The following is a 72,089-nucleotide window of genomic DNA, read 5'->3' as shown; positions in this document are numbered from 1 at the left end:
TGATCATAAGTATTATGATAAGTATATTGTTGGATGCTAGGGTAGGAGTTAAGCTCTATAATCTACAATTTGAAATGCTACAGGCTACAGCTTCCTATTGCAAAGAATATATTGTGTACAAATAGTGACAAGAAGTGTCAAAAGTTCGATAAAATGGAGAAGTTACTTTACCATTAAATTATCTACTCGTAACCTATTGTTTTTGCTTATAATTACAATCACATTACTCGTAACCTATTGTTTTTGCTTATAGTTACAATCACATTAGATCCTCTGCTGAAGAGCAGTAAGGAGAGCTGCTTGATCAATAAGATGATTGGCTTGCTGCATTATGTTAGTTATTTCTTGTTATCTTGGAGACTTTAATTCATCCAAAGTTGTGTTGAATTGTTACAAAATGCAGGCACCATGTGCTTCATGTCTGGGTCCATTGAAATGGAAAATACTTTTGTCCCTGAAAATGAGGTAGGCATGTGGCAGTGGCTTTTTGGCTAGAGTATAACTAGTATTACTCTTCGCAATAATGGTCCAAGTGATGGATTTGTTGGAATTGCTGCACCTTCTCTTGCAAGGGTTCTTCCGGTTTGTGTTTCAAATTCTAACAACTTTTTATTTACTTATTTATAGCACTTGTCAAGTTTGAGTGTTTTGTGGTACCAAATTGTGGTTTTGTTAGTGCCAACTTTGAGTTTTATGTTGTTTGTTCATGTTTTTTTTGCAGATTGATTTAGCAATGTTCGGTGGAGGGCATTTATGTCAGGTAGCTGACTTGCTCGTGGAAATTCATTTTTACTGCAATATTATCTTGGAATATTTACGCCATCTTGTAAACTTGTTTTGTAGCCAGATGCGTTTCTTTGCTCCATCAATGATGTGAAGGTTAATAATATAGTTGATCAGCGGCCACGGAATGTTGTAACTGGTGTAGAGGTGACATAAGAATAAGATACATAAATATTTTATGATTTTTTATTCTTCTCTTAGATGCATACACTAGCTGCGTTCAAAGATCTTTTCAGATGTATTTCAGTTTTTCTGTTTCTTTGGTTTATTCCTCAGTTTCTTTAAGCTGTGTGTATCTGTTTATTTGATGGATGTGTTGCTGGCATTGCAGGGATTTCTTAGACAGAAGTTATCTGGCCAGGGGCTTGCATTTATCCTTGCTGGTGGATCTGGTATGTAAATTTTCTTTTGTACATCTTTTAAGTTGCTTGAATTTGAAAGATAGCACATTGCAGGTCATGAAGGAGCATGTTTATTTTCTATTTTTTTTATGAACTTGTTCTTGTCTTCCCTTCCAGAAATGTTAATAGAAAGAGGGAAAAAACTCCTTATTGCTTAACCAACCGTTGATAGTATATTCCTTTTGTTACATGCAGTAAACTATTGAAGTTATAAATTTGTATGCATAGGTAACTGACCATTGGGATTCTGTGGGCTTCTTTCTTTTGCTAGTTGTGCAGAAAAATCTTGAGGTGGGAGAGGTATTGGCAGTTGATATGTCACGCATTGCGGCCCTTACCACTTCCATCGTTGTTCAAATCAAATACAATGGTCCAATAAGAAGAGCAGTGTTCGGGGTAAGCCACTTTCAGTTAGTATATTTCTACACTCGGTATGATTAGGGGTGTTCGCGGTTGGTTTGGATCGGTTTTTGGCTAAAAATTCATCCGATCCGAAAGTATAAATGTTTGCGGTTTTGATCGGTTTGTATGTTTCTAAAAAAAAAATCTGATCCGATCCAATTAAGTGCGGCTTGATTCTGTTTGGATTTGTGCGGTTTTTTAATTCTAATTTTTCAAAATATTTCTTGAATTTTTTTCATAAAAAAAGCATATGTATAACAAAAGTAAAGAGAATATATATTTTAACAAATGCAAGCTTGTGAAGTTTACAAAAAGAATATATATTTTAACAAATGCAAGCTTGTGAAGTTTACAAAAAGAATATATATTTTAACAAATGCAAGCTTGTAAAGTTTTCTCACATTAATAGTTCATCAGCAGTTTGTAGATGGAACCAAGATTTTTCATCTTTGGGCATAGATGAGTCCATTTCTTTTCCTTTTGTAAATTCAATATTGTCAAGATGTAAAATTGCAACAACCACTCGAAATATTGCTTCTTGGACAATGGTGGAGGACAAAATATCAAAGCATTGAAGCACAATGTGCCTTCCATTTGGTCTGTCCATATGTCATTCTTTGTCAACCAAATATACAAAAGACAAATACACAAAAGACAGAGAAACCACCCAAAGATAAAGACAAAATGAGGGCACTCTATAAAGACAGAGAAACTATATTCTAAAAATCAGAATTTGCACAATATAGAGTGCAATCAAATTAACACAATATAAAGTCTTGAAATTGTTCTAGTTATAACTTCATAGAAACTACTAAAAGTTGTGCAATTGTTCAAATTAAAAGCATTCTAGAATAGCAACTCAAGCCACAAGCATTCATATTGCAACAAATCACAGTTTAGATAAAGAAAAAAATACAATAAACTCCAACAGATTCCAAAACAACACTGACAGTACATTCAAAACAGTAACATGATCTAAAAACAACTCCAAACAACAGCAGCTCCAAACAGCTCCAAACAATATGATCCAAAGTCCACTGCATGTTTAAAGAAAGACATCCAATTAAAAGAAATAATCAATATAACTATTATTAAAAAAATTGCCAATTAAAAATATGATACCAAATCAACAACTAATCAGACTCCGCATCAGATTGCTCTTCATTTAGTTGCAGGATTGGGGCAAGATCTACAAATATTTAAAATATAACCAATTAGTATGACTTAAAATTAAGTAAAAAACAAATACACTACTATGAGGTACAATAAAAATACCTAGCTCAAGCTTTTCTAAATCCTCCACGAGCTCTTCAACATCAGTTGATATTGAGGAGGATCGACACCAATTTTGAGTGCAAATTAAAGCCTCAACGGTCTTAGATGTAAGAAAGCTCCTATAACAGTTAAGCACTCTACCTCCTGTGCTAAAGACAGACTCTGAAGCAACAATAGACATAAGTATGGCCAAAACATCTCTAGCTAATTGACCAAGAATGAGATATTTGGTAGAGTTCACTTTCCACCAATTCAAAATGTCAAAATTAGGATTGATTTTCTTATCCAATGCCTCAATGAGATACAAGTCTACTTCATTTTTATTCAAATTCTCACGAAGATCCATGTCTTTTTCAAACTCAACAACAAGTTCATCATCAATTGAATCAATGTTTATCTTTCTTTTTCATTAGATGCTTGAACACAAGTTTCAAGATGTCATTGATTAGCAAAAAACATATACTTCTCAAATATTTCATACAATTCCTCTTTCACCTTTTGACTCATAAATTCTGTAATATCTTTCTCATAAATCTTGTTCATTCCCTACTCAACAAAGCGAAACTTATTACGAGGATCAAGCACCACAACAACAAAAGTCAACATATTCATATTTTTCACATTCCTCCAATACTTATCATATTTAACTTTCATTTTTTCAATCATCATTCCAAACGTTAGATCACCACTTTCTATCATTTTTTTGAATGTAATCAAAGACAAAACATGTTCATTGAAATATTGAGAAGAGATAACATATTTTGTACCTGAAAGTTTTTCAGTTGTATAAAAAAAAATCTTCAAGAATTTAGCAAGGCATCTTGTAGTTTCCCAATCTTCATTATTTGGAATACCACCTTGCCACATCACATATTCAGTACATTTTCCCCAATCTCTTAAACACCTTTTGGAACTTTAAAGCACTTTCAAGCATCAAGTACGTGGAGTTCCACCTAGTAGGCACATCTAATTGCACAATACTTTTATCTTGTAGCCTAGCTTCCTTAATGCAACTTCTAAACTTATCCATGCGACCAGGAGATGCACGAACATATATAATTGCATTTCTAATTTTACTAATTGAAGAATTCCACTATTTCAATCCATCTTGAACCACAAGATTCAAGATATGAGCACAACACCTAATATGCATATGTTCTTCCTTTATAGTATGTGTATTCCAATCCTCCATTCTACTTTTCAAATAAGAGATTGCAACATCATTAGAGTTAGCATTGTCAACTGTGATAGTACAATCTTTACCTATTTGCCAACTCTCTAAGTATTTTTCAATTTTTCTACCAATTGTCTCTCCCTTATGATTTTTAATTTGACAAAAACTTAGAATCCTTTTATGAAACTTCTAATTTTCATCAATAAAATATGCAGTGAGACAAAGGTAATTCATATTTTGAACAGAAGTCCAACAATCAGTTGTGAGAGATACACCTTGATGTGTGTGATTAAACAAACTTTTTAATTTTTGTTTCTCACTTATGTAATGACTCCAACAATCCCTAGCAGCTGAAATCCTTCCCGGAATTGGTAGCTTAGGTTGCACAGTACTTTCCTTTCAACAATTGAAAAAGGAAGATGGGCAGGGAGGTAGCAATGTTTTGACTAGTGTTCATTTTGATGTTGATGCATGTAGACAAGCACTAGCTAGAATGATAATTGTGGATGAATTGCCTTTTAAGTTTGTTGAGGGGGAGGGATTTCGTTACTTTATGAGTAATGTGCAAATTAAGCTACCAATTCCGGGGAGGATTTCAACTGCTAGGGATTGTTGGAGTTTTTACATAAGTCAGAAACAAAAATTGAAAAGTTTGTTTAATCACACACATCAAGGTGTATCTCTCACAACTGATTGCTGGACTTCTGTTCAAAATATGAATTACCTTTGTCTCACTGCACATTTTATTGATGAAAATTGGAAGTTGCATAGATTCTAAGTTTTTGTCAAATTAAGGGAGACAATTGGTAGAAAAATTGAAAAATGCTTAGAGAGTTTGGAAATAGGTAAAGTTTGTACTATCACAGTTGACAATGCTAGCTCTAATGATATTGCAATCTCTTATTTGAAAAGTAGAATGGAGGATTAGAGTACACATCCTCTAAAGGGAGAACATATGCATGTTAGGTGTTGTGCTCATATCTTGAATCTTGTGGTTCAAGATGGATTGAAAGAGTAAAATTAGAAATGCAGTTAGATATGTCCGTGCATCTCTTGGTCGCATGGATAAGTTTAGAAGTTGTATTAAGGAAGCTAAGCTACAAGATAAAAGTATTGTGCAATTAGATGTGCCTATTAGGTGGAACTCCACGTACTTGATGCTTGAAAGTGTTTTAAAGTTCCAAAAGACGTTTAAGTGATTGGGGGAAAAATGTGTTGAATATGTGATGCTGCAAGGTGGTATTCCAAATAATGAAGATTGGGAAACTGCAATATGCCTTATTAAATTCTTGAAGATTTTTTTGATATAATTGAAAAAGTTTCAGGTACAAAATATATTACCTCTTCCCAATATTTGAATGAACATGTTTTGGCTTTGATTACATTAAAAAAATGATAGAAAGTTGTGATCTAATGTTTGGAATGATGATTGAAAAAATGAAAGTTAAATATGATAAGTTTTGGGGGAATATGAAAAATATGAATATGTTGACTTTTATTGTCGTGGTGCTTGATCCTCATAATAAGTTTTGCTTTGTTGAGTGGGGAATGAAAGATTTATGAGCAAGATATTGCTGAATTTATGAGTCAAAAGGTGAAAGAGGAATTGTATGAAATGTTTGAGAAGTATAGGTTTTTTGCTAATTAAGGGCAGCTTGAAACTCGTGTTCAATCATATAATGAAAAAAGAACGATAAACATTGATTCAATTGATGATGAACTTGCTGTTGAGTTTGAAAAAGACATGGATCTTCGTGAGAATTTGAATAAAATTGAAGTAGACTTGTATTTTATGGAGGCATTGGAGAAGAAAAGCAGTCCTAATTTTGACATTTTGAATTGATGGAAAGTAAACTCTACCAGATATCTCAATTTTAGTTAATTAGCTAGAGATGTTTTGGCCATACCTGTGTCTATTGTTGCTTCAGAGTCTACTTTTAGCACAGGAGGTAGATTGCTTAACTGTTATAGGAGCTCTCTTACACCAAAGACCGTTGAAGCTTTGATTTGCACCCAAAATTGGTGTTAATCCTCCCCAATATCAACTGATGTTGAAGAGCTCATGGAGGATTTAGAAAAGCTTGAGCTAGGTATTTTTATTGTACCTCATAGTAGTGTATTTATTTTTTACTTAATTTTTAGTCATACTAATTGGTTATATTTTAAAAATTTGTAGATCTTGTCCCAATCCCGCAACTAAATGAAGAGCAATCTGATGCGGAGTCTGATTAGTTGTTGATTTGGTATCATATTTTTATTTGGCAGTTTTTTTAATAATAGTTATATTGATTAATTTTTTAATTGGATGTCTTTCTTTAAACATGCAGTGGATTTTGGATCATGTTGTTTGGAGCTGTTTTTGGATCATGTTGTTGTTTTGAATGTGCTGGCAATGTTGTTGTTTTGGAATCTGTTGGAGTCTATTGTATTTTTTTCTTTATCTAAACTGTGATTTGTTGCAATATGGATGCTTGTGGCTTAGGTTGTTGTTCTGGAATGCTTTGAATTTGAATAATTGCACAACTTTTAGTAGTTTCTATGAAGTTATAACTAAAACAATTTCAGGACTTTATATTGTGTTAATTTGATTGCACTCTATATTGTGCAAATTCTTATTTTTAGAATGTGGTTTCTCTGTCTTTATAGGGTGCCCTCATTTTGTCTTTAGCTTTGGGTGATTTCTCTGTCTTTTGTATATTTGGTTGACAAAGAATGACATATTTCGAGTGGTTGCTGCAATTTTGCATCTTGGCAATATTAAATTTACAAAAGGGAAAGAAAAGGACTCATCTATGCCCAATAAAAAGTTCATAATTTTCTTGTTTTTTTAATAAAATTATTATTATCATTATTATTTTTATTATTACTGTTTTCTCTAGGAAACAAACGTAAAAAATGGTTGTTTATTACAAATTTAAAAGTGCGAGAGATTTTGATTCAATGTACATAGATGGTCCGTTTCTAAGTATTGGTACTTTGAAAGAAAAAAATATTTTAATCAAAGCACTTGGGCAGGGGTACAAACTTCGACCTCGTTGTCACTAATGCCCAAACTAATGAAGGTTGGTCTTTGCTCAATGCATTCAAATTCTTATTTTTCGTTAAATCTATCATAAAAATATCAGTTAGGAGCACCGCCAAATCTTCCATTTGATGTTAAGAATTAAGATAAACTTTTAGCAGTTGTCTCCGTTCATGAAATAGCCTTTGTCTATAGTGTTTTATAGACTTGTTTTATCTTTTCAATTTCAGAATATCTGGAAGGCCTCGCATGCCCATTGGTGCTACACCAGAGTACTATCTTAGTCCTTTAGATGCCAAACAACTTAAATGTTTTAATTTTAGTGATCTTGTTAAGAAAACAAGTATCTAAGGTTCAGTTAACTGCATGAACTTGATCAGTTGTGTGTTTAGGTTGGTTCTGACCTTTGGTGGCTACTAGCGTGAGAGAACACCTAATTCTAGGTTTGCACTTTTTTATGCTTCACGGGCCGAAGGTGGCAGATCAGATTGAGAATGCACAATCAGAAAAGAGTAACTTCCTGGATGCTGATTCATCTGTTCCAAAATATGTAAGCTTTGCTTCCGACATATTTTCCTTGATGAAAATGGGTTTGTCTTTGCGCTACTCATGTTGCCAATTTGCCTTCTACGAATATTGACTTTATTGTGCTGGGCTTGTCTTTTTACTTGTAGCCTGAAGACTCAGAATGGGATGAATTTGGAATGATTTGTATTCAATCCCTGAAACGCTGCCAGTCCAGTCAAGCAATCCACTTCCTGATGCTCCCCCTACCGATAAAGCTGATGAGGAAAGAAAGATTAAGGCTTTAATCGATACTCCTGCCTTGGATTGGCAGCGGTGAGATAAATGCTATTTCTTTATTTTGTTTTTTGTTACTTCTATTGATGCAATGTCCATTCTTAATTGTTTGGGCTTGCAGCCAAGGTGCAGATGGCTTTGAACCTGGTAGAGGCTTTGGAAGGATGGGCGGACATGGTTTTGGTGATTTTCTTATGCCCTTTTTGTCTTCATTGCATCGTTTATCATGGTGGGGGTTTCTTTGTGGGTGGGGGCATTGCTTTGTGTATGGGATGTTCACTTTATATTGAAGTTTTATCTCTGGAATTTTTAAGTTTGATCGTTTCTGCTACTTATTATTTTGTTTTAAGTGTGCCTTGTGCTTTTGCATGTGAGATATTAGTTCTGTGGTTGCCTATTTAGTGTGTGCATGTGATTGTGCTAGCCTTGTCCATAGTCGCATCATTTAAGTGTGAGCTTGTCAGTGGACAATGCGTCTGGAGATTAGTCGCAGTTGAAACTCTCACACAAATAGCAGTTTCGTGTGTAAACCTGTTTATGCTTGACAGGGCGATAGCTTTTATTCGCATTTAGCTCAGTAGTTTTTGAAATTTTGTGGGGTATTTGATTGCTGTAACCTTTCTTCCAAATAGTATCTTGAGCTGCAGTTTTTGTTTTTCTCATTGATATTGATTAGGATTGGAGCGCAAAACGCCTCCACAAGGCTATGTTTGTCACCGCTGCAATGTGCCTGGTATGTTGAATTTATTTTCCTTTTTCGTTTGCCTAGATTATACTTTTTGGTGAACCTGTGGTTATTGAATTTGTGATGCAGGGCATTTTATTCAGCACTGCCCCACAAATGGTGATCCTAACTATGATATTAAAAGGGTGAAGCCTCCAACTGGCATTCCAAAGTCGATGCTATTGCTAATGGCAACTCCAGATGGCTCTTACGCTTTGCCAAGTGGAGCGGTTGCAGTTTTGAAACCCAATGAGTAACTGTTTTGTCTTATTATTGTGGTTCTGTTTCATGCTTGTAGGCAGTTTTATTTGTTATGCTTGGGACAAGGTGTGTGCGAGTCCTGAGATCCCTGGAAGGGGCTTCTTGTAAGGTGTTGAATAATATCTTACTGTTTACAGGGATTGATTCACAGGATGAAACGGTTTACTTAATATTTCTAAAATTATTGCAGGGAGTTGTCTAGAGATCGGGAACTTGGTAGGGAAGTGAGCAGCAGTGCTGCTGTTTCGTCACCGAAGTCCATCCGTATGTGCATTTTTTCCTAGCTTTGTTTTATTCTTGTTTGTCATGTCAGCAATCGTCTAGGCCTACTGAAGTTTCTACATTTTCTTGTTCTTTCAAAAACGGTAAGCATACAAGGTCCGTTTGTTTCACGGAAAACATACTCTGGAAAATGAATTTTGTAAAATGAAAAATCATTTTATGGTGTTTGGATGATGTGCAATTCATTTTTTACTGCTTGATAAATTTTGTAAAAATTCTTTATTATAAACATCAAATACAATAAATAATATTATTTACTAATAAAATAATAATATTATTTTGAAAATATTATAATAATTTATGGAAATATTATTATTAAAATATTATATTTACAATTTTATAAATAAAAATATTAAAATTATTGTATTTTACTAAAAACAAAATTATTATAAATTATATTATTTTTTTATTAAAATAAAAATATATTATTAATTATATTATTTACTTATTAAAATAATAATATTATTAAAATATTAAAAATATAATATAATATTGAAATAAAAGTATGATATTAGATATTATAATAATATAATTATAACAATAACAATATAATATTATATTATTAATAAATATAATCTAATAATTAATATTTTTATTAAAATGATAATATTTTGATTGTTTATGCTTGAAGTGAAAAGTTTAGAAAATGATTTACGGAAAATTAAACCGTAAGTTATTAAAGTTCGGATAATGCAAAGGAATTTTAGTTGACAGGGAAAATAAATTACATAGACCATCTCATTGAAAAATGAGACATTTTCTGAAAAACCAATTATAAGAAAACAAACAAAACCATAGAGTTGGTCAGAGTTATGCGGTTTAAGCTTGTATTTCTGATTAGTAACATGAGGAGGAATAAGATGATCTGTTGATGATGTATCATTTCAATTATGTTTTGTTTGTTGCAGAAGCCTATTCCACAAATGTCAGGTGGTGATCGTTGCCATGAGCATCTTCGGCACAGATCCGAGAGGACCTCACCAGAACGTTCCTTATGGGACTATGAAGCACCTCCGCGCCCTTCAAAGAGGAAAGCTGACCAGCATCGTGACGTTGAACGTGATTATGACCGTAACTATGATGATTGTGATAGTGATCGCCATCATCATCATTGCTCCGAGTCTTCCAAGCTTGAGCCTGAACAAGCACACAAATTAACTTCCACGACTAATACATCAGGAACGGATAAGAAGTCAAAGCCTAGTGTGTTTTCTCGCATTAGCTTTCCAGAAGAAGAAATTAGCAAGAAACAGAAGATGTAACCCCTCATACTAATGCGAGTGACCCGATTCGATCTGGGGTGATCTTGAAAAATTTAAAACTTTTATTAGAACATGTAAACTTATAAGATAATTTATGAATACAAAATAAAATTTATCAGTATTCAGAAATAAAATAGATTTTCAAACTTGTATATAAAACAAAATGTAACCTACATGCCCTCTAATCATATGTACCATTCTCTGCCAGCAACGCCAGAAGAATTTTCTTACTGATGTCGATAGATGTACTGATACTATTCTTGTAATCAAAAAAAGTGTAACAGAGTGAGTTTTGGGAAGCTCAGTAATACAATACTACCAAATGATGCTGAAGAACGTGCAAATACAAATAGACATATATTTTCTTATTGGTTCAGACATTTACAGATTTTCAGGATAAGCTGAGGTCTCGCTGATATATCAGGTAGTAACAGACAATAAGATTTCAGTTCAGAGAAATATTTCAGATGATTGAGTTAAGGAGATCAGAATATGTTAGCTAGTGTGTTCCCGTAAAACTAGTGAAAATATACAGATCTTTTTAAAACAGTAGCAGTTTAAAATATATTTACCATGTGCACAAAGCAGAGGAGCATACAAAAACGGTAAGGGTTTACCCTTGCACATAACAAAAGAGCTTGGGAAACGGTAAGGTCTTACCCTTGCACATAAAAAAAGAGCCTGGGAAACTATAAGGTCTTACCCTTGTACATAGCAAAGGAACCTGGGAAACTATAAGGTCTTATCCTTACACATAGCAAAGGAACTTGGGGAAAACTGTAAGGTCTTACCCTTTCATACAGCAAAGGAACCTGGGAAACGGTAAGGACTTACCCTTGCACATAGCAGAGGAGCCTGCGGTAACGGTAAGGACTTAACCTTGCACATAGAAGAAGAGCTTGGGAAACGGTAAGGACTTACCCTTGCACATAGCAAAGGAGCCTGAGGTAACGGTAAGGACTTACCCTTTCACATAGCAGAGGAGCCTGCGATAACGATAAGGATTTACCCTTGCACATAACAGAGGAGCCTGCGGTAACGATAAGGACTTACCCTTGCACATAGCAAAGGAGCCTAAAATACTTCCTCTAGTCATACCCCAAATGACAATAATAAACATGTATGTATTGGAGTGAAAACAATAATTAATCCATTAAAATATGAAAATGTTCCATACTCAGAAATCAGGTATAAAAATATCGTAACCAGAAATCATATCAGAAATATGCGGTAAATCAGATATAAAAATAAATTGTATTCAGAACATCGGGTATTGTCTCATAAAAATATTTAGTATGTGATTTATCAGGACCATATTTTCCAATGAAAACAGGAAACTCGATAACATATTTCAGGTAACCATAGTTCATAAAACCAATAGATTCCATGATGTCATAAATCAGGAATAATTCATATTTTTCGGTGAAAACTGTAATCGGAAAACATATAACATGTTGACATGGTTCATAAACTAGTAAATCAATAATTTTGGTAAAACTCATTTAAAAACATATAAAACCGTCATGTAGTACATGTGGAACACACTAGGATATCCAAGTATTTCTCAGAGACACTTGGTAGTTATCAGAATGGATAACATGAAACTGATGTAATTTGATCGGATTACAGGAACAAGGTTCTATTGAAAGGAATCGATTGTTAACCTATCTAATCTGACATTTAAGGTTGATACTTTATAATCACACTATGATTCATGTGCGTCAGGAAAGTGTTCAGGAACCTTTATACAAAATAATTATAGATTCAAATTTACTGAGAGTGATTCCGTTACTCAACAATCTCAGGAGTATGTATTGAATTAACATGATTTTAGTCCAATTGAACCAAATGGGTATTCAGAATCCTTTGCATCTGAGTTACTTGTTTTTCATATATGACCGTAGTGATTTGAGCTGATAAGGGAGAAACAAAGATTTAGGGAACTTATAATTTGTGTCGATCTATTGGATTATCAAACAACTCGAGCTGAACAACTCCCAGAACTGATGCCTGTCATATGGTCAATTCATTGCCCTTCCAGGGTATTCACTTTTTAATACAAACAATTTTTGTTCATAGATCATCTTTAGAATCATCGATGAATATATCTTGAGGAGACGAACATGAATTCCATATATCTTTATTTCATTTCCACGTTTCAACGGTATCAGGAAATGCCGACTTATTTGATTTGTGGTTCATAACCCATAGATATGGTACATCCTGTACGTTCATCAGAGTTTCCAGACTTATACAAATCATTTATTAGTCAAGTCTATCTTGGTCACTTCGGAGTTTCCAGAGTAATTCAGTCGTTTTAATGATTTAGATACGTACAATACTTCCATTCAGTTTAATTTGATATTTGTGGTTGATTTGTCTAACGAATATCCACTTCTTATTACCGAATGCGATCTATAGTTGAGCTGAGCTGAGTACTTCTAGAATTATCATCGAGCCGAACTTGAGAAGACAAACAAGCATTCAAGTGATATCTATGCCATTTAGCTACTAAAATAGCACTAGCGCTGGTTGATCATCTTAATCTGTGTTCCTTAACTTTTAAGAGCATTACAACATCCATGTTTATTTGAATTTCTTAATTAATCCAAGGCATTTACTTATTCTAGACCATAAGGGTATTTTGGTTATTTTGGTGCTCAATATTAATTCAGTCCTTTTTGAGCTTGAGGATATCCAATCATTCCTGAGCTTGGGGATATTCTTGATTTATTTCCATTCCAGGGGTATTTTTGGTCATTTTACAGATCCAAGATTTTTCAATTCTTTCATTCCGTTCGATCTTATTATTTAATTCAACTTATCATCTATTTCAGTCATTTCGAACAATTCTGACAAAAGAGCACCCTCAATAAATTATTCTTCAGGTATTTACTCATAACTCATAGATTTTCAGGTCAAGTGTCTTCTAAGATGTTACAACAGGTTATCATGATTTTTTTTACAAAAACAGGGTCTTAATAATTAAATCTGTAATTTATCGGGTTAGGTACGAATTCTCAAGGTACTTTCTCATTTAGAGTCAACTCGGACTATTTTTACCTCTCAAGGGCATTTTCGTAATTCCTTAACCATGTAGCTTCGGTATTAAAACTCTTAACAAGGATAAATAGAATTTAGAGATCCTAGAGTTAAATGCTTTTCCAAATAATCTTTGAACTTGAAATTATTCCTTATCAAACTTCTAATTTCTTGTACAAGCCATCAGAATTTTATTCAGTTACCAACTTTTTATCGCATTCATATCGAATGTAGGAATTACCTAACTATACAGATGAGATCAAACATTTTCTTATTCATGCATTTACCAATACCAACATGTTCCATAAAGCATGAAAATATAGTAATGAATTACCTCAAATTCTGTGCCATACTGATCGACCATTTAAATTCCATTCGAACGCCCTCGATCTTTAATTCAACTTTCAATAATTCCTCAAATACACAACAACATAAATTTCATCAAAAAAGGAGCTTAATTGCAAAAAAATGGATCGAAACAAATCAAACGAAATCGGACTCGGGATGTCGAAAAACATAAAATATGACTTTTTGAAAATTTTAACTTTTTTAGTCAAAGTCAACGGCTCACTCCAGGCGGTTCGGCTCGGTTCAAATGGATGACAGGTGATGGCCACTCTCAGGGGGCGGCGCGTGCGGTGGCTCCGGTTGTTGGTTCGGCGTGAAATTTTTCAGATTTGTAGATCGAGACCTCAGGAGTCTCGTGCAAGTTTATTTTTCATCAAAACATAACGGATTGTAAAATTTTAAAACATACCAACTTATCTGACGGTGGCCGGTGAGTGACGACGACGGAGCAACAACGGCGAGATGATTTCTGTCGGGTTTTGAGCGTACGGTGATGGTGAGTCCGATGGTGTAGGAGGTGTGATGAACGGGTGGCCGGATCAACCGAAATCGACGGAAACCAACGACGATCGAGTTAAAACTGACTAAACTTTCGGTTGAGTTTTACGGCGAACAACGCCGATTCACGACTGGATAGAGGTCGGGTTTTGTTCTCCGTTCAATGGTGAGTCTATTGGTGGTTTCAAATCGACAAATGGTGGTCGGACGATGGAGAATCGGAGCTACAAAGGAGGTCGACGGGGGAGGAAATTTGGAGAAAAACAATCGGGAAAACTGATTACATAGGGAAGGGGAATTTATTTTTCAACATATAAGAAAAATAGGTAAATTCAAGACTGGATCCCTAAATTTCCCTCACTTTCTAAAACTGACTATAAGTTTTGGAAACTTATAATTTGCCCCTAAAATGGGGTGTTATAGAAGATATCTTTTGATGCACCGACGTCCTCTGGCCATCACAAACCATCCTCCAATGGATATGATTACAAGACATCATCGGCCACTGCCAAGGCGGTTTCTACAACAAGTGGTGGTGGGAGGAAGAGCAGTAGTAGCAATGCTGTAGATTATGACTCCAATGACGATGATAGACATTTCAAAAGGAAACCGTCAAGGTACGAGTCATCTCCACCACAATCAGCCGAGTGGGAAACCACAACACTCAAAAGGATCAAGGCAACTGGAACGAGACCGAGATCGGGAGCGTATCACCGATAGTAAACACAAATAGAATGTATAAGAGGTTGTAGTAGTACTGCTTGTTACTGAAGCAGCGTTTGCTCGGTCTGGAATTGCCATTGCATAGCTTTGCACCAGTATGCTACTATTCCTAATGGAAGGATTTGGAGAAAATAATACAATTTCTTTTTGCTTTGTATTTTACAATCCTAGTGTCTTTTTTAATTAAAAAAGAAAAAAAACATTGTTTTGTCATTAAGTATTATTGTAATGCAGTTTCCTATTGAATCTTAAATCTAGTTGAATGTTATATTTATACATATAAATTGTATTTCTCAACATGATTGTTTCTAGAGATCAAAGGGGTGCAATAACACGTACATCTTTTTTAATGCAATTACAATTCATTGACAGCCGCAAAATTGAAAATTATTACTGGACTAAAATCAATATTTCTTATTTATATAGTTTTTCCTTGTCCACTTATATATATAAACTTCCTATTATTTAGAAGAAACTATTTGACAGAAAATCTGAAGGGTTCACGACGACTGATGGGGTGTATCCAATCCTTGGAAGATTGATCCATTGCGGTTGATTCATGTCGGAAACCCAGTGTTCCCTTATGCTAACAGCAAGATTTTATGAAACATGTAAAATAACCTACTCAAAGCCACAAAGAAGAAATAATAAAAGCAAAAACAAAAATGAAGTCCTATTAGAAATATCTCTGTTTGAAGATCCTAATACTAGAAATATCTCTTTTGAAACAAAGAGAGATATGTGTCCAATTAGACTTTATCCAACGACAAATGACAAAGATGAAGAATAATAAATTAAAGGGTAAATTATACAATTGACCACCTAACTATTTAACCCTTTTACGTTTACAACCAATCTTTCAATTTTGTCAATCAGTCCACTTAACTATTTAATTGTATCCAATCAAGCCACTTACAGTTAATATCTAACGGAGATGTTCACGTGACAGTTAATAAAATCGGTATAATTATACATTTAGCCCTCAATACTTATACATTTTATCAATTTGGTCCTAAAATAAATTTAATTCAACAAATTCAATCCACCAATTAGATGGTGACACATTTTAAATTAAATATTTTTAAGGTAAACTACACGAGTGACATCGAACTATGGTCATAAACCATTTTGACCACCAACGTTTGAAAACAATCAAACAGACTACCCAACTATTTAAATGGTTCATTTAAGCCATTGTCAGTTAATTTTTAACAGAGGTGGTGATGTGGCAATTATCTCAAATTGGCCTAATTATATATTCAATGTAACACCTCAACCCGTACTTGACCCGGATACGAGTCCGAGATGTCACATTGACTTTTTGAAACAATATTCTTACAAAATAGAAAAACATTTGAACTCATATTAAGAAAATATAATAATATACTATTAAATTATGTTTCATTATAAAATTTTAAGGCAAAAACGTATTTATGAACAATACTATATCTGGAGGTAATCCTGGCAACTCCGCAGGGAACACATCAGGGAATTCTCTGACTATCGGAATCTCGTCTAACCCTTTCTCTTTAATTCTTGTATATACTACATTTGCAAGAAAACCATTACATCCTTGTAGCATCAACTTCTTTGCGGACATCGCTGATATTACATTTGCAAAAGGTTTAAACCTTTCACTAATCACATTTACTTCTATCCATTCTGGACTCTTCAGGGTTACCTTTTTCAATCTACAATCAACATTCCCATAATAACGAAACAATCAATCTATTCCCAGAATTACTTCGAATTCATCAAAAGGTCGTTCCATCATATTAGCAGGAAATTCAATTCCCTGAATCCTTATGGGACATCCCTTACATACCTTATTTACCCGAGCACTGTGCCCTAAAGGATTAGTTACTATCACCTCATTACTCGTAGCTTCTAATGGGATTCTCAATTCCTTTACTAATTTACTGGTAATATAAGAATAATTGGAACCCGGATCAATCAACACCAATACTAATTTATCATACAACTTAAAAGTACCTACTATAATATCAGGATCATCACAGTCGTCACTTGTCTTTAAATTGTATACTCGTGCGGTTGATCGAACTTCAGGTTGTGCAGAGGATTCAGACTGATTCCTTCCTCTGTCTCTTCCTCGTCCTCATTGTGAGGCAGAAACATTTCTTTCAGTTGGTGCAGGCTCACCAACTATTAATGGGTAATCCCGGATAAAATGTTCGGCATCTCCGCATCGAAAACAAACTACAGAAGCCATCCGACATGCCTCAAAATGATTCTTTCCATAATATTGACACTGTCTTACTTGACCTTGATTGAATCTCCCAACACCGGATCTCATTGATTGCGTCTATCACGCACTCATCTAACTTGTTCCTCTAGCAGAGGATGCAATAGATTCAGATCTAGCTTGAGGTCGGAATCCCGAATCTCTTCCTCTTTTTGGTGGTGCTGTGCTAGAAGAAGCACATGTTCTCTGTGAAGTCTGAACTCTTGAGTCCCCAAATATCTCGTTTTGAGCTCTCTCAAGAGCTTTAGCATGATTAATCACCTCCTGGAACGATGACAAGTTCAGTACTATCAGTATCTCTTTCAATCTAGTGCGCAAGCCCTCCACAAACCATTCACAAGAATCATTTTCTGTAGTTACAAGCTCCGAAGCAAACCGACTCAGCTTATTAAACTCATATTCGTATTCATATACGGAGCGATTCATCTGTTTCAAATTCATAAACTCCTATTTCATCTGCCTTATGAATTGATCTCCAATGTATTTGTGCTTAAACTCTTACAAGAACAGAGACCAAGTTACTTGATCACTTGACATCCTCATGGTGACATTTGTCCCCCATATTCTAGCTTGTCCTCTAAGTAAAGACACAGTTCCATCTAGCTTCTCCACTTCAGAACAGTGGAGACCATCTAACATGATTTTCATATCATTTAACCAAAGATCCGTTGCAAACGGACTTTCCTCGGCTTCTCCCTTAAATTCGGGAGCTCCTAATCCTCTCAAATCCTTTGCTACATTTGCTCTGGGAGTTGATGGAACAGGAGGTTGGAAACGTGTCAGGACAGTATCTAATGTCCTGAAGAAGATATATTGATCACTTACAGGCACTCCAGAAGGTGTATGTTCTTCACCTTGCCTGGCCAGAGCAGGTGAATTATTATTCTCAGCGGGCCGATCATCTCCCGCTTCACTTCGAGAACTACCATGCCCGAACATCTAATAAGAATAAACATATCATTCTATTAGCAAAACAACATACTCCATACTACACCAGATCAGAAGTTTTCACTATTTTGTTGGCATGTATACATTATAAGACACTCTAGACTTCGGTTTATGCCGAGAATCGACTAAACCATAACTCTTATACCATTAAATGTAACACCCCAACCCGTACCCGACCTAGATACGAGTCCGAGATGTCACATTGACTTTTTGAAACAATATTCTTCCAAAATAACAAAATATTTGAACTCATATTAAGAAAATATAATAATATACTATAGTGTACCGGTACACTGCTATAGTGTACCGATGCACAAAAACATCGAATATAAATTATGTATCGATGCACTGCTACAGTACTGAGAACCTGAGGTATGTGAGTACTATGAGTACTGTGAGGTTTTGCACTATGCTGTCACCACAGCTCGTATAAATTTACACCGAAGTACCACATAGAATTTGTCCTGAAGGACCGCGTAGAATTGCACCGTAGTGCCATATAAAATTGTCCATAAGGACCACATATAAATTCCTTAGAAATCATATACATATACCAAGGATCAAGTAGATGTCTCAAAAGACCTCATACATGTTCCAAAGAACACATATATATCCCGAAGGACCGCGTAGACCCTCTACTTTTGGCATGCCAACTATACTTATAGTTCTCATCTATATAACATGGGCTTTCACAATTCACATAGTTTATATCGCATAGACATATTATTTCCATACCTTTATCACATAGCTCATATAACTTTTCCTGCATATTCATGTCACATAATGCATATAATATGAATTCATGTCATGTATCATAATATGAAATGTAATCATGTATCAAAATATTGAATCTAGACTTATCATAAGTCTCGAACTGAATATTCTACTATATTCATGCTATGCATATGCACTCACCTATGTCTCCTTACCTTTCCCTCGATCAATCTTACTTGTCAATTGTTCTGGAACTTGTTTAGGCTCGATATCTACATAAATATAATTTTCAAGACAATTATAAGAAGCCTAAACCTTATAATTCGATAATAATAACTTGGGCTAATTTAATGAACCCAAAATTCAATTTTCCTTTAGGGGTGTACCGATGCACTATGGGTGCATCAGTAAACAAATTAGGTTTGAAATTCCCATGCATCGATGCACCCCTTAATATATCGATGCATCTTCAAAATTGGTCGTAGTACATTGGTACCCATTCATAGTGTATCAATGCACCTACCCAAAATAGGTTATTTCATCCGAAAATTCATCAACTCTTCATTAAATTTCATCATAAAATCTCCTGTCATACCACCAAACTCATCTACAACCATTTTAATTAACTTCTATCATTTCATCATCTTATTATCTCCCATATCTCATCCAAATTCTTAAAATTAAGAATCATACCCAATTTTTCATGTTATCCAAACTTAATTCTAACACTTATAACTTCTTATTCTCATAAATGACAAGTCAAATATAACCTCCAAATTCATTTAAACCCTCTTAATCAAAATTTCTCTTATCCACTTCTTATCTTTAATCCTTCATAATTTACAAATCTTTTAGTTTCTATAACCCTTTTCATCTCCATCACGTTTCCTAAGTCTTCTTTAACTAAAACCATACTTAAATTTTAAGGATTAACCAAAAGAAATCCAACTTACCTTGGCTTTGGTCTTCACGTTGAAGAAGAGAAGAAGATGGAGAAGATGAATAAGATAAGTCTGAAAACTTATCTCCTCAAAGCATGCTCCACATGGGTATTATAATACCCAATAATTATTATTTTATTATTTTCCTTGTTCAATGACTCATTTTCCCTTTAACTCTTCCTTCATTTACTAAACCATCCTACACCACATCTTTCAATTAATTCCTGAACTTTTTAATTTAATTAATCTGGTCATTGAATTTTAAAATCTTATACTTTAATCACTAGCCCAGTATTGAGGATGTTACATTCAGTCCTTAATATTTACACATTGTATCAATTTAGTCACTATTTTAATTTAATTAAATAAATTCACACTCCAATCCAGAGGTGCCACATGTCACTATATGATTGGAGTATGAATTTAATTAATTTTAATATTTTAATTAAATAAAATTTCCCACCAATCAGTAGAGGTAGCAAACGAGTCATTCAGACCGGGTTTGGGTTGGGTCATTTTGGATCGGTTAATTTCGGTCTATATTAAATTCGGTTTACTTTTGTTCGGATCGAATCTGGTTCGGATCTAGTTCGGTGTACAATAAATCAGATCGAGTTGGGTGATTATCGGATCAATTGATTTTTGAATCAGGTCAATATCGGGTTGGGTCAATATTGGATCGGTTGGTTTTTGGGTCGGGTTAATACTAGATCATTTAGATTTCGGGTCGGGTCAATATCAGATCGATTGATTTTCGGTTAGGTCAAGCTTTAGATCAGGTCAATTTGGGTTGAATTGGTAATGAGTCTAATAAAAAATCAAGTATATATAGAAGTATTGATATATTCTTGTAAAAATATGTCTTCTTGTTTGTTAATCTTATAATTTAGGCATAATTTTAATTCTCAATAGTTCAATATTTTGAATTAAACCACCATTTAGAGATGACAAATCGATAATTTGATACAAACACAATTTTATAATACGTGTTAGAATTTGTTATCAAAATTTTATATGTGTTAGAATTTGTTATCAAATTTTTATATTAATCTCGTATGAAAAGTTTATAATGAGAACTGTTTAATAAAGAAATAATTTTTTACTAAATTTTTTATTACCAATTATAAATTTAATATTTTTATTAAATTTTTAAAAATAATAAATAACTTTATTTGTTAAGTTTTAGTCATAACATAAGTAAACTTTATATTATTTTTATTATGAATATAATATTATCTCCTTTGTTTTAGTCGATTTCTATTATTTTTATTATAAATCAAATATTTTTATTACAAGTAAGATAAATAAATTTTATTTATTACCATTTTCAATCTTACAATTAGATTCTTACTTTTATATTTTTCTTAAACTTTCTACATTTTTATTATAAATCTAATTTTTTTTAATAAATTACCAATTTTATTTAAATTAATTTATTATTCAAAATAACTTTTATCGTTTAAATTAAAGTAAACTTCCTTATATATATTCAAAATAAAAAAAAGACCTCACTATTTAGGTTAAAGTATAATTTTGTTTATATAGAATTTATTTTATATATTATTTACAAAAATACTATATATATAAGTATGACGTTCTTCTTTAACTCAAGAAATTCAAAATTCAAGAATTTTCTCAGTCATCGCTCAATCCAGTTAGTTTCAATCGTCGCTCAACTTCTGCCATCTCCAACTATTCTGCACTGGCAATTCTATTTCTGACTCAACTCTCACATGCAGGCGCCACTTCATCCAGTGCCCAACTTCTCCTACCTTGTTGCGTGAGCACCTTGCCCTGGTATTGCTTGCTGTCGTAATTGATAACTTCCAATTTCCAAATACATCATATTTCACTTTTTTTTTTCAAGATTCACTTTAATTTGATTTCTTTAGTTAGTTATTTTAATATCATGTCAATTTATTATTTCCATTATTATTTACAATTATCACTATTAATTCATTACTAAAATCTGTTACGATCATTATTATTATTCTAAAAATTAATATTATTTTCTACTGTAATTATTATTAAAAATTTTAAGCGCAAGAGTTTTTAGTAATCAAAATGGTAATGTCAATATCTTTTATCTTATTGTATATCTCATTCACGCTAATTCGAATATCTTATTCTTCAGTCGAAAAAATCTTATTTGAAAAAAGACTTTGTTGAGTTAATCGATCGACGAAATAGCCAAGAGGTGGTGAATTGGCAATTAAGATTTTGGTGGAAGCTTTTGTAGAAAATAAAAAATATTTGCACAAGGATTTAGAATGGTTTGACTTTCTCAACCAATGTCTACGTCCACTACCTTAGCTATCCACACTAAGGATTTTCCAATAAATTCACTAATTTGTTCTTTCTTTTGAGGACAAAGAGTAACCTTAGAACTCCCTCAAGAATTATACCCCAAATTCTTGATAACACTCTCTCCCAAAGAGAAGAATACAAATTTCACAAACTTACAGAAAACCCTCACAAGGTAAGATGTTTGCACAATTCTAGAACAAAGAAAGAACACTCAAGAATAACACAATTGAGTATAAGTGGTGTTCTTGAAAGCAAAACTGAATATTGAATGAAAATTGGCTTGAATTTGCTCAAACTTGATGTTTAAAGCTTTCTCTTTGTTTCTCTCATAATTGTTATTGATCAATGGCTTCAGAACTTGTTTAAATACACCTTGGATTGATTCTAGCCGTTGGGAATCATTTGGGTGATGTTAGAGACGTTGTAGTGTGAAAACACTCTTGAAAAAGACAGCAGGGAGCATAGGGTATCGGTACCCCTTCAATGGGTATCGATACCTGTAGTGTAAAATTCAAATATTACGACCGTTAAATGACTAGGGTATCGGTACCTCTAAGGGGGTATCAATACCCATAGGGCATTATGTTTTTCTCAGACCCAAAACTTGCATAGGGGTATCGGTACCCATTAGGCAATCTGTTTTTCTCGGAGCCAAAATTGGAATAGGGGTATCGGTACACCCTATGAGGGGTATCGATACCTTCCTATTTAAAATTTATTTTTGGCTCGATTAAGGCTCGAAAAACTTTTCAAAATTGTTTCAAAAATATTTTAAGATTAAAACACAATTTCACACTTAAGTAAGGATTGAAATTGACATTTGAAAAACTTGGAGTAATATTTTGATATTCGAATAATTTAATCGAATATGCTTTAAAATGATTATAAAATCTTAAAATCCAATAACACTTAATTTGTTATATCGAAACATCAAAATGTTTTCAACAATCTCCCCCTCTTTGATATAACAAAACATTTTAGTAATTTTAAGATTTTCTTTCAAAAAATTACTCCCCCTTACAATAACACTTCTCCCCCTTTTTGTTAAATCAAAAAGACTCTATAAACGTTTTAAAACAAGTTTTTTAAAAATTTAGCCAATTGATATTTAGATAAAGCTTAAGCTGCTAAGATCACAATCAAGAGAAAGATTAGCCATTAGTTCCTTAAATCAATATTCATAGATAATATGTAATGGTAATTGGTCATATTCTAAATGATGCAAAAATTAATATAAACAATATAAACATTAAATTCAAATCATTCAAACAACCAAAATCAAATATATAAACATTCAAGTTCAATCATTTCCAAACATCCATATCAAATTCAAACGTTTAAAACAAATAATGCAATTCAAACAAACAAATCCAAATATTCAAAATGTTTTGAAAATGTTAGGATCCATTATGATTCAACCTAAGAAAACTAACAAGAGAAGTTCAAGCATCCGTAGGAGGATCAGGAGGAGATAGATGTGCCCATATATTAGCCACATCTCGTGTAAGCCCATCGAGTCTATCGTCCATAGCATTTAATCGGTTATCCATTGCTTCACGGTTAACTCGAATCTCTTGTTGATTCTCCAATTGTTGAGCCCCCATAGCAGTCAAGTGGGACTCTAAAGATGAAAACCTCATATCTAATGTCTCCATAAATGATTAGAAGTATGGAGGCATTTGATTTTCTTACTGTGCTGGCTCGTCATCGAGATCGTCGATATTTTGAAATAACTCTTGAAGTTTTGGATCATCGTCTGCTGCAGGTGCCGGAAGAGCTTGTGAAGAGCTATCTCCTGGTGTTTTCTTAATGGATCAAACCCATTGGTCCTTTTCCTGCTTCCATCCCGATTTCTTTAAATATGTCAAGTTGATTTCATTTTTGAGAGGGATAGATATATCAAGTCGAACCTTAAGCTGGGCTTTGATAAACAAGTTACTCAGAAGATAACCGTAAACTATAGTTTCACAAAGTTTCTTATTAGGGACAAGGTTTACGGTTTCAACGAGTTCAGAAAAGATAATTTGAGGTAGGTTTATTTTCTTATTATTCTGGATATAATGTATCCACCCAAGGTCTAAAGCTCTAAAAGTGGAGTATTTGCCTCTAGATGGTCTAAACCACCAAAGATCATCAGATGAAGAAAACGATCGTAGTGATCTAACACACCCGCACTCGACTTGACCTTGTAAGGAGTACCTACTACTTCTTTTTCATTATATAAACTGATATTATCTAAACCTAGAGTTAGTTATGTAGTCCGAGTCAATATAAATGAATTGACCTAGAAGATAGGATCAAATTCCTATTGTTTCGGTTCTAGTTTGGTTTTGGATACAAATCGCATTTGAATAGAAAATTCGAACAAGTTGTTGGTAAACTACTGGTTCGAGTTGAAAAAGGTTATCAAATTTCCAATCTTGTAGGGTAGGAAGATATCTAAAGTTCATTCTACCATAGCTCGAAGAGAAGAAATATGTTCTTCCCTAATTTTATACAACTCAAAGAGATAGGCAAACCTATGGTAAAGATTATCCCTACGGCCAGGTTCGTTAAAGCATGAGTTTCGAATAGTCATTTCGGGATCATCGGTATTAGGAATTTGTTGAATAGGAGGTGGATTTGGAGGTAGGTTTGGTGGTCAGTTTGAACGACTTGATGATGACCTAGGGCGTTTATGAGACATGGTTCAAGAAATCGGAATAGGATAGATACCTACAATTTTAAAACTCATGTATGCAATATAATCAATCCCAAAACTCAAATGAGTCCTCAATATTTCAAGGTTCTCTAAAATAATCATAATGGGCAATTTTAAAAACTATATTTGAAAACAATGTTTGAAAATCAATACATAGTTTTCAAAACAACATAATTAAATCAAAAACAACAAAAAATTATTTTGAAATTAAAAAAAAATGGTAAAATCTTGTATTTTTGATGAAATTGGTTGTAGAATATAGTTTAAAACTATAATATAAGGAATGCCCGATATCTAATTCAACCTAGAACTAATTAAAACTAGTCATAAGTTCAAAATCAATAAAATAGTAGTTTTAGAAAAATACCTTAAAGATTTTCAGATTTGAGTGAGATTAAATGTTGTTTGCACGATGTTGTTGATGCAAGCAGGATTAGGAGTTTCCAACTTGAAATCAAAGGATTTGAGCAATGTAGTGTTTTGGTAGAGAGGAGAGAAGAAACGGTGAGCAAGGGTTTATATTTGGGATTTTCGGCTAAATGAAGTTTTTAGGGATTTTAAAGCCTAAACCCGACAAGGGGTATCTGTACCCTTATGGCGGAATCGATACACATTCAAAGAGGGTATCGATACCTAGCAAGGGGGTATCGATACCTGGTGCACAAAAATGTCAAAAATCTATATTTAAACACTTAAAATGCTAAATTAATTAGCTTTAGTGGTATTGACAACTCATATATCGAAAATTAAAAATGTTCTATCAAACAAATCTATCCTTAAATTTTATTTGAACATAATATTAATTTTCTCTAAAGATCATAAACTCCCCCTAACTAATAGCAAGGAATGCACTCAAAAATGTTATTTTTATAAGCATTTTTCATCTTTTAATTAAAAGTGCTAAAAATCATTTTAAACACTAAGCGAAGATAGGTCAGTTAAACCTAATTCTCTCCTAAGTGTCCAAAATCTCTCTTTATTTAAAGGTTTTGTAAAAATATCCGCTGATTGATGCAAAGTATAAACATATTCTAGAACTATATCTTCTTTCGTGACATGATCTCTAATGAAATGATGTATAATTTCAATGTACTTAGTTCTAGAGTGTTGGATGAAATTTTTAGTGAGAAAAATAGCATTAGTATTGTCACACTTGATAGGTATGGTACTAACTTCAATTCCATAATCTAAAAGTTGTTGTTTCATCCATAAAACTTGTGCACAACAACTACCGGCTGAAATGTATTCCGCTTCAGTGGTAGATAATGCAACATAATTTTGTTTCTTTGAAAACCATGAAATCAACATATTTCCTAGGAATTGGCAAGTACCAGAGGTGTTTTTCCTATCTATTTTACATCCTCCATAATCCGCATCAGAGAAGGCATGTAAGCTAAAGCTAGAGTCTCTAGGATACCAAAGTCCTAAACTAGGAGTGTCTTTAAGGTATCTAAAGATTCTCTTAAAGGTTAGTAGATTGATTCCTTAGGGCATGATTGAAATCTAGTACATAAGCAAACACTAAACATAATTCGTATTTTGCTTGATTTATGAAGATGTCATCTTTTATTTACTTGATTTGGAGTCCCAAGAAAAATGAGAGCTCCCCCACCATGCTCATCTCAAATCCACTCTACATTATCTTAGAAATTCTTGGCAAAGAGCATCATTAGTAGAACCAAATATTATATCATCAACATAAATTTGAACTACTAATAAATCTTTACCTTTATACTTTAAAAACAATGTAGCGTCGACCTATCCTTTTGAAAAACATTTTTCAATTAAAAAATTTGACAATCTTTTATACCAAGCTCTAGGAGCTTGTTTTAAACCATAAAGCACTTTTGTCAATTTAAAAATATGATCTGGAAATTTTAAATCTTCAAAACCAGGAGGTTGTTCCACATACACTTCTTTTTTTATAAAACCATTTAAAAATGAACTTCTAATATCCATTTGATATAATTTAAATTTGTTGAAACCTGTAAATGCTAATAACATTCTTATTGCTTCCATCCTAGCTACAGGAGTGTATGTTTCATCATAATCTATGCCTTCTTCTTGAGTATAGCCTTGAGCAACAAGTCTAGTTTTGTTTCTCACTATATTACCACTTTCATTAAGCTTATTCCTAAATACCCATCTAGTACCTACAATAGATTTATTACTAGGCCTTTCAACTAATGTCCATACTTTACTTCTCTCAAATTGATTTAACTCTTCTTGCATAGCCATAAACCAATGTTCATCATTTAATGCTTCTTTAATATTATTAGGCTCTATGCATGAGATAAATGTAACATAATTGCATATATTTCTAAGAGAAGATCGAGTTGTTACCCCTTTCATGGATCACCTATTATTTCACCATCCTTGACATAGTTGTATTCTCTTGGGTAAGAGACTTCCCTTTCTTCAATGATTGGATTCTCAAGAACATCGTGAGTTTCCTCATCTTTTGTTTCTTCCTTTGATGATAGTTCTCCAACGTCATTTCTAACGTTATTTGTTTTTACAATACCTACGTCATCATCAACATAAGAATCCTTCCTCAAAAGGGGATTATCATCGAAAACAACACTTATAGACTCTTCTACAACTAAAGTTCTTTTATTAAATACCCGATAAGCTTTAGAATTTAAGGAATAACCCAGAAAAATTCCTTCATCACTTTTAGCATCAAATTTGCCAAGATTTTCTTTACCGTTGTTTAAAACAAAACATTTACATCCAAAAGAATGAAAATAACTAATGTTAGGTTTTTTATTTTTGAAAAAGTTCATATAGAGTTTTCTTTAAAATTGGCCTAATCATTACTCTGTTTATAACATAACAAGCGGTACTTGTGGCTTCAGCCCAAAAATATTTTGGCAAATGGTTAGACAAATTGTTTTCACAAAGCATGGTTCTAACCATTTCTTCTAAAGTTTGATTTTTCCTCTCAACAACTCCATTTTGTTGAGGGATTATTGATGCAGAAAAATTATGGCTAATACTATTAGAATTACAAAAATCAGTAAATCCAATATTTTCAAATTCAGTACCATGATCACTCCTAACACTAGTTATGGAGTAACCTTTTTCATTTTGGATTACTTTTGAAAACGTGATGAATTTTTCTAATGATTCATCTTTAGTACTTAAGAATAGAACCCAAGTATATCTAGAATAGTCATCTACCAATACAAAGCAATATTGTTTTCCACCCAAGCTAATAGTCCTAATTGGCCCAAAAAGATCTATATGGATCAATTATAATACTCTACTCGTTGATACATCATTAATGGACTTAAACGAAGCTCTTTGATGTTTTCCTTTAGCACAATCATCACAGATTTTATCTTTATCAAATTTTAGCTTTGTTAACCCTCTTACTAAATCTCCTTGAATTAGTCTTTGTAAAATACTCATGCTTGTATGTCCTAGTCTCCTATGCCATAACCAACTGTCATGTTCATCCTTAGCAACTAGGTATAAATTAGTCATATTTATTGAATATATATGCACCATGTATATGTTTCCTATTTTATGACCAACAAGCATAATCCGATTAGATGCATTGTCAATGACTTTACAACCATTTGTTTCAAATAAGACATTGTATCCTTTATCATAAAATTGACTAATACTCAATAGATTATACTTTAACTCATTCACATATAATACTTTTTCTATTTGTATGGAAGATGTATCACCTATAGTACCTATACCTTCAAAGTAACCCTTTGAGTTGTGACCAAGGTTATCACTCCTCCATTTTTGTCGTTAAGCTCTATAAATTGACTCTTGTCTCCGGTCATGTGTCTTGAGCATCCACTATCAAGGTACCATGAATTTTAACTTGTATTTCGCGCCTTGTAGCAATGCTCATTTCCCTACAAACATAGATTAATTTTTTATTTTTGGTGCCTGTTGAGTTAATCGATCGACGAATATGGCCAAGAGGGGGTGAATTGGCAATTAAAAATTTCGATGGAAGCTTTTGCAGAAAATTGAAAGTAATTACGCAACGATTTAGAGTGGTTCGACTTTCTCAACCAAAGTCTATGTCCACTACCTTAGCTATCCATAATAAGGATTTTTAAAAAATTCACTAATTTGTCTTTATTTTGAGGACAAAGAGTAACCTTACAAATCCCTCAAGAATTATACCCTAAATTCTTGAGAACACTCTCTCCCAAAGAGAACAATACAAATTTTGCAAACTTACAAGAAAATCCTCACAAGGAAAGATGTTTGCACAATTCTAGAACAAAGAAAGAACACACAAGAATTATACAATTGAGCACAATAAGTGTTCTTGAAAGCAAAAATGAATATTGAATGAAATAGGCTTGAAAATGCTCAAACTTGAGGTTTGATTCTTTCTCTTTGATTCTCTCTTGATTCTTGTTGATTGTTGTTTCTTGTTATTGATCAATGGCTTCTAAGCTTGTTTAAATACTCCTTCAATTGATTATGAACGTTGGGGATGATTAGTGGAGTCAATGGAGCCATTTAAGTGTGAAAATAATTAATAAAACAACTTGGAGCGTGGGGGGAATCGGTACCCCCTCATAGGGAATCGGTTCCCCAAGTGTAAAATTCAAATATTTCGACCCTTAAACAGGGGGAATCAGTACCCCCTTGGGGGGGAATCGGTTCCCCCCTGTTCCCTCCGAGTAATATGTTTTTCTCGGAGCCAAACCATTCAGGGGGAATCGGTTCCCTTTGGACAATCTGGAATTTTTGGCTTTGAAAAGGTTCGAAATACTTTGTAAAATTGTTTTGAGATTCTTTTAAGATTGAAACTTAATTTTACACTTGAGTAAGGATTAAAAATGACATTTGAAATATTTGGAGTAATATTTTGATGTTCGAATAATTATATCGAATATAATCAGAAAATCTTTTGTAAAATCTTAAAACTCATTTAACTTAATTTGTTATATCGAAATATTAGAATGTTTTCAACAATCTCCCCCTTTTTGATATAACAAAATATTTTAGTAATTTTAAGATTTTGAAATAAAGTTTGAAATTACTCCCCATTACTTTAACACTTCTCCCCCTTAACACCTTAACACTTCTCCCCCTTTCTGTTAAATCAAAAAGACTGTAAACATTTTAAAACAAGATTTTGAAAAACAGTAGTAAATTGATTTAGAAATTTAAAGCTTTAAGCTGCTAAGATCACAATCAAGAGAAATATTAGCCATTAGTTTCATAATCAGTATTCATAAACAATGTGAAATAGCAAAAATTGGTCATATATATAACATGATGTAAATGATGCAATAATGAATAAATTTAACCAAACCAAATATATTGAAATATAAGTTCAAACATCCATAAAACATCAAACAAATTCAAACATCCAACAATCAAAGTTAAACAATCCAAAAGCATTCAAAATATTGAAAACAATAAGTTTGAAGTTTTTATTTAATAAAGCTAAGCAAGAAACAAGGCCTAGTTGTCCATTGGCGGATCGGGAGGAGATAAATGTGTCCAAATATTGGTCACATCACGTGAAAGTGCATCGACCCTTTCATCCAAAGTGTCGAAACGACAATTCATCGTTTCGTTGGTAGCAGTTAGATTTGAATCGATGGATGCAAGCCTCATATCAAGATTCTCCATAAATGATCGGAAGTATGGAGGCACTTGATCATCTTGCTGTGCTTGTTCCTCGTGTTGCTCCGGCTCATAGTCGACGTCGTCTGCTTCCGGAGGTTGCTCACTGGTACGAACCCAAAGACCAGTTTCTTCATTGATTTTCCATCCCGATTTAGTTAAAGAGAATAGGTTGATTTGCTTTTTGAGTGGAAAATAGGCATCAAGGCCAACTCTAAGCCCGACCTTTTTAAATAGATTACTTAGAATACAACCGTAAACTAGAGATGAACATAGTTTCTTATTGGGAACAAGATTTACGGTTTCAACAAGTTCAACAAATAATCTATGGTAGGTTGATTTGAAGATTATTTTGGACACAGTGTAGCCAAAATAGATCTAAGGCTCTAAGAGTAGAGTAACGGCCTCCGGATGGTCGAAACCACCTAGAGATCATTAGATAAAGAAAACGGTCATGAAGATCTAAAACACTCGCACTATCCCTTCGTTTATACTGAGATCCTACCATTTGTTTTTAATTATCTAACTCGTCATTATCTAATCCTAATGCGGTGGCAATGTATTCCGGGTCAAGATGAAATAATCGTCATAGAAGATAGGATCGAATTCCTATGGTTGCGGTTTTATCCCGGTTTTGAATAAAAACGGCATTAAAGTAGAAGATACGAACGAGTTGGTGGTAAACTATTGGTTCAAGCTCGAAGAGTTTATCAAATTTCCACTCTTGTAGGGTAAGAAGATGTCAAAAATTGATGTCTAACATGGCTTGAAGAGATGAGATTCGTTCTTCCCGGATTTTGTAAGACTCAAAGTATTGGCAATAACTAAAGTAGAGATTTTGTCTACGACCGGGTTCATTGAAGCACGAATTACGAATGGTCATATTTGGATCATTGGGATTAGGATTAGAAATTTGTTGGATAGGTGGAGGATTTGGAGGTGAGTTTGGAGGTTGGTTAGAACGACTAGAGGAAGGTCTAGAACGTTTGTACGACATGATTTAAGATAATCGAAATGGAAAGAATAACCTGCAATTTTAAAACACATGTATGCAATATAATCAATCCCAAAACTCAATTGAGTCCTCAATATTTCAAGGTTCTCTAAAACAATCCTAATGGGCAAAGTTTTGAAAACTATGTTTGAAAAACAGGTTATGAAAAATTAATATGCGTATAGTTTTCATAGTAACAACATAATTAAATCAAAACACAACAATTTGAAAACAGTTTTTTTTTTAATTTCGAAAATTCAAAAATTCATTGAAAAATTGTGAGATTTTGATGAAATTAGTTGTAAAATCTAGTTTCTAAACATTAAACAATCAATGCTCGATCACTATTTCAATATAGAACTAATTAAAACTAGTCATATGTTCAAAATTTGATAAAATAGAAGTTTTAGAAAAATACCTTGAAGATTTTCGGATTTTGTGAGAATGTGATGATTTTTGCACTAGTTTGATGATTCCAACAGGTTTAGGAGATGATATTTGAAGTAATTCCGATTAGAAATCGATGTTTTGAAGCAAAGTGGAGATTTGGGAGATAGAGAGAGTGAATGGCGGCAAAAGGAAGAAGAAGAGAGTTTGAGAAAATAGAGTATTCTGGCTGTGTTATATCCAGAACCCCCATGGGGTATCGATTCCCCTATGGGGTATCGATTCCCCTACAGGGGGAATTGGTTCCCGTTCAAAGGGGGAATCGGCTCCCCTTCAGGGGGGTATGGATTCCCTCTGCACCAAAATGCTAAAAATATGATTTTAAACACTCAAAATGCTAAATCAATTTGCTCTAGTGGTATTGGCAACTCATATATTGAAAATTAATCATGTTCAATCAAACAATTTTATCTTTAAACTACATTTGAACATAAAATTAATTTTCTCGAAGAATCATAAACCCCCTAACTAATAGCAAAGAAAGTAATAAAAAATTATTATTATTATTATAAGCATTTTTTTTATTTATTCTTAAAAGTGCTAAAATTAATTTAAACACTAAGTGAAGTTAGGTTGGTCAAACCTAATTCTCTCCTAAGTGTCAAAAATCTTTCTTTATCTAAAGGTTTTGTAAAGATATCCGCTAATTGATGCAAAGTATCAACAAATTCTAGAACTATATCTTCCTTAGCGACATGGTCTCTAATAAAGTGATGTTTAATTTCAATATGCTTAGTTCTAGAGTGTTGGATAGGATTTTTAGTGAGACAAATAGCACTAGTATTGTCACACTTGATAGGAATGGTACCTACTTTAATTCCATAGTCAAAACGTTGTTGTTTCATCCATAAAACTTGTGCACAACAACTACCGACTGAAATGTATTCCACTTCAGTGGTAGATAATGCAACACAATTTTGTTTCTTTGAAAACTAAGAAATCAGTATATTTCCAAGGAATTGGCAAGTATCGGAGGTGCTTTTCCTATCTAATTTGCCCTCCATAATCCGCATCAGAGAAGGCATGCAAGCTAAAACTAGAGTCTCTAGGATACCAAAGTCCTAAACTAGGAGTGTCCTTAAGGTATCTAAAGATCCTCTTAACGGCTAGTAAATGTGATTCCTTAGGACATGATTAAAATCTAGCACATAAGCAAACACTAAACATAATGTCCAGTCTACTTGTGGTTAGATAAAGCAATGAGCCAATCATGGATCTATATAATTTAACATCCACACATTTACCTCCTTCATCTATGTCAAGCTTTGTTGATGAGCTCATTGGAGTGTCATGAGGTTTTCCATTTTCCAGTCCAAACTTCTTGAGCATATCTTTGACGTACTTAGCTTGATTGATGAAGATGTCATCTTTTTTTGCTTGAATTAGAGTCCCAAGAAAAATGAGAGCTCCCTCATCATGCTCATCTCGAATTCACTTTGCATTAGCTTAGAAAATTCTTGGCAAAGAACATCATTAGTAGAACCAAATATTATATCATCAACAAAAATTTGAACAACTAATAAATCTTTACCTTTATGCTTAAAAAACAATGTAGTGCCAACCTTACCTTTTGAAAAACCTTTTTCAATTAAAAAATTTGACAATCTTTCATACCAAGCTTTAGGAGCTTGTTTTAAACCATAAAGTGCTTTTGTCAATTTAAGAACATGATTTGGAAATTTTGAATCTTCAAAACCAAGAGGTTGTTCCACATACACTTCTTCTTTTATAAAACCATTTAAAAATGCACTTTTAACATCCATTTGATATAATTTAAATTCATGAAAACATGCAAATGCTAATAACATTCTAATTGTTTTCATCCTAGCTACGGGAGCGTATGTTTCATTATAGTCTATGACCTTTTCTTGAGTATACCCTTTAGCAACAAGTCTAGCCTTGTTTCTCACTATATTACCACTTTCATCAAGCTTATTCCTAAATACCCATCTAGTATCTACAGTAGATTTATTACTAGGCCTTTCAACTAATGTCCATACTTTACTTCTCTCAAATTGATTTAACTCTTCTTGCATAGTCATAATCCAATGTTCATCATTTAATGTTTCTTTAATATTCTTAGGCTCTATGCATGAGATAAATGCAACATAATTACAAATATTTCTAAGAGAAGATCGAGTTGTTACCCCTTTGGATGGATCACCTATTATTTCACCATCATTGACATAGTTGTATTCCCTTGGGTAAGAGACTTCCCTTTCTTCAATGGTTGGATTATCGAGAGGATCTTTAGTTTCCTCATCTTTTGTTTCTTCATTTGATGATGGTTCTCCAACGTCATGGCCAACGTCATTTATGTTTATAATACCTACATCATCATTCACACAAGAATCCTTTCTCGGAAGGGGATTATCATAAAAAACAACATGTATAGACTCTTCTACAACTAAAGTTCTTTTATTAAATACTTGATAAGCTTTAGAATTTAAGGAATAACCCAGAAAAATTCCTTCATCACTTTTAGCATCAAATTTGCCAAGATTGTCTTTACCGTTGTTTAAAACAAAACATTTACATCCAAAAGGATGAAAATAGCTAATGTTAGGCTTTTTATTTTTAAAAAGTTCATATGGAGTTTTCTTCAAAATAGGCCTAATCATTACATTATTAATAACATAACAAGCGGTATTTGTGGCTTTCGCCCAAAAATATTTTGGCAAATTATTTTCACAAAGCATGGTTCTAGCAATTTCTTCTAAAGTTCGATTTTTCCTCTCAACAACTCCATTTTGTTGAGGGGTTCTAGGTGCTGAAAAATTATGGCTAATACAATTAGAATTACAAAATTCAGTAAATCCAAGATTTTCAAACTCAGTTCCATGATCACTCCTAACACTAGTTATAGAATAACCTTTTTCGTTTTGGATTAATTTTGAAAACGTGATGAATTTTTCTAATGCTTCATCTTTAGTACTTAAGAATAGAACCCAAGTATATCTAGAATAGTCATCTACCAAGACAAATGCATATTGTTTTCCACCCAATCTAGTAGTCCTAGATGGCCCCAAAAAGATCTATATAGATCAATTGTAATACTTTACTAGTTGATACATCATTAATGGACTTAAAGGAAACTTTTCTATGCTTTCCTTTAGCACAAGCATCACAGATTTTATCGTTATCAAATTTTAGCTTTGGCAACCCTCTAACTAAATCTCCTTGAATCAATCGTTGCAAAACACTCATACTAGCATGTCCTAGTCTCATATGCCATAACCAACTATCATGCTCATCCTTAGAAACTAGGCATAAATTAGTCATATTGATAGAATCTAAATGCACCATGTATATGTTTCATATTCTATGACCAACAAGCATAATCAAAGTAGATGCAATGTCAATCAATTTTACAAACACTTAATTTTAAAATAAGATGTTGTATCTTTTGTCAAATTCATCTAATCGGATTATGCTTTAATCCATTCACATACAAAACATTATGCAATGTTGATTATCGAGATTAAGAGCACATGCATAAAGTTTTTGAAAATGTTATGCATTAAAACTTTATAATATTTTAAAAAAAATTATGCATAAACATTAAGAAAAATTTAAGGTCAAAATTTTACAAAACCAAAGTTCTTGAAAAATCGATATCAATTGTTAAAGAGATATCAATTACATTTTAAAAACAATTTTGACCAAAAATTAATATGATGAACTAGAGTTTATAAAACATTGCCAAAAATTACTATGTTCATCATACAATATTTTTCAACATACATTAGATAAAACATAATCATGTAGAATTATTCAATATTTAAAACCTCATGCATGCATAAACTAAATGAGAAACCAAATAAAATAAAAACATTAAGTTTAGAGGTTACCCATTCCTTTTTCATGTGTGGCTAGAGCATCTTGAATATCATCATCTTCATCACCATTGCTCCTACACACCTACAAGAGACATTTAAGTAGATTTTGGTATCCAAATTGCTTTGGATCCTTGAACATTAGTTTCATTGTCTCTTGTTCCTTTTGGAACCCATACTTGTCTAATTTTAAATCGTTTTCCTTTCTTTAAAGGACAAGTATGTTACTTATGACCATGATAATGACAATGTGAACACATTGTCATTATTGAACTAGATGAATTATTTAAAATGATCTTTTTTTTCTTTTGTTAAACATTCAAGCTTAACTTTCAAATCAAAATTTTCTTTTTCAATACTTTCAAATTTCATTTTTGAAAGCTCTAAATCCTTCTTCAAGATTTTATTTTGATTTTCAAAATCCATTTTTGTTTCTAGAAGAAGTTTGTTTAATTTGAAAATTTCTTTTTGATTTTCCAAGTCTGTTTTAGCTTTCAAAAAAAGATCATTTTTAGCAATAAATTTAGAAATCAATTTATTGTATTTGGAGTTCATGGTCTCAAACTCCGAAAATAATTCATCATAAACATCTTGTAACTCATTAAAAGATTTTGAATTTAATCTATTTGAGTTAGAAGATATCTTTGGCTCTGTGAGAGCTAATAGAGACATCACCTTTATTGGTTCTTCTTCTTCCTTGTCTCTATAGATCTCCTCAAGCTTATCCCACATATCCTTGGCATTTGAACAAGAAGAAACTCCTTTATATACATTAGGATCAATTGCGCAACACAACATGTGCATAGCCTTTGTATTTTGTTGAGCTTTCTTCCGTTCTTAATCACTCCACTTCTTTGCCTTCTTCGTATGAGAGGAATATCTTTCCTCGATTATCATCCAAGCTTCCATATCATGTGCTTGGATAAATATCATCATGAACCTCTTCCAATGATGATAATTTGTTCCATTGAAGTAAGGAGGCACGTCAATTGGTCTGAATTCTTACATGGAGAATGAACCGGAAGTGGACGACATCTTTATCGATTTAACTCTTCCTGAATCGACTCAAGAGGTGGTTAAACCTTCAAATGAGTGAGGCTATGATACCAATTTTTGAGTTAATCGATCGACGAATATGGCCAAGAAGGGGTGAATTGGCAATTAAAAATTTCGGTGGAAGCTTTTGCAGAAAATTGAAAGTAATTGCGCAGCGATTTAGAGTGGTTCGACTTTCTCAACCAAAGTCTACGTCCACTACCTTAGCTATCCACACTAATGATTTTCCAATAAATTCACTAATTTGTCTTTCTTTTGAGGACAAAGAGTGACCTTACAAATCCCTCAAGAATTATACCTCAAATTCTTGAGAACACTCTCTCCCAAAGAGAACAATACAAATTTTGCAAACTTACAAGAAAATCCTCACAAGGCAAGATGTTTGCACAATTCTAAAACAAAGAAAGAACACTCAAGAATTATATAATTGAGCACAATAAGTGTTCTTGAAAGCAAAAATGAATATTGAATGAAATAGGCTTGAAAATGCTAAAACTTGAGGTTTGATGCTTTCTCTTTGATTCTCTCTTGATTCTTGTTCATTGTTGTTTCTTGTTATTGATCAATGGCTTCTAAGCTTGTTTAAATATTCATTCAATTGATTTTGAATGTTGGGGATGATTAGTGGAGTCAATGGAGTCGTTTAAGTGTGAAAATAATTAATAAAATAACTTGGATCATGGGAGAATCGATACCCCCTCATAGGGAATCGGTTCCCTAAGTGTAAAATTCAAATATTTTGACCGTTAAACAGGGGGAATCGGTTCCCTCCGAGTAATCTGTTTTTCTCGGAGCCAAACCATTCATGGGGGAATCAGTACCCACTTGGGGGGGGAATCGGTTCCCTCTGGACAATCTGGAATTTTTGGCTTTGAAAAGGTTCGAAATACTTTGTAAAATTGTTTTGAGATTATTTTAAGATTAAAACTTAATTTTACACTTGAGTAAGGATTAAAATGACATTTGAAATATTTGGAGTAATATTTTGATATTCGAATAATTATATCGAATATACTCATAAAATCTTTTGTAAAATCTTAAAATTCATTTAACTTAATTTGTTATATCAAAATGTCAAAATATTTTCAACAGTACCCAATTTCTTTTGGGTCCATATTCATTAGTACTTAAAATCCTAGTCCCCTTGGGTATCCATTTGTGTAGGATATCCTTATCTTTAGTAGTAATGAGTTCTTTAGGAACCCATATACTTTTAACGATTTTTCCATTAGAGGTTCTTCGGAGAACTCTATGATTGTAGTTTTTAAAACTTTTTCTAACAAAGTTGGATTTTGAACTTTCTCCATTTTTAAAACGTTTTGTTCCAACTTTATCAAAAGTAGTTTTAAGATCATCAATTTTCTTTTGATGATCATCATTCACTCTTGAAAGTAGGTTATGCAAATCAACATTTTTCTTTTCAAAATCATCTAATTTGATTTGCAATTCTTTGACCTTACTTTCAAGATCAATGTTGGTATTGGATATGAGATTATTTTCATTTTTTAATTTTGAAATATCATTTTTGTATTTTAAAAATAATTTATCATAATCCGAAGCCAACCCAATATATTCCTCTAACAGCTCATCAAAAGAATAATCTTCAAAATTGGATGAGTTAGAGGTTACCTGAGATCTTTCCCTGATGGCCATCAAGCATAAGTTTGCTACTTCTTGTTCCTCTTCATCGGAAGCTTCTTAATCGCTCCATGTAGTCACGTGTGCCTTGTGTTTTTACTTCGATTGACCCTTCTTCTTCAATTATGAGCAATTGTACTTGACATGACCCGGCTTTTTGCATTCGTAGTAAATGATAGGGTCTTTTTCCTTTGGTTCATTCTTGAAGCTTTATTTAGTTTGAATTTTCTTCCTTGGTTGGGCTTTACCAGTTTTCTGAACCGCTTGGCAAATAATGTCACTTCCACGTCATCACCATTTTATCCAAATCACTCTTATCTTTTGTAGATTTAAGAGAAACTCCAATGTTCTTCTTCTTCTCCATCTCATTCTTTATTTTGTCTGTCTTTTCAAGATCTACCTTTTCTTGAAGCATCATTTCATGAATTAGGAGAGAACCAATTAGCTCATCGAGGGTTAAGGATTTTAAGTTTTTAGACTCGATAATTGCCGTCTTCTTTGATTGTCAAGCTTTTGGAAGAGAGTAAACTAACTTTCTCACAAGCTTCTCGTTTGGAATGATCTCTCCATATGATTTAAGACCATTGACAATCATGGAAAATCTATCCGTCATAGCTTTGATGTCTTCACCCAGTTTCATCCTGAAATTTTCATAGCTATGAGTTAGAAGACTAATTTTAGATTCTTTTACCTCGTTTGTGCCTTCATGAGTGACTTGTAGTTTATCCTATATCTCTTTGGTGGTTATACATGATGAAACTCTCATGTATTCACCTGGTCCAAGAACAAAAAATAATAATATGGATAACCTTTGAGTTGAGCTGGAACATTCTTGTCTCTCCTTCACTCCACAATCTTGAATGAGTGGAAGGTATGATGTATCCGTCTTCTATGATATTCCATGCTCCTATGTCACTTGCTTGAATGAAGTACCTTATTCTATTCTTCTAATAAGCATAATTAGCTCCATTGAAGAAATAAAGTTTGTTGATTGGCATTGAATCAAGACCAAAGTCGAAGTTTGAAGTGGAGGTCATTGATGACTTGAATATCGATATAACTCTTCCTGAATCGACTCAAAATGTGATTAAACCTTCAAATGAGTGAGGCTCTGATACCAGTTGTTGAGTTAATCGATCGACGAAATAGCCAAGAGGTGGTGAATTGGCAATTAAAATTTTGGTGGAAGCTTTTGCAGAAAATAGAAAATATTTGTACAACGATTTAGAGTGGTTCGACTTTCTCAACCAAAGTCTACATCCACTACCTTAGCTATCCACACTAAGGATTTTCCAACAAATTCACTAATTTGTTCTTTCTTTTAAGGACAAAGAGTAACCTTACAACTCCCTCAAGAATTATACCCCAAATTCTTGAGAACACTCTCTCCCAAAGAGAAGAATACAAATTTCGCAAACTTACAGGAAAACCTCACAAGGTAAGATGTTTGCACAATTCTAGAACAAAGAAAGAACACTCAAGAAAGCCTTTGCCACAAGGCCAAGATATTTTGTTGGTTCAAAATTGGACAATGTTTTAGATATTGTGTTTGAAGTTATTTTACACATGCATATATAAGTTATATTAAAAAAATAAAATTATAGAAAATAATTTATATAAAAATAAAAAAAATAAAAAAAATTATATTTTTTTATTTAAATAATAATATTGTAAGTTTAATAAATATTTATATCACGAAATAATTTATATAAAATGTTAATATATATATATATATATATATATATATATATTATATAAAAAATATTACATCCAATATAATTATTTAAATTATTTTATGATTTAAATATTTATTAAGCTCACAATATTATTATTTAAATAAAAATATTAAACTTGTTTTTATTTTTAATTATTACATTAACTATAATTTATTATATATATGAAATATAATTTATTTATTACATTTATTTTAATAATTTAATATATATATATATATATATATATATTGTGTGTGTGTGAAATAACTTCAAATACAATATATAAAGAATTTCGCAATTTTAAATTAATTAAACAGCATGGCCTAGTGGCAAAAGCTTGCCTAGGGACACCATTGGGTCCGAGAAATGTAATCTTTTACACAAGTGTTAACACGTGTCATCACCTGATTGGTGAGAGAATTTATTTAATTGAATTAAAATAGCGACTAGATTGATACAATGTGTAAATATTAACGACTGAATATATAATTTTGCTAATTTGACTTAACTGCCAGGTCATCACCTCTGTTAAAAAATAACGGACAGTGGCTTAAATGAACCATTTAAATAGTTGAGTGGTCTATTTGATCGTTTTCAAACGTTGGTGGTCAAAATGATTTATGCTCATAGTTTAGTGGTCACCCGTGTAGTTTATTTAATTTATATATTTATCTTTCAACCAAATGATGATACGTGTCACTAAAAATCAAATAAGACACAAACATGGAGCTTGGTTCAGTGGTAAGGCATAAACAAACCATCCCCAGGTGTCCCAGTTCGATTAAATAGATATTAGATTAACGTTTAAGACGATGAACCATACGTGATTGAAAAATTTTGAGGCTTATGGTTCGTCGTTGATGATGACGACGGTGTTGACGTGGTGGTCAATTGTAACGAATGTTAAAGGAAGAATAAGAGAAAATAAAAAAAATTAAAGACAAATAACTTTTCAAGGATCTAGAACGAATCTATTTTAGTGTAAATTTAAGTTTTCAAAAAAAATATTATTTTAGTTTATCTTCCATGTTTTAATTAACAACGGAATGGACAAAACAAAAATAATATGAAAGTTAGATGATAAAATTATTTATTTTTTAATTTAGTGATGAGAATAAAAGTGAAAAGAAAGATGGATGATGATAACGGGAACAAAAATCAGTCACCGAAAAGCACGGCAGAAGAAATGGGTATTGGATTGGGCCAAAAATTTACTTGAAAGGCTCACATGTAATTTAGTCTCTCAAGACAAGAACCATAATACACAGCCCAGTTTAGGGTATCCAAATAAGGCTCGTTCTTTATAACAGGTTATTTATTTTATCCCAAACCCTAGCCTCTCTCAGCTCTATTCTTCTGCACAAGCGAAATCCTAGCTGCACTCTGCTCCACTCGCCAATGGGTACTCCTTCAAGCTCACTTCCTATCTATCTCTGCTATTCTAGCTGCATATGTTCTATATAATTGTCTTTCAAGTAGTTTTCTCATGTGTTTCACTTAGGCCCTTTCACATTTCCATTAAGGAATTGTTCCTATATATTCGTTTTTATCCTTTAGGATTTTGAAAAGCTGAATGATTTTCATTTTTTGTATTGGTAATTCTTCTTTCGTATTGGTATTTTTATATGTTAGCTTTTTTCTCCATTTTTAATTTTTTATTTTATGCCGCCGTTATGCTATGAAATAGTTTATCGTTTCAGTGGAAAGCAAATATATTTACAATTTCTTTGCATAGCTGTTTCTTTGGATTAAGGTGCAGGCTTTAATTTATGGGAGTAATAAATTGTAGGGGCTTATAAGTACGTATCGGAGCTATGGAGGAAGAAACAGTCCGATGTGATGAGGTTTTTACAGAGGGTGAGGTGCTGGGAATATCGTCAGCATCCCGCAATTGTTAGGGTCAATCACCCTACCCGTCCTGATAAGGCACGCCGATTGGGTTACAAGGCCAAACAAGTAATGCCCGATTCGACATTTTTTGAATGCTTGTTCTAGTTAGGTGTTTGAATTATTTTCCTTCTAAAGAACTTAGCTAGAATGCTAGCTTTAAACTTGTGTTTGGATGAGGTCGAGCTAGTTGTCCCCTACTTAATCAAAGGATATTTCTTTAAATCACTTAGTTTATATAAAATGGTATATAAATCACATTGTTAGCTTTTGGAACCTAACGGATTGGTCAAATATTGACTGACTGCCAATAGTCATCTTTAATTTTCAGTTGAGTTGAACTTGCATGCACTTCCTTTTCAAATGATTGCATCTGGAAATTGTGCATTTGTTGTCTAGGGTTATGTGGTTTACCGTGTACGTGTTAGGAGGGGTGGTCGCAAGAGACCTGTTCCCAAGGGTATTGTGTATGGTAAACCCACAAACCAGGGTGTCACCCAATTGAAGTTCCAGCGCAGCAAGCGGTCCGTTGCAGAGGAGCGTGCTGGTCGAAAATTGGGAGGTCTCAGGGTTGTTAACTCGTATTGGATCAATGAGGTATGTAGGACTTGCTAAATGTTTTTGTTTGCCATAAAGTTGCAAAATTGTTTGGCTTTCATTTCTGTCTGATTTTCTCCATTAGGATTCTACTTACAAGTACTTTGAGGTTATCCTGGTTGATGTTGCACACAATGCTATCCGCAATGACCCAAGAATTAACTGGATCTGCAATCCAGTTCACAAACACAGAGAGCTTCGGGGGCTGACATCTGCCGGTAAGAAAAACAGGGGTCTGCACGGGAAGGGCCACCTGCACCACAAGAACCGACCTTCACGCAGAGCAACCTGGAAGAGAAACAACACTCTTTCCCTTCGTCGCTACCGCTGAGTTTGTGTTGCTTGGAATTTTATTTCTTCCCTTGTTATTTTAGAAGTCATCATTTTGAGTTTGAAGGTTTTTGAAGTTCTAAAGATTGTTAGTCCTTGAATATTGCATGCAGTTTATTTTTGTTTGAGATGCTAAGAATTTCTTAAATTATCTTTACTTGCTTTTCAGAACAATTGCTTGCACAATTAGGGCTCTTATTTTTTTTCTTTAATGCCTTTGGTTATCATATTGAGCTGTCACTGATACTGCCTTTCATTTTGGGGCCTAGGGGCTAATGTCTTGGATTACCATATCATCCCTTTTACTAATTAGACTATGGGTGAAAAATCAGCTTAGAGTTACCATCAATATAGCTCTCTTTGATAAGTTGCAGTGCCTGCCTGATTCCTTGTTTTGATTGGTATACTTTAAGCAGATTAGTCGTTGAGCGACACGGTATGCCAAATTTTTTATTATAATTCAGGCAGTTCACTTATTGGGTATTAGACATTATTAGAATGCTCTCATGTAATTTTCAGTGCGTTGCATATACCAACATGTTAAGAGAATCTTTAAAAGGTTCTTACCGTTGGGCATTATTTTGCATGTTGAAGGCAACTTCTTTCATTAATGTCAAACTGTAACACGGAAACAGCCAGATGAGATGGTACTTATTATCCGTAGGGTCGATTGTTGAAGAAGGCTACATTTCATTGCATTCTTCTTCCATTTTTGTATCTCCAATCATCACTTGATGTCTACGACCCTTGTATCAAAAGTTGGAACATTTGGTTTTTTTTAAAGCCTGCATGATAGTATGAATACCTTAGCCAATTAGTAGTGGAAGGATTAGGAGAGCCCGAAACACTAGGAAAATATTACCCCTGAAATGTGTGTGTCAGGAAGTTCTAAGAAGCAGTTGAGAGGATTATGATTAAATATATAATAGAATTTCTATAAGCACTGTCAAAACCTTGACAAAAGTGTGCACGTTTTGAAACATGAGTCAGCATCCATCATTTTGGGTTATATATTATATAACATTTATAAAATCACTCATTTTGAAAAGATTTTTGGAAGTTCTTTTTTGAGGAAGATAATTTTAGATGTATGCCTTAAAAATCAGATTAAATTTTTTTTGGCTCGAGAGTTAATTGTGGGGAAAATTGAAGCATAACACGACACCTAAAAAAATCAGTATCTTTAATATTGTGTTTTGTCCCATCTCATTATAAAAGAATGTTAATTTGAACTTAAATTTGAAATATGATTCATTGAATGAATGTAGATTTGTGAAGGGTGTCTTATTATGAATAATTACAAAAGTTGCACTTCGGTAAGTTTGGGTACTACCCCATGAAGCATGGAATTCTTTTTTGTGCAAGATGAAATGCTAAAAAAGTGAAAGAGGAATTCTATAGGTAAAAATAAAGAAGCAATGATCATAGGGAAATAAAATGCTTCATGATTTTGGACGAGAAATGAAGAGAGATATAGAAGAGATGAAATGAAAGAAAAAAGGATGCAAACATTTATTGAACTGATAAACTGTTAAACACGATCCCCTACAACAGTTATCTATGCTTTCTGGCTGAAGAAAAAGGGCTAGTTTTAAGAATTACAATGATTTAAAAAAAAATGAAGAGGTCCACAACAATCCAGTTATTTGAGACAGTATTTTCCTTTCTTCAGAATTTAATTCATTTTCTGCCACAATCCTAGGTCAAACTGTTCTCCAGGGTCATGCATACCCCTTGCAAATACTTTTCCAAACCTTATCTTTGGCTTGGCTCCCTTCATGATTGTGAGCTTCACTCCCATCATGGTATTCTTCGACAACCTAGGCTTAGGGGTTTTACTCTTTTCAATGATGAAAGTGGCCTTAACGAAGTTAATATATTGAAAAGAACATTGGAATACATTTTCATCCAAATATATGTATGGAGCATTAGTAGATGCAAATGCAATGATAACCCCCTCGGAGCCTACACCGACCAAATATCCCTTTGTCGTAAATTTTACCTTTTGATGGAGCATTGAGGAGATTACTCATACGGAATGGATTCAAGGCCTTTCCAATAAGCATTTGTAAGTCGGTGTGATGTTCATAATTATGAACTCTATGTCACACATGCACTCCTAATCAAAAGGGGAACAACATGAGTTGAGCAATTTGAACTCGATTCAGTCAAAACTCGATCAAAGCTCGATTTGGATTGACTCAACTCGAATTCGAGTTCGACTCGAGACCTTAACGAGTTGAGTCGAGCAAAGTCCAACTCGACTCGACAAGTTCACGAACAACTCGTTAAATGTTTTAAATAATTTTTTTAGTAATTATCTTAAAAAATATTTTATTCAAAAAATTACTAATTTATTAATAGAAAATAAAAAAATAAATTACTAATACATTAATATTAATATATTTTACCTATATTTAAAAAAATATGATAAAAATCTCAGTGAGCTTAACAAGTAACGAGTAATAATTTTAGCGAGTAACAAGCGACAAGCTTAACGAGCAACGAGCAATTAATGAGATTAACGAGCAATGAGTCGAGTAACAAGTTTTTTTAACGAGCTTAACGAGCAACGAGTCAAGTTGAGCAACAAAATTTTTTAACGAGCACTGTCCAACTCACGACCGATTTACTCAATTAGCACCCCTAGTCTAGTCCTATCAAAATCTCTCATCGTAGTGTGACAAAATTTCATACAGGGGTAGATGCACTAAGCCCCCATAGGGGTTATCCATATTATTTTACAAAGACGGTAAAATTTAGTTTAATGTATTAAATAAAAAAATTTCATACTTGTTATTTTTAAAAGATACTAAAAGATACATATGTTTCTCAACCAATTCTTCCTCATTGGGTTGATAGTAGACCATCAAGGGTTGACTAGTCTCTAACTGTCCTTCAACGACAACTTTTTGGATAAATTATACAAATGATAATTAATTTTTGAATAAAATTTTGTTTTTTATTAAAGTTTTAAAAGTAACAAATTGATAACTAATCTGATCAATTTGTAACAAAATGATTACTAATGTTATCAATTTGTAATAAAATAGTCACTCCATTTTTTTTCGTTAAATGGATGTCATGGCAATGTTAACAAAAATGTGAATATGTTTTGCCTCTAAATTACTGCTAAAACATTAAATATGTCATTCAATAATGATTTATATCTAATTTATCCCTTAAAATTTTTAAACTTATAAAAAACTTCGAAAATTTCAGCTATATTTGAATACTTTTTAAAAAATAAGAATATATAAAAATATTAAAAATTAAAATATCTTGAAAATACTAAAAAAAAGGACGAGTTTGTAAGAAAATAAATATTAAATATATTCTTATTTATTTCAATTAACCCCAATTTGTAGAGAGGTTTAACTATTTTCGAAGAGAAGAAACTAGCTTTAGTTTCGACAGCAGCTCTCAAAAGAAAAAAAACATCATATTGCTCTTAAATAATAAAATCAATTCCCTTTTTGCAATTGTGTTAAAGGATTGCATCATTCACTTAACACACTGCCACCAATTTCGATAAACAGTGAGTGAGATGTATCACTAGCCTTCACTGGTTAATTTATAGCATAAGCATTTTGAGTTTCTTGTCACTCACTTAACAATCGTGACACAGTCAACAGTGAAGGTGCCATGCTATTATTTCTAATAGTCACTATAACTGCTCAAATCGAGGTTAATTAAAATACATTTAGTATTATTTTCTTATAAAGTCATAAATTTTCAGTATTTTCTAGATATTTTAATTTTAATTTTTACATTCTAAATGTTTTCATAGATTTTTTTTAAAAAAAAATTATTAAGTATATATATATATATATATTGTATTTTTTAGAAAATTAGAAAAGTTTTAGGGTAAATTAAATATAAAAGTTATTATTTAAGGATTTCTTTTATGTTTAAACAATAGTTTATGGATAAAACTAAATATTAATCTTTTTTTAATGTTGCTACATCATCAATTTAACAAAGATAACGGTGAAGTGACCATTTTTTTACAAATTGATAACGTCAGTGATCATTTTGTTACAAATCGATAAATTAGTGATTAATTTGTTATTTTTGAAGCTTTAATGTGAAAAACCAAAATTTACTCAAACATCAGTGATCAATTGTATAATTTACCCTTACGTTTTTTTATAAACATACATCTTTTTCCAACCATCCTTCACAACCTTAATTTCCATGTCTTACCTTTTTATAAATTTCACAAAGAAAGTTTCTTCGTATAAAATGATAATTTTTTAACATTGATTGACTAGTCTCGTCTTAATCATTATCAAAGTTATTTTTAATATTGATATCATACATATCGGTGTCTAATCTCAAGTATCGATAGTCATAAAGTTTACTGGAAAAATAAAAATTTATGACATATTTTCTTAAGTTAAAATTTTACCCCTCAACTTTTTAAGTTTTACAGAATGGTCATTGCCTTCAGCAACTGATTCGCAGTTCATTGATTTAAATCTTAATTCGATCTATTACATTTTTGCCCTGTGTTCTTTCAATGTTACTTCTTGTTTTTTTTAATTTAGTCTTAATATTATTTTAATAATCAAATACGATATCTCTTACTTGGTTAAATGTCTCGATCGAGCATGGAATGATTCATAAACATTGATACCCAAGATTTTTAAATAGTGAAATCGCAACAAAATTGGTCTAATAGGCCAAGCATGAAAAGAATTAGCCCAATAGGCCAACCCAAAACTATTTTGGAATCAACCAAAAATTCTATATTACTGAGAAAAGTCACCACGTCTATATGGTGAGTTTACCTGAAAATTATATTTTAATAGATCTATGTCTGTGGGTCCTATGAGGTATAATATTTTAATATATTTATTGGAACTCATCATGTCCAGTGTCAAGTTCCACTTAAAAAATATTTTTTGTTATTTAATATATTACTTTTTAGTATATAAGTATTATTTTAAAAACCCATGGAACTCGTCACCTGAAAGTGACGAGTTTCGTTTGATTTAAAAATCTACTAGTCGTTCATGGTCGTTGGGCAACAGGCAGGTTTTTAAAATTCAATTGGAACTCGTTATGTGGGAATGATGAGTTCTACTGGTCATATTTCAAATTTATTTTTTGTATAAATAAGGTGAGTGGATGGTGTTTATATGAGCAGTGAGAAAGAAAAAATATTGAGGATCAAATCATTTATTTGTGAGAAAAATTTCATTTTGATTTCCCGAAGAGTCTTTTTGGGTTTGACTACTCCGGCTACGACTATCCTAGTTTAAGCTCTTCTTTAGATAAAGAGAGGGTAAAAGAGACAATAAAGTTTATAGTTGAGGAAAATAAGTAGATGAGGAAACTTGTAGAAGATAATAAGAAGATGAAAACAGAGAAGAAGGAGTGTGAAGACTTACCAATCTATCATAGTAAACGACTTCTAGAGGGGCATGAAAAAAATAAAAATAATAGTATGGAATTTGAGAAGAAAAAGAAGATGATGAACAAAAAAAAGAAAGACAAGAAGAAAATGAAAATGAAAAATAAATATGAAGACTTATCAATCCGATGTAGTAAACGAATTGTAGAGAGGGTTCAAAAAAAATTAAAATAATGTATACAAATATTGATTTTTATGTTTTAAATATATGTATGAATTTATCTTTACTAATGAAGTAACTATTGTATTAAGTAAAAGTCATTTATGAATAGTTTGCAATTATGTATGAATTAAAGTGGAAGTTGAAAATAAGGATGTTTAAAATACATAGACAAACATAAAAAGGTACAATGAAAAATATAAAGTAAAAGATAAAAAATTAGAGAAATACATAAACGTAGTAAGAAAAGTACAACTAAAAACATGAACTAAACACAATTATGAAGGTTTTATCGTCCAAGTCGATATTTAGGAATATGTGGACAATGCTCTCTGTTGTGTCCTTCACCTATGCAATGACCACAAAGCTTTATTAGACCTTGCTCTATTTGAGGATTATCCATATCAGTATGAATTCGACTAGATTGAGGTCAACACTTCAACTTCCTACGTAATTATGGATTAGGTAACCATTCTTCAGAAATAGTTGGTGTAGGCCAATAAGCATCGTTTGAGAGATACTTAAACTCATATATGTATATATTACGCATAGTGTACAGGCTATAACAATCATCAACATAAGAGCATGGGTCAACATTAACATGCATACATGCAATGGCATCCTGAGCACATGTGAATCTAAAAGCTTGAAATCAATTGCGATCACACCATCTTCTATTTAGATTACCATTGTATGTGGTAGAATTGCCACCCTCATGTGCTCGAACAAGTTCTTGGACAACGTAACCAGAATCAAGTCAAGAAAAATTAGGAACAAACATTGAAGTCGCATGTGTTTGATTTTTGTTCATTGTCTTCTTCAAATCTATAGTCCAATTTCTCCCATTGTTGATCATGACCTTTATTTATGCATATTTGTCTGCCCAAACTTTACCCAACCTAAAGTAAGTATTTCTAACTACTTGTTACCGGACGATGTCGAGTCCCTTTAAGCACTGAATTGATACATTCGATAAGGTTGGTTGTCATATGGTGGTAACATCGACCCTGATCATCATATGCTTGTGACTATATTTCCCTAGGGATTTCAACTACGAAGTAAACATCTTCTTCATATATTTTCAAATTTTCTAGCCTTGCATGAAAATTTGGTTGTAGTAAAGCATACCTTGAAAAAAAATGGATTTAAGAATAATAAATGAAGAATATAAACGAAGAATAAATAATTAACGAGAAAATTTTAGTTACTCATGTTGATAATATCTTTTTTGATATTGTTGTTCTTAAACCACTTCAAAGTATTAGAGGCAATATGATGTATACAATATGTCAGATATCAGTGAGGAGGTATCCACCTACTTCTCGGTCTAGAAATTATCACTAACAACCCAGGCGAACGGTCTGATATCATACAAACTCCATCTTAAGTGACAACATGAGAATGTAAATTGTAGAGAAAGAAATTTCAAGTTTCCTCCGATTCATTTTTAACAATGGTGAAGGCAATAGAGAAAATGTTTTTGCCACCATCTTGTGCAACAACTATCATCAAGACGTGTTTGTATACCTTATACATAAAAGTCCCATTGACTTTAACCATTTGTTTGCAAAAGTGAAACCCTTCAACAGATGACTTGAAAGCATAGAACAAGCCACCAAAAATTCTCTTTTTAGGGATAACTTCTCTGTGAATCGTGGTCACTGGAAGAGTATAAGATCTTACAGTAGTTATAGGGATGAAAAATTTCATTGCGTGCAACATAGGTCGTAGCTCATTATATGACTAATCCCAATCATCGTACAACAATCTCATTGCTTTCTTTTTAACCATCTATGACTTGTAGTAAGATGAGATATACCCAAATGTATTCCATATAGATGCCATTAACACTGAAATTGGAATTTTTGGATTTTTTTACCAAAAGCTTGATATAACACCTCGAATACTAGGTTAGTAGTTTGTGTTGACCCAAGAATTTATTCAATATATTTATGATAGAATAGAGGTCCATCGATTTAAATTTGGATTTAATCGAGTAAGATATTTGATTTAATCGAATTAAATTTGGAACTTTTTATGCTTAAGATGGTAGGAGAGGGGCCTAGAGGATAATTTTCCCGTTTATGAAAATCATGGCTGATTTTAGGGATTCTTTCCTATATTTGATGTGGGATTTTAAGAGAGCTAAAAAGGCTTTATTTCATTATTCCTCCTATCTTCTTCTTTCTTATTTCTTCTCCTAACTTCTCTCTTAGCAAACAAAGTGATAAAAGATTTCAACTTTCATCATCTTCTTACTCTAATCCATGATTTTAAGGTGAGATTCTTAACCTTGAGATCATGATCTTCAAGTTGAGCTCATCGTCTTTTTTAATGGTGTTCTTGAGCTCACTTAAAGCTTTTGGAGGGTTTAAGCTTCAAGATCTCCCTTATATGATTTCTCTCAAAATTTCATGTAGCTTAGTTGTTTTCTAGCCATTGCTTTGGTGCTAGAAACATTTTAAGAGCTTGAGATATGTTGAAGAGTAGTGCAAGAACCCCTAAATATCTAGGTTAAGGAAATATTAGTTCTTGAGTAAACTAGAGACATTTTTGGGTTGCTATGATCTGAGGTAACACACCATAACTCTTCCTTGCTACTTGTATGTCATCTAAATGTGTTGCTTGCTTGTTTGAGGTGGAAAAGCATGTGGGGGATTGGGTGTTTGATTTATTATTATAAACGTCTTGGATGTTATTTTAGCGTACAAATGATGTATAATGACCCCTAATAACTTCCATAAGATTTAATAATCAATTTAGACTTTAGAATAAATGTTTGGGGTGAGTTTGGGGGTGTTTCTTAAGTAAAATAATGTGTTTCTAGGTTATAGTATCGACATTGTGTGAACAATATCGACATTGTTCATATTTTGGGTGAAACTAGGCTATTTTATAAGGGAGTATCGATACTGCTCCTTTAAAAATACAAAGGATAATTTTTGGGTCTTTACAAAGCTAATTTTGGTATCGATACTAAGGGGAGTATCAATATTACCTAAAAGAGTATCGATACTACATGTATGGTATCGATACTAAGGTTATTTTGGGGTCTCTAAAGGTTGTTTTTGGCATGGATACTCAATGAGAGTACTGATACCCTAGAGTAGGTATCGATACATATATAAAGGTACCAATATTATCTTTGATGATTGGTTAATGGAATTTGAGATGCTGATGAACTCAAGATTTAGGAGTATAATAATGGTTGATATTGAGTATATAGCTTGAGAATGTGGTAAATTACTAAAATGCCTTTAGATATGTAAAACTACCAAATTACCCCTAATTATGAATAGTGCCTTATATGAATATGAATACCTTTGAAAGCGTAAAACCTTAAGAAATGAAATAAGATATTAGTGATTTCTCGTTAAACTTGAATTGAAGCCTAAAAATGCCCTTGAATGGATAAAACAACCAAAATTCCCCTAAGATCTAATAAGTGATACGAAAAGCTTGTGCACGATAAAGGTGTTAAACTCTGATAATTAGTTAAGTAATTTTTCTATAAGTTTTAAACATATGATATACTTGGGAGTAGGGTGAATTACTAGAATGCCCTTAAGGTCTATAATTACTAAATTACTCTTATAGGCCAAAGTGAATGAAATAACCTACTCTAGTAGGAGTTGAGTTACTAAGTGACTCAGTAATGAATTGAGACTCAAGGGATGAGACTAAAAATGTTTTAATTGATAATAATGATGAGAAAACAATGTGGTAGTAATGATATGAAATGTTTAGCTCTATAGCTAGAGTTTTTTAACGAAGACTTTGTAAGAATTTTATAAATGATTAATACTGAGTTTTTTAGGTTGGGTAGTATCAGTACTATGTTCGTAGAATACTGATGTTGTTCTACGAGTATCGATACCAAAGGCAGGTATCAATACCATTACTAAGTTTTAAATTTCAATAGCCAAAATTGGTACCGGTACTCACGAGTAGTATCAATACCTCAAAATGGTAGTATCGATGCTCCATATAGAATTATCGATACTTTAGGGCTTTTCCAAAACATCAAAGGTAAAATCAATATCGGTACTTGTTGAACCTATTTTTATATAACAAATTTAAGGGCAAAATGTTTTTAGACTGATTGAATTTGTTCAAAATTTTCAAAAATAATTCAAAGTCCATAAAAGTTGAATTTGAACACAAAAATATTTTTCTTGAAAACAAGTATCAATATTGTTCTTGTAGAATCGATACCCAAGGTAAGGGAAGTATTGATACTCTTATGGCAGTACAAATACTTCCTATTGGTTTTAAATGTGTTCAAATTCAAGTATGCAAAATTGGTATTGATACCCAAAGGAGTATCGATACTAATGTATAGTAGTATCGATACCGTAAACCCTAGTATCGATACTCCTAACCTAACGGTCGAAAAATTACTAGTTTATATTAGTACATTATCTATACTCCATGCTCAAGTACCGATACTCTTGGTCTAGGCAATTTTATTTTGTAGCAATTAAGTCTCTAACAGCTCCAAAACATCCCCAAAGAAGTTAAGGACACTTGAAAAAGGTTACAACACCAATCCAAGCAATCCGCGTCAAGAGAAAAATCCCAACAATTAGTATCAAATTGGGTCACAAATCAACAATTTAATAACCTTGTAAAGATCATTGGATCTCTCTATCAATTTTCGACGCAACCGAGAAGATGACTTCCACATCTGACGCTTACTACCTTGAGGACTCCCACTCTACCCATAGGTCTCCTTACTTAAATGGCGTAAATTATTTCTATTAGAAGAATAGGACGATGTTGTTCAACTAAGCTACCAACCTTGCGGTTTGGGATGCCATCGTCGACGGTTCTCCCGTTCCTCTAAGGATTTGAAAGTATTGTACATGTGAAGATAGAAAGCTTGCCCAACTCAAAGCCAAAGCTATGCACATCCTTTTTTGTGCTCTTGGCCTGGACGAATATAGTAGAGTATCTTTATGCTCTAATACTAAAGAGATTTGGGACAAGTTGAAAGTGGCCCATGAAGGAACAAGCCAAGTGAAGAAGTCAAATATTTACATTCTCACTCTCAACAACGAAAAATTCAAAATGTAGCATGCTGAAGACATTAAGACTATGTCTAATCGGTTCGCTACAATCATAAATTATTTGAAGAACTTTGTAAAGTTCTATCCTAATGAAGAAATTTTGAGAAAGATGGTTGCCTAATTGCCTACATCTTGGGAATGCAAAGAAGCTACCTTTGAAGAAACAAATGATTTGGAGTTATACACCCTTGATAAACTCATTGGTTCACTTCTCACTCATAAGGTAAAACTCCAAAAGAAGAAGGAGGAAGAATAATAGAAGAATAAGAAAAAGAATGATATATGAATCGTCTTCAAATCCACTAATGAGAGTAATCAAGACTCAAGTGAGGAGGTGAATAAAGATGAAGAGATGGCCAAGCTTTTCAAAAGATTCAAACGATTCATGACATCCAAAGAAGATAAGAAGCATGCCATAGTGTGCTTTGAGTGCCAAAGTACGAGACATGTCAAATATGAACGTCCTCTTCTAAATAAGAAGAGATCAAACAAAAAGAAAGCATTTGTGGCGGTTAGGAGTGATGGAGATAAAATAGCCAACTTATGCCTCATGGCCATCCAAAAAGATTCAATGGTAACTTCTGACTCTTATGATTTAAATTCTTATCCATTTAAAAAGATACAAGATTCTTATGATGAGTTGTATTTGTAATTTGATATCATGAATTCCAAATATAAGAAATTAATTTTAAATTTTTTGAAGTTGAAAATGATTTTATTTTGAAAGAAAAGTTTGGTTTTGAAAAACAAAATGAAGTTTTGAAAAATGATTTTGAGCTTTCAAAAATCAAAATCAATGATTTAGAAAAAAAATTTGATTTGAAAGTTAAGCTTGAAAGCTTAACAAAAGAAAAGAAATTAATTTCTTAAAACAATTCATCATGTTTAAAAATGGAAAAAATGCTCACAGTGCCATTTTCGTGGTCGCATGAAACATAATTGTCCTTTAAAACTTATAAAACCTTTTAAAATTAGAAAAGTATTGGTTACTAAAGTACAAGAGACTTTTGCACTAACAATCAAAGATCCAAAGCAATTTGGATACCAAAATCCAAATAAATGTCTCTTGTAGGTGTGCGGGAGTAATGGTGACAAAAGTAAAAGAAATTCAACTACTCTAGCCACATATGATGAGGAATGGGTAACCTCTACACTTAATGTTTTTTATTTTAAATATTTGGTTGCCTATTTGTTTTATGCATGCATAAGTTTTAAACTTATATGATTATGTGTTGTTTTTCTATCTCATGTATGTTAAAATATGTTATGGTGAACTTTTTTTTAAAGCTTTAATGTTTTTTCATAAATATTTAGTCAAATTTGATTCTAATAATTTTAATTTTTTTTTCATTTTTGACCTTAAACATAAATGTTTATGCATGTACTTTTCATTGAAAATGATATCTCTCTAACAATTGATATCACTTTTTCAAAGGCATAACTTTTTTAGAAAGCTTTATGCATGTGAACTTTTAATATTTTATGTCAGTATTGCATAAAGTGGTTTAGACTTGGATTTATTGAATTTCATGGGTTACTAACATGTTTGTTCATCTTTGTTGAAATTCGATAGTTTTTAAGTATCAAGTTTTTAAAGTCAAATTTCTTTTGGAATGCATTTGTTAGGGGGAGCTTTGATTTTTCAAATGGTTTTTATGTTACAATTTCTACTTACTATCCATTGTTATTTTTTAACCTTAAAGTTTGAATTATTTTTTATATAACAAAAAAGGGGAGAGATAATGAGTTTGAAAAATTCAATTTCACGAATGAAAAAAGGGAGCCTTAATATTTTCTAAAAATTCTCTTTTTCATTAAATGTTTTTATTAAGGGGGAGTTTTGCCAAAAATCCTTTTCAAATGTTTTGTTATATCAAAAAGGGGGAGATTGTTAAACCTATTTTGATATAACAAATTTAAGGTCAAAAATAGTTTGTTGAAAACACTTTACTATACCAAAATTGTTAAATACTTTTTAAAAGCTTTAAGATTATATTCGATTCGGTCTTTTGAATATATAAATTATTCTTTAAAGTTAAAAGGTCAATTTTACTCTTCACTCTATTGAAAAATTGAGTCTTATACTGAAAATATTTTTGAAATAATTTTTATAAGGGTTTCGAACTTCAATCAAGTCAAAAATGATTTTTAAGTATAGTAGTATCGATACTACTAGAACAGTACCGATACTGTTCAAGAAGTATCAATACAAATATCGATGCTGAAGCCCAAAATTATGAAGTAGTACCGATACTGCTAAGGCAGTACACCTCTATTAATGCTTTAAAATATGCATCCTATCTTTTTCTTATTTGCTACATTTTTTTACCATTATGTGCATTTAGTATCGGTACTGTTCATCCAGTATCGATACTATTCTTTTTCAGTAACGATACTGTTCATAAAGTATTAATAATGTTGTTGCAGCCTCAATAGTTATCGATACTATCAGATTTTTTTCTTTATAGTATCGGTACTCCAATAGTATCGATACTCCCCTTGGAGCACTGTACTTTTGGTAGGGTTTAGCATATATTGCCCTAAAAATCACTTTTTTCTTTATTTTTCCCTTTCCTCTCTCAAGTTCCACTTAAACCCTCCATAACCCCCTCGAAAATTTCCTTTATTCCTTTGTTTTGGAGTCATTTTGTGTTGTTTTTATCATTCCTACCTGCTAGCATCATCAATTTCGTGCATTCATCTCCAATTCCATCTCAATCTAACTTTTCAAGGTAATTTTTTTTTTAGAATTTAGGCTCAATTTTAGTTAGTTTTTGATTAAATTAATGAATGGGCTTGTTTTTCTTTATATTTCTACACTATAATCTACTATCGTTTTAACTACATTCACTCAAATTAATAAATTTTTTAAAACAAAAAAAATTACATCTACATCCACATATATATATTACACTATTTTCTTTTTGGTCCATTATTATTGTTTTTAAAATTTAAATTTCGTTATATCATGCCTTGAATTGTGGACTCATATTGAGTTTTGGGATTAATTGGTTGCATACATATATATTGTTTTTCTTTGCAGGTTTTACTTTATCCTGACCCTTACTATGTCTCATAAACGTCCTCAGTCATCATCCTCTCGTGCTAATCCACCTCCTAACCCTTCCCCAAATCCTAGTTCCAATCCAAATGAAATGACCATCATGAACTCTTGTTTTTATGAACCCAATCATCAAAACCTTCATTCAAAATATCTTGATCATTTTGAATCTTATGTCCTTAGGAGTGAGCGTCTCCTTTCCGTTCCAGCTACGAACGCCATTAATTTTAAATACCTTCCCCTTTTCAAAGCTTGGAAATTTGATAAAACTTTCAAATTCAAACCTATTGTTTATCACCAACTCGTCTGTATTTTCTATTCCAATGTGGTTTATGTTCAAAATGAAGCTCGCACTCATACCGAAAGTATTTACTCCTATCTTTTGGGGAAATAAATTACTCTTGATTCTGATTCTAATGCTCGTGGTTTTGTCCTTGAAAACACCGGTATTGATAATGAATGAGACTCCATCCCTTCCTCCTTAGAAGTAGGGCTGAGCGCTAGTGTTTTTGACTTTCATGAGAGGTTCCTTTATTTGATCATCTCTTAGTGGTTTCGATCATCCGGAGGTAAATATTCTTCTCTCCGTAGCATAAACATTTGGTGGTTTCTCTGCTTTCAAGAAAATAAAAGGATTAACCTCGTTCAAATTATGTTTGGTGAATGTGTGGACACCATTAACCATATTCCTTGTAAGTGGGTCGAATCTCTTGTTTATGGTTGTCTTCTTAGCAATTTCTTTCTAAAAGTCACTCTTGGAGTTGATCTTGATGTTGTCATCCCTTTGGCTATGCATATTGATCTCACATTTCTTCGTAAGTCAGGATGGATTCAAGTTTGAGAAACTTGGCAAAGGAAAGCAAAAGAGGCACCCAGTGCAAGTTCATCTCAAGCGGTTGCAGCTTAACCTCAAGACGATGATGTATTGCATGGCGTTGACGATCCAGTGATCGCATTTTCGAAGATCCTCCTAAAGCTAGTTGTGAGATTTCTCCTTACCTTCAGTCCATGATGGAGACGTTGGACTTGATATTTGCTTCTATGGGGTCCCACTTTACTGCTTTGGGAACTCAGGTATCCAAGATAGCTTCTCAGCAGTTGGCATTGCAAGCAATGCATGTGGATTCCCGATGAGACATCCTCGCTCGATTCGACGTGGTGACGGATAGGCTTGATGCTATCTATCGAGGCTTTGTTTCTTTCTACACACATCTTTCAGATCTTGATCCTCCATCAGACGAACGCCTGATCGTTTTGCTTTGCTAGTTGCATTTTAGTTGGTTTTGCATGTCATACTTTGAATTTACTTATGGGTGATTTTCTTAGACTTTGATATTTTGGATTTGGTGTTTCTTTTATGTTTTGGATGGTTTGATAGATTTTTTTAGTAATTTTTATAATATTTCAAATATTTTCAGCCATGTTTCCTTTTATTTTGACCATGCCCATTACCTATGGATATTAATTATGTTGACTAACTTGTTTGGCACTTTTGCTCTTCATAGCTTTATTTTTATCTTGTTTATTCTACAACTTATCTTTTTGATTTAACAAAAAGGGGGAGAAATATTATAGTACAGGGGAGTATTTTATTCTCAAGAAAATCTTAAAATTCTTAAAATGTTTTGTTATATCAAAAAGGAGGAGATTGTTGAAACACTTTGATATTTTGATATACCAAAATTGTTAAATAGTTCTCATAAATTTTAAGATTATATTCGATTTAGTCATTCAAATATATAAATTATTCTTCAAAGTTAAAAGGTCAATTTTACTCCTCACTCTACTAAAAAATTGAGTCTTATACTGGAAATATTTTTGAAATAATTATTACAAAGGATTTTAAACTTCAATCGAGTCAAAAATGATTTTTAAGTATAGTAGTACCGATACTACTAGAACAATACTGATATTGTTCTAGAAGTATCGATACAAATATCGATACTGAAGCCCACAATTATGAAGTAGTACTGATACTGCTAAGGCAGTATCGATACTGTATGCAAGTTTGACAAAACATAATACTAAAATGGTACTGATACTATATACAATATCAATACTACTTAGTATAGTAGTACCAATACTCTTAGTGGTGGTACCGATACTACCTTTTTGGTTTTAAATATGTCAAAATTCCAGTATACTCAAATGGTACTGACACTATATGCATCATCAATACTACTGAATATAGTAGTACCGAGACCCTTATAACAGTATTGATACTAGAGTTTCTCGGTCATAGTTTTGTATTTAATGCAGGGAGTATCGATGCTGAGTGATCGAGTACCGATACTACAAGCTTATGGATAACATTTAGTATGGGAAACGACCTCTCAACAGCTCTATTCACTCCCTCAACAACCCAAACGGTTGGAAATAATTGAGGGAGTATAAAAACAAGATTCCAAGTCATATGTGAAGACAAGAGATAAAAGAGAAAGCCAAAAACTACAAATTTGAGCCAAATCAACATTCTTAAATATTCCTTTTGCTTTCAAAAAACACTTTTTGTACTCATTTGTATTTATTTCTCAAGTGTTCTTATTTTTTCTTGAATTGTACAAACACATTTCTAGTGAGGATTTTATAAGTTTGCAATTTGTAATTTTCTCTTTGAAAGAGTGTCTCAAGAATTTGGGGTATAATTCTTGAGGGAGTTGTAAGGTTATACCTTATCCTCAAAAGTAGATACAAATTAGTGAATTTGTGGAAATCCTTAATGAGGATAGCTAAGGTAGTGGATGTAGACTTTGGTTGATAAAGTCGAACCACTCTAAATTCTTATGTTCAAATTTATATTATTTTCTAAGTTTCCACCAAAAATTTTAATTGTCAATTTATCCCCTCTTGGCTATTTCATCTATTTTATTGACTCAACATAATTTAAAGTCTAAAAAACTTGAATTTGAACCCAAAATGTTTTTCTAGAAAAGAAGTACCGATATTATTCTTACAATATTGATACCACATGAAGAATATCGATACCGCATGAACAATTTTGATATTATTCTTGTAGTATTGATACCCAATGTAAGAGAGGTATATATACTCTCATGGAAGTATCGATACTGCCTATTGGTTTTAAATGTCTTTAGATTCCAGTATGCAAAATTGGTACCGATACTCAAAGGAATATAATAGTATTGATACCGTAAACCCTATTATCAATACTCTCAGCCTATCGGTTGAAAAACGACTAGTTTTTATTAGTGAAGTATCAATACTCCCAGCCTGAGTACCGATACTCTCTGGTCTGAGCAATTTTATTTTACAGTAATTAAGTGGCCAACGAATCTAAAACTTTCCTAAATGCTAGAAAAAGTCACAAACACATTCCAACATATAAAAAGAAGTTTAGGACATTTGAAGAAAGTCACAACATCTATCCAAGCAATCCACATCAAGAGAAAAATCTATTTTAATCTTGTTTTTCCTTTTCTCGTGTAAGCAGAGTGTTTTAGTGAGATTAATTGTGTAAATGCCAACCTTGTGAGGGTTTTTTGTTTACATTCATTTATCCTTTTATAAAAGGGGTTTGGTTCTATCTTAGCCACAAAAAAAGATAAGGATTTGTAAATGTTACTCTTTCTCCTAGAAAAAGAAAGAACAAATTAGTAAATTTGTTAGAAATCCTTTTGTCCTAGAAAAAGAAAGAACAAATTTGTAAATTTGTTAGAAATCCTTAGTGTGAAGCTAATGTAGTGGATATAGACTTGGTTTAGAAGTCAAACCACCAGAAATCATTGGGAAAATTTTCTATCTTTTCTCTCCATAATCCCTAAAATCTTTAAAAGATCAATTCACCCCCTCTTGGCACATTTTCATTTGATCAATAGAGCTACGAAAATCATAACAGTTTGACGGGTGAGTATCGATACTCAAGGGTCAGTACCGATAATGTAAGGCTTAGTATCGATACCATCAAATTAGATTAGACATGAATACTAACTTTGGGTTAATGAACCAGAAACGGGTTAATGAACCAAAAATGGGTTAAAGACCACCAAAACCCTAATAATAAAATTTTACAAGTAGAAACCTTAAATAAATGTGTGATAAGCATATCAACATTATGAGGTAATATTTCACAAGACTTATTCCCTTGTTTGAAACTCAACAAATGATGAGGACACTCAAGATACTTGTATATATGACGATCATCTAATACATATTTTTTTTAGTAACATCTAATATGTATATATATATATATATATGAAGTATCCGAGTCTACTCTAATTAATGCTAAGGAACTTTAGTATCAGTGCCAAGGAATATTAGTATTATGTGCCAAGGCAATTCAATACCAGTGCTAAGGAGCTTTAGCTATCTAAAAACATTGTCATGATATTATATACCGTGAACTATATTGTAATTCTATGCTTGATGCATTTCGTTGTTTTATGATTAGTATATGAAGGCTATGTACTATCATTGTGTTTGTTATCATTGTGTTTGTGTGATTATGTATGGCATAAGATGATGTATAGTAGTATGGTGTTGTGGTTAGAGACCGGTATACGTATACTCATGGTGAGGCCTTTAGTTATGAACTAAGGGAAACATGAGACTCATATTATTGTGATAGTGGATGTACCTTAGATAGATGGTTTAGTAGTATTGATGACATAGTTGTATTGCTTCTCTGATTATACTTGTTGCATGTATATGTTATGAATGCTTGTAGTATAGTAGATGTATTGTGTGATATAGGGATAATGAAGTGTGATAGGATAATGATATCATCAAAAGAGTCTCAAAGGAGTACCAAAGTGCAATGATGACAATTTAGTGAGCATGTAGAGGTCATGATTTGAAATGAGTCAACCTATAACTTTTAATTGTTTATTTTATTTATCGAGTTTTTTGAATTGGGCCCATACTTTTGTAAATGATTATGGTTCATACTTTGTATAAACATTTTAAAAGTGAGTACGATTCTAAAAGAAAAAAGGGTTAGTGACTTCGAAGATCCCTTGTGATACTCGAATCTTGGGATTTGGGTGTTACACTTGAAATATGAGCATATGCCATCTGAATCTAAATGTTTGTGGTCGTGTGACAACAAGCTCATTGTATATGTATGTTGGCCAATGAACCTTGTGAGTTCCCACAACATCTTCTATTGTAAGTATGAAACTCGCATTCTCTACTTAAACCTGACATCATGGCTTATTCACCTAATGAAATATGTTTTCTAATCAGATTCTGGGACATAGAATTGGAGATGGGCTTTGATGTAGTACTCCTTATTTCCTAGTTGTTCACCCTTTTTAGTTTCAAATTAAGACTCAAACGACAACTTCGTTGATTCTTCGCCGAAAGTACCCTAATGGGTAGCACATATCTTTGAAATACCATGAACTTTAGGATTCTCTATAGCATCATAATTAATGTCATGTATTGCATCTGGATGATGATACCGAGGCAAATTATTTTAATATATTTAGGGTTAAGGGTATGTTAATGGATGGGCCCAGCCCTTGGAGCATTTAACAATCCAGGACCTCGTGAAACCTTACCTCCTATACATCACCCTTTATATGCAAACTGTGTCCCTTTGAAGTAGCCTCAATGATATCAAAAACATCAAGTATTAGTGCGTGTCATCTTCTATCATTGGAATAAGGGTTTCATCATCCTCATTAAACTTAGCAAGGCTTTCACTAAATCGCCTAACAAGGTTATCATCTACACCATTTTCATTTGGTATAGATGTTCCTAGTTCTTCTATTGCATGTGCAACTATTGTTGAGGTAGGAACATATGATACAGTTTCCATTTCAACATAAATCTCAGTCATTTGATTATTTGATGATTGATGTAATCCAACCATAACAACAATATCGTCATCATCATGAAGTTGTATTGCTCCATATGTGAATGGAATTGATGAAATCCTCTGAATGCATTTGTCTTTCAAATTTATTCTTCATTTGGCGATGAGAGACATTTAAAGTGAACATCACGATTACGGGCCTATGTGACTTAACCACAACACCTTTATCAGTTTGTAGAATTTCATCATTGAAATGGACAACTGTGAAGAATTTGTTTCTCATTGTTTGAAAGAATTTTTTTTGTAGATTTAAGGAAGTTGTAAAAAGTATATGTTTTTTCAAAGAACATAAGTCAATTTAAAAGTCTCTATCATAATATTTAAAAATGACAGAGAATATTAACTATTCATGTCCTTTTTCTATTCAGTGATATATCACCTCATATCAAAACTTGTTTAATTATAAATGAAAATCATATATGGTACAATAATAATTTAAAATGATGCAGAATCTTAACTATTTATATTATTTTCCTTTTTAGTGATATATCACCTCATTTCAAAACTTGTTTAATTATAAATGGTAAATTATAACTATTCATGTACAATAATAGTTTAAAATGATAGAGAATCTTAACTATTCAAGTCCTTTTTCTTTTTGGTGATATAACACCTTATATCTGAACTTGTTTAATTATGAATGAAAAATCATGTATGGTACAATAATAATTTAAAATAACAGATAACCTTAGTTATCGCATCATTTTTCTTTTTATTGATATCACCTAATATTAGAACTTGTTAAATTATGAATGAAAAATCATATTCGGTACAATAATAATTTAAAATGACAAAGAATCTTACATATCCATGTTTTTTTTTCTTTTTAGTGATATATCTCCTCATATAGAACTTGTTTAATTATGAATGAAAAATCATATTTGGTATAATACTAATTTAAAATGACATAGAATCTTAATTATTCACCCAATATCAATTTTTTAATTATTGTTATATAACTCGTCATTTTGTCATTACAAGTTTATACCCCTTATGCCTATATAGTATGCTTATATGAGAAACACAAAACATCTCAAAACATATCTTTACCCAAAATATCATTGTTCAAGTTCCTATTTTAAGTTTTTCATGGCAAAAATCTCAACAACAATTTATTGTGAGAGGAAACCTTTTACTATCTCCTTCAACGGAGACATTCCACTTTTCGACTTGTTAATGAAAATTCCAAACAAGGTTGGAGCTAGTCAAGATTCAACATTATCTTTATTGCAGTTCAGGTTTCCCACTTCTTTGGTTCCGTAGCATTCATCAATGAGCTATCTGAACAATGATTTTGTAGTTCGAACAATAATTGACACATACATTACCAGTTCGATGAGTAATGTTACCCTATTTATCGATTATCATAAGTAAGTCGCAACTCCATCCAAATCAAACACAAAATCTGAAGACACATATGAACTTCAAGAACTTGAACTATTTATATATAAAATGAAATAAGAGAAAGAATGGAGGATTGAAGAACTAAACTTAACATCTGACGAGTCAACTAACTATGAAAATTAGGATGTGAAGGTAATAATTTAATGCTTCTAATGTAATGTAATGTAATGTAACGTATTACTTAATGTAATGTAACGTATTAGTTAATGTAATGTAATGTATGAGTTAATACTTGTTTGATTCTAAAAAATTTTTATATTGTCTCTTTTTTGAAAAATTTTAAGTAATACTTCCACATGATTTTCTTTAATTTTTTTCCAAAATCCGAATCTTAAACGATCATTTTTTTAAAAATAGTCGTTAAAACTCCTCACTTCGACATGACGAGTTTCTTTGAATTTTTCTTCAAAATTCGAATCTCAAACGGTCATTAACGCTTCTTTTAAAAAAAATAGTCATCGAAACTTTTTTTAAAAATAATTTAAATTATTTACACAATAATTTATTACAAACAAATAATTAAAATTCTTTAAACTAAATACAATTAATAATAATAAAACTATTTACCTATATTTCTGTAATTCTTGACGATGTCAAGTGTGGTCGAATAATAATAATGTGGGGCTCGTCAATTTCTTTGTGATCGTTTGCCTTGATAGTCTTTCAATAATTTTACAAAATAGTTATATTTGATAGCCTTAATTACCTAAGTTTAGTTTGAACTTAAGCATATTTATAAGAATTTTAGGATTAAATTTACATGATTTTGCATAATTTGCATATTATGAGCATAGTGGGTTGCTAAGGGCTAAACTTGAATTTTTTGTTGCTGCAAACTATTGGAAGAATCTTCATACGGTTGCTGATCGGATGTTGTAACAATCGTCTAAGCTCCAGACGGTTGGAAGAATCTTCTATAATTGCACAGTTGGCGGTGGTAGCTGTCATGTGGCTGGATAACACCTGAAGCATGGATTCATCCTATTGGGCGATGAGATTTTCATTCAAGCTATAAAAGGGGAGTACTTGGGTGAAAAAGGATGATTGAGAGAGATCCAAAGTATCAATTCCACGTTATTTCTTTTCAAACCATGGACGCCTAAATCCTTTGCCAGAGATTGTTGTAGCATAAAGAAAGCTTGCTGAGGAGCTTCGGCATTCAGCGTATCACATTCAACACCTTCTATTGAGAGAGGGAGTGACTTGAACAATTAATTGTTGGATGTTTATTATGAACTTTGTATTTTATGTTTATTTGGGTATTTAGTTTGTGAGCTTTGAACTTCATGATTATGAGTAGAAATATTTGCAATTAAATATATAGTATTTTTTTAAATATAGAAATACTTTTATTCGAATTGCTATGTAGATTTTCAAGTTGTGGCGTTGTTGAGTAGCATAGGCACATTAAAAAGTGTGCAACCATACATTAGTGTTGTTAATAGTTTGATCCTTTAATTAATGAAAATTATTAAAATAGTTCAAATGGATTTAATCAATGTTAATTACATATATTAAGTATTTTATGTTTGCATAAAATTTGGAGGCCACAATATCATATCCTTTGATTCGATAGCTGACCAATTGCTTCTAGAATGTTGTAGCATGAACTGGTGCTCTTTGTTATAGATTTTATTACTTTTTCTATATCCTCTCATTTCTTTAATGTTGTTTACTGTTACCACTCTAATGAAACAAACTTCTCCATGTGAGTTTGGCATCTGAAACTCTTGTGGTTTTCACTTTATTACTTGATTTGCAATATGTGCACTTGTGTGATTGCTATACCATTTTCGTAGCATTAAATTTTTGGCGCCGTTACCGACGAGCATTGATTTTATTTTAGATTTTATTTACTTATTGGTTTCTTTTCTTTTTTTTTAGGTACTTATCTTTATTAGTTTTGTTGGTTTATGATCTATAGGGACAACGAGCTCGTGTCTTTCGATCTGGAGATAGAACAAACATTCTGACGCCGTCGAAGAGAAGTTGCTAGAAATCATGCAAACATGAATTTTGGAAACAATAACAATAATAATGCTCTACCCCTGCTTTAGAATGGAGAAAATGATGAGTTGCCAGCTGGAATCAAAGTTGGGCAACCAAATCAGAATGTAGATGATTGTAATCACATTATTCGTGAGCAAGTGGTGCCGACATTGGACGATTTGCATCCGGGCGTTGTGAGACTAGTTATTAATGCTGTAAAATTTAAACTAAAGTTGGTTATGTTCCAAATGCTATAATCTATGAGACAATATGGAGGTTATACTACTAAAGATCCTAGAGCCCATTTGAGAGCTTTAATTGAGGTTTACGATTCTTTTATTCAAAAAGGTATTCCAGAGGAGGCCCTGAAGTTGAAGCTATTTCCCTATTCATTGCCTGGTAAAACAAGGGTTTGGTTAAGTTCACTGCCGCCTGGTGCTATAGCATCTTGGAATGAATAAGCACAGAAGTTCTTGTTGCGACTCAACCCTCCAAATATGAATGCTAAGCTTCAAAACAATTTAACTTCATTCAAGTAGAAGGATGATGAAAGCTTGTATGAAGCATGTGAAAATTTTAAAGATTTGTTGTGGAAATGTCCTATGCATGGTTTCCCACATTGGACTCAAATAGAGATATTTTACAATGGGTTAAATATACACACTCGTATGGTGGTTGATGCCTCAGTAAATGGAGCTTTTATTGATAAAACATACAATGAAGCATATGATATCCTCGAGAGAATATCCACCAACGACTGTCAATATCCAAAAACGTACAATATGTTTGTTCTACGTGGTGCTGCTGCGGTATACTCGGAAGCTTTCAACTCTATGGTTTCTCAAATTTTAGCATTGACTGAAATGGTGAAAAAATTACACAAACCAGGATGAATGTATGAAGTTAAAAGTCGTATCTCTTGTCACTTGTGTATATTATGGTGATGACCATAATTTGATGAATACCCCCAAAATTCAGAGTCTATCTATTATGTGCAGAATTATCAAAGAAATGATAACACGTTTTGCAACACGTACAACCTAAATTTCAGAAATCATCTTAAACTCTCTTGGAGAAGTTAGAATGTCGCCAATCCATAACATCAATAATATCAATACACTCAGTCGTAGCAGCAGACACAATAATTTGTTGCTCAGCCGCAACAAAGGCAGAATTATCAAGGTCAATCTTCGAATCAATCTTCCACCTTGAAACCTTTTCGAATCAATATTCCTCATTAAGGGTGTCGAGACGTTTCTCTTACCTGGCGACGGAGAGTGTAAATAGTATACCCCAAACGGTATAACTAGTCTCAAAAAAATAAGTGCTTATCTTCCATGAATCAGATAAAACACCAAATTGTAGAGTCACCACCAATCTTTTATTAGGTGAGATTGGTCACCAAAATGTCATATTATTTTAATAAAAATTCCTAAGAATAATAATAAAATAATATAACTCGGGTATGCTTTACCAGAAAAATGAGTTCGGGAGTAGGTTACGTATGGAAAAGAATTAGCATTCCCACAACGCCCAAAATTAGTACCGGTATTTATTAATTAAATGTCTTTGCAATAAATGATAGATTTGTATTTAATTTTATACAAATCAATATAATAATAGGAATACCATTTCACACCAATAATCATTTAAAATACCTTCTTAATTAAATAAGAAGATATTTAATAATCTATTGTATGAAATAATATAACTTAAATATACATATATATAAAATAATGATTAAAAATATAAGATATCAAAATTCTAGGTTACTAGTGCAAAGATTATATATTTTAGGTACTAAAATATAAATATCCTATAATAATATTAAATATTAAAATTATATTATAAAATATAGTGGTTAAATAATAAAACTATAGTCTATAATTCAAAATATTATAAACTACATATATTAATCAAATATATTAATACAGGATTAAAATGTAAATAATTGAAAATAATAAGGACTAAATTTATAATTTTACCCTAAATATAAACATACGGTCAATGACTAAAATATAAATAAAAAATTTAAATGCCAAATTGAAATACATAAAAACCTGATTGAGTGACCAAATTACAAATCTTACAACATTGCAAGGACCACTGGTATGATTTACCCATGTTAAAATTACACTACAGCCCATCTCCAAAACGACGTAGTTTTGGGGAGGGTATAAATATACCCCAACCGGCCCTTTAAGGGCATTTCTCACCATTTCTCTCATTTTTCTTCTCTCTCTAAATATGAGAGAAATAATTTTCTCTTCCCTCTCTCTAAACTTCCTCCATCAAAGAGTAGTCGGTCAGCAACCGAAAATCATAGACCACCACCAGTAGCCACCGTTCACAGTGGCCGAAAAATATAAAATTACACCAAAATCCTCGTCGGTTTTCTCTTAACTTGAATCCGGTCTCCCCTTTTGCTAAAACCCAACAAATCTTCCTAGATCTAAAAGAGTACCTTCGAACAAAATATTTTCCGACGACTCTTTCGGGCTCCCACGACGCAACAAGGTATGCTTATTCTCTTTCTCTTCTGTTTTCGGTGCTTGGTTGCTCTAGGCTTTCGTTGCTTTTGTTTCAATTTTCTCTCTTGTTGTGTTGTTTACTTGCAGGGGTGGGGTTTATATAGCCCCTGAAAATCATCTGTAATTATGAGGAGATACGGTGAGTCCCTGGTCCTATGGTGGTGACTTACCATAGAGTGTTGTGTTGTGTTGTGCGGTTCTCATTCACCTTCTGGAACCTTCTAGAGTGCTCTGGTGAGATCTGAAAAGGCGGTGATTATCGTGGCAACGCCTGGTTGGAGCGATAGAGGCGGTGGCCGGAATAGACCCTAGGGTGATGATACCTTAGGGTTTCTGAAATCATCTAGAGTAATCTGGTGCGTTGATTTACAGCTGGATCAGACGGTAATGGAACGACGATTGGAGAAACATACTGGAAACCCTAGTTGTTAGCCTCGAGTTCTTTGGGCCTGCTAGATCTGTTGGGCCTTGATGGTTTTGGGTTTGGTCAAAATCGGGTTTCGGGCTTGGTTATATCTGGGCCTGAATTTATTTATAAATGGGTCTGTGTGCCTTTGTAATCAGGCTCTCCAAATTATCAACTGGGCCTCCATACTTGTAAATGGGCTTTCGGGCTATATAATATAATTATTATATAATAACATATATAATAAACGCCACTCGGTCAAAAACTAGTGTCGACAGCTGCCCCTCTTTGCTTTTTTTGTGTAAACAAGAATAAAACAAAGATAAAAAAGACAAGTTTTCGTCAAGTGAACTTCTTGCTTTGCTGGGAATTCGTTCCACTACTCTTACGTGGAGAGCGAATTTTGATCTGATCTTGCTCTTGCTTCACTACTCTTCTGTGAAGGCTGAGGAAGACTTGCAAATGATTTGCTTCACTACTATTTCGTGAAAATTTTATACTTTGCTGAAAAATCTGTTCCACTACTCTTTCGTGGAGTTCAGATTTGCTTTTACTTCACTACTATTCCGTGAAGATTTCATACATTGCTAAAAAAACCGTTCCACTACTCTTTCATGGAGTTCAGATTTGCTTTTGTTCTTGCTTGAGATATTTTCAAAATTTTCATTTTCTTGAAATTGAATGAGAAACTTTGAAATTCATTTTCTCATTCTTCGAACAACTTGTTGGTTGGGCATGTCCCAATACTTCTTCTTTATGGATTGCGTTTATCTCTTTTTCAGATGTTTGCCTCTCCAAACATGTTTCATGTATTCAGGATTTTACCTTATACTCGTAAGGTATTTTGTCTTTGCATTTTCATGTGAGAAATGAATTTATGCAAATGCAATCAAATGTATCAATGAAATGCATGATCTTTATACAAATGATGTTCTTATGAATGCATGAATACATCAATCTTCATTTGACTCTGAAGTTTTGATCTTCTTCTACTTGATCAACCCTTTCAAGGCTTTTTCAAATATCAGTGTAGCAACTTATGCTATCAAACTTGCATTTCTAAAAAACCATCTGGTTAACTTGTATATTCATGTCTTCTTTTTCCTTCAGAAGAACTGTTTCATTTATGGAACTTTTGCCATACTTAGGATTATGACCTTGTTGCCCCACTTCTCTTTGATAAAACCAGTTGTTTTTTTTATCTGAACTTGTGTAGACATCTGGTAAAGCTTTCATCTTTGAAAAGAGAATCTATCATCTTTGCAGAATGTAGATATAACTATGCCAAACTCGTTAGAAATTTAATCAAGATATCAACCGTATATGTTCTGATTTGACTCTTGAAACATATCACGAAAAGGATTTATCCTAATTCCTTTCATATCTCCTCATCTAATCAGATCTATTTCATAAAAGGATTTATTCTAATTCCTTTCATGTCTCCACATCTAATCAAATCTCGAACAAGGTTCTTCAAACCATATCATGTCAAGATGCTTAACAATAACCCATCGTTCAATTTTAGTTGGCTCCACTAGTTTCTTGTTGTTGAAGTTCCAATGTACCTTTGTAGAAAGAAATCCTCATCATTTATCATCTCTAACTCTTGGATATTGAAGACAAACCTTATCTTATGTCAAACACATGATTGCAACATTGGTTCAGCAACATAATTACTGGTTCGTAAAACATTTGACAACTCATTCATCTATTCATGTGATTTCTGCCTAGATTTCTGAACCAATGCCTTCTTTATATGATATTCGAAGATTTTATATGATGTCACAATGATACTTCAGTAAAAATACAAATGGGATGCTTTAACTTGTTAGCATCATTTCAAGGAACATTTGACAACACATTCTCCTTTCTTGTGGCTTCTGTGGGGATGATGTGATCGTATGATGGACAAGCAGTGATATATGATCAACTCTACTGTTATTGTTTCACCATTTTCATTCTTCATACCTTTTTGTCTCAGGGAAATATTTGCTCCACTTGATGACTTTTCCATAGGATGATAAGGGTCCAGCATGCTCTAGCATTTTGGTAATACAAATACTACTGATGTGATTGTTTAAAATATCCTACTTGGATCATTTTTGTCTAAAATGGGCCTTCAGCATGCCCCACATTTTATTTCTGACTGGAATGGGCCTTCAGTATGCCCCAACCTTTGCTGAGTCGTAAGGTTCACTTTTAAAGTTTATTTGATCTGAATCTCATGCTTCTCACAAGGTCCAACTTTAACATTTCCCCATCGTGGATATTCATAGTTCTCTTGGTGTCAAATCTCTTGATCTTGAATGCTCTCATTCCTCTTTTAAATGAGGCAATCATCTTTTCTTGACAGGTTGTCACAAAGGAATGTTATAGGTCCAATTCTTCAGATATTTGATTTCTCAGGCCACTTGCTTTCAATAATGTGAAATGTTTCATCATTCTGGCCTTGCTCATTTTTTCAATGAAGGTATGATCAACTTGACTCAATGTTCTTCCTTATTTGAGACCATCCTGTTTAAAAATGTTCGTCTTCCTTTCTTATCAAAGAATGAAAGAATTTTTGTAAAATATTGTCCCTTACAGGTTCACAATAAAATCAAATCATAAGCATGATTTCAAAGAATATCGAAAAAATCAATAACTTTTACTATTTCAGAGTTATAGTTCTTTGATAAGTATCAAGATTGAGAGGTTAGTTTCAGGTGGGCTTTCCTATTTTCTATGGTTACATCTTAGTGAAGATGTCACTCCTCTCTTGCTCTTTTATGAATATTATCACATGCATCACTTTCTTGACTTGGTATCTTTAACCAGATGCGTACAAAATGACAATCTAGTATAACAATTACTAAACCTTTTAAAGTATCTCCATTTCAATTCTCTAAAATCTTTGATTCTATTCAAAGCAGTGTGAAAATATCGATCTAATAACAAGATTCCTGCTTTCACATGTGTGAAATAGACTATAACATGTATTATTTCACTCTTATAATAACTTTTTTTCTTTTTCTATTTTGGCTTATTGAATTCAGCTTTATTAACCATCATTAGGCTAATTACATATATGAATCTTACTTTTTACAGGGAACCTGTTATAGTCTATGTGTTTGGTGGAATTCAGAAAATCCAAACTTTAATTCCTAGCAACTAACTTAGAATAGATTTGTCAAAGTTTCATCGTCGAATCTCATCAATAGAAAAGTAATCTAGTCAATTTTAT

General features: G+C 32.6%; 1 protein-coding gene, 1 non-coding gene and 2 pseudogenes across 2 annotated transcripts; 3 read left to right on the top strand and 1 right to left on the bottom strand.

Annotated features, from left to right (window-relative positions):
- Positions 1–1,625, top strand: part of LOC120114221 — a 1,921-nt pseudogene extending 296 nt beyond the window's left edge.
- Positions 1,626–7,278: 5,653 nt separating this feature from the next.
- Positions 7,279–14,995, top strand: LOC120114220 (annotated as a pseudogene).
- A 26,471-nt stretch (positions 14,996–41,466) lies between these two features.
- Positions 41,467–43,163, top strand: LOC120114294 (60S ribosomal protein L15-1-like). Its single transcript, XM_039135255.1, has 4 exons — positions 41,467–41,579; positions 41,967–42,133; positions 42,464–42,661; positions 42,747–43,163. Exons 1-4 carry the CDS (start codon positions 41,576–41,578, stop codon positions 42,990–42,992), a joined length of 615 nt encoding a protein of 204 aa, XP_038991186.1. The 5' UTR covers positions 41,467–41,575; the 3' UTR covers positions 42,993–43,163.
- Positions 43,164–66,435: 23,272 nt separating this feature from the next.
- Positions 66,436–66,542, bottom strand: LOC120114321. Its single transcript, XR_005515383.1, has one exon. It is a non-coding gene; the product is annotated as a small nucleolar RNA R71 (small nucleolar RNA).
- Positions 66,543–72,089: the final 5,547 nt, after the last annotated feature.

The sequence above is a fragment of the Hibiscus syriacus genome, unplaced genomic scaffold, assembly GCF_006381635.1.
Source record: "Hibiscus syriacus cultivar Baekdansim isolate YM2019G1 unplaced genomic scaffold, ASM638163v2 tig00110221_pilon, whole genome shotgun sequence".
NCBI lineage: Eukaryota > Viridiplantae > Streptophyta > Magnoliopsida > Malvales > Malvaceae > Hibiscus > Hibiscus syriacus.
This window is presented reverse-complemented; position numbering and strand designations above follow the sequence as displayed.

Coding starts and splice junctions, on each gene's coding strand:
- LOC120114294 (XM_039135255.1), top strand. Junction 42,134..42,463: donor TGGGTTACAAGGCCAAACAA/GTAATGCCCGAT, acceptor TTTGTTGTCTAG/GGTTATGTGGTTTACCGTGT. Junction 42,662..42,746: donor ACTCGTATTGGATCAATGAG/GTATGTAGGACT, acceptor TTTCTCCATTAG/GATTCTACTTACAAGTACTT.